The sequence below is a fragment of the Squalius cephalus genome (assembly GCF_949319135.1).
Source record: "Squalius cephalus genome assembly, chromosome: 15".
In the NCBI taxonomy this organism is placed as follows: domain Eukaryota; kingdom Metazoa; phylum Chordata; class Actinopteri; order Cypriniformes; family Leuciscidae; genus Squalius; species Squalius cephalus.
Window position 1 is genome coordinate 27,767,531 of NC_137136.1, and position 72,089 is coordinate 27,839,619.

General features: G+C 35.7%; 2 long non-coding RNA genes and 1 pseudogene across 3 annotated transcripts; all 3 read right to left on the reverse strand.

Annotated features, from left to right (window-relative positions):
- Window positions 1-3,792: 3,792 nt before the first annotated feature.
- LOC307172738 lies at window positions 3,793-35,558 on the reverse strand. Its single transcript, XR_013823754.1, has 4 exons — window positions 35,411-35,558; window positions 34,811-34,875; window positions 4,826-4,869; window positions 3,793-3,869 (listed from the first exon to the last, which is right to left on the reverse strand). It is a non-coding gene; the product is annotated as an uncharacterized lncRNA (long non-coding RNA).
- On the reverse strand, window positions 13,770-30,144 carry LOC307172632 (baculoviral IAP repeat-containing protein 2-like; annotated as a pseudogene). Its single transcript has 4 exons — window positions 30,115-30,144; window positions 27,530-28,016; window positions 21,460-22,187; window positions 13,770-13,905 (listed from the first exon to the last, which is right to left on the reverse strand). The product of its transcript is annotated as a baculoviral IAP repeat-containing protein 2-like (transcript).
- On the reverse strand, window positions 24,332-26,016 carry LOC307172739. Its single transcript, XR_013823755.1, has 3 exons — window positions 25,992-26,016; window positions 24,722-24,814; window positions 24,332-24,603 (listed from the first exon to the last, which is right to left on the reverse strand). It is a non-coding gene; the product is annotated as an uncharacterized lncRNA (long non-coding RNA).
- Window positions 35,559-72,089: the final 36,531 nt, after the last annotated feature.

Consider the following 72,089-nt stretch of genomic DNA (forward strand, 5'->3'; position numbering starts at 1 on the left):
AAGCACTTTGAAATGCATATGTAAAGCATTTTGAATAACTTAATTTTTCTTGCTCTCATTTTGTGATTTTGTGCCACTGTAATAAACCCATTTGATGGAATTGTCTGTTGTGTGAACTTAATATGCTGCAGCAGGAAATGTTCAGTTTGCATTAGCAGTGACTTGATACAGACTTTTTTCACAGCTACACTGCATGATAAAGCTGTTGTTCTCTTGTATTTATATGGCACTTCTACTCCACTACATCTCAAACGGAAATATTGTACTTTTTACTTCACTACATTTATCTGACAGCTTTAGTTACTTTACAAAGGTGGAGTTTTGCACACAAACAATATGAAGAGTATAAATTAGGTACTCAACAGTTTATACAAGAACAGTTAGCACATTAGTTGATCGACAGAACTTTAACCAGCTATTTAGATAATTTTTTAAGTCATGTCATGTAAAAACATTTCATGGTTCCAGCTTCACAAATGTGAAGATTTTCATCTAGATTATTTTAATAGATATTTTTAAACATTTTTAGGTTTAGACTGACAAAACAAGCAGTGTGAAGGTGTTACTTTTGGGCTATGGGCTCTCGATTAATAAAAATTAAAAAAATCAGCAAATTCATCCATAATGAAATAATCATCTCATGCAGTCAGAGACAAAACTGTTCACCCACAACCAACTACAACAGTAAAATCCTGCTTTTACATTAACACATGATGAATAATAATATCATGATAATAATATTACAATGTTTTTCTTTCTGCTTTGAATACTTTTACTTTCAATACTTTACATTTTCCTGATTATACTTTCATAATTTTACTTAAGTAACATTATCAGTGGTTATTTTGACTTTGACTTTTACGTGTAACAGAGTATTTGTCCAGCAAATTATTAGTACTTTTACTTAAGTAAATGATCTGAAAACGTCATCCACCACTGACATCATTTGAAAGTACTATTTGGACACCTAATAGGCCCTATGCACAGCTGCACTACTTCCTGAACTTCAGCCAGCTCCTTTGTTTCCTGTCTGCCATTATTGGACAAACTGATTAATCCAGGTGTGTCTGATTATTGTTGTTGGTCAGACACACCTGGATTAATCAGTTTGTCCAATAATGGCAGACAGGAAACAAAGGAGCTGGCTGAAGTTCAGGAAGTAGTGCAGCTGTGCATAGGGCCTATTGCATCTTTTAGATTAATGCTGATGCTCATAAGTTTATAACTCTAGCCAAAACACTCAAATAGTCTGTTTTTTGCTTGGCTGCGGTACATACATATGTGCAGTATTGTTATAATACTAAATTTCTAAAAAAAATATATAAAAGTTGAGGTCGGGGCCTCAAAGTCCTCACTGAAACTATGCCTGAGCCAAGGCTGTGTCCATGAAAAGTTAAAATTTAAACTTTGTTGTAGGACCAAATATATGGTTGGAAAGGGCTCGACCTGGAGAGTAACATATGTCAGTCTGAAGGTTGTAAATGGCTCCTGCTTTGAAATATTGACCTCTGAACCTTGACCTTGGTGCATGTTTGAAAGCTTGTCATTCAGGAACAGAAAGGGCTACAGACATGAAACCAACTGTTATAAATAGCTGTTGACTTCAGCTATATGACTATACCCATATGGGTAGAGTCACCAAGAGGTTTTGCTGTCAAAAATGGTCAAACTTGATTTTCACCTATTTAACAGTAAGGTATTTAAAATTGTATTACACTAATGTGATTCCCATCCCCTTTAACCCATCAGTGTATTCTTGCATCATTATTTACAAATCCCAATTTCAATATATTGAGACATATATTTTTAAACTACAATTCCCTCTAGCTGCGCCATGCCACTTCATACTAATTAGTATCATATTTGTAGTTTTTTCTGTTTGCAAACGTTAGGCTGTGAATAGGGTTGTAAAAAGATGTATGCACTGAATATATTAAATATCTAGTACAGCCGAACTAGTACTTACACTGTATTTAGGTGTTGTGTGATATGCAAAAGTAAAGATTTTGGTTTATTTTGGATATTTTCCGAGCTGGAAAACAAAACAAATCAGCGTCACAGTAGTTCTTCCGGTTTGCAAAATAGGGTTTTCATAGAAACACATATCATGATAATATCTTAATGTTTAACTGCAGCCGAAGCATATATTACACTGAATTTATGTGGTTTACTTTAAAAAAGCAAACCGGTGATTAAGGCGATTTTAGCAAGTAGGCCCATATACACGCGTTTCGGGATTATGTTCACACTCGGCTGGAGTTACATAACGTACCTCCCTAATAATTACACATCGGAAGTGTAATTTAGGAGCTTTAGGCATTTGTATATTGTTTAATTAGAATTTCAAAATGTTTGTTCGGCCGCTATGACTTTAATAAAATTGTTCCTGTGTGCTTAGTAATGTTATCAGTACGTTACACAATACTGCATTTTGTTAGTAAGGATTAAGGTGCTATGTAAATTACGTGGTCAATGATATGAACAGTGTGTGGTCAATGATATATGGACAGACCTGAAAAACACCCATAATAAATTAAAACATTTACAGTGCATACTCACGTTGTTTGTAATAGGCTTAACTTACTAATATATAAGGCTACAAATTACTCCTAAATGTGTAAATATGTATATAATTTCCTTTCTCTTTTCCTTGTTGTTATACAGGTATACATTACCTTTATCAAAGTCTCAATAGGCTATTAACTTTGCTAATGTCCATACGTTAACTCTCCTTATGTGATTTATGTCCATATTAAATTCTGATTGTGGATTTACTGATTATCAAATAAAGTTGAACTGGAAGTTTTCAACCATCCCCTTGATAAAAACAGTCCATAACAAACTAGCTATGTCACAGATTGCCAAACTTCATAATAAAAGACAAATCTGAAAATGTCACATAGTACACTTCATTTATTTTGTTAGGTATAGTTCATGACAGTGAAGTGAATAACAGAAATGGCAAATGAACAACAAATGTAGTTCCAAAAACAGCACTTTATTTAAGATGATCTCAATTCCCTTATTTGAAGTGTGTGTGTGTGTGTGTGTGTGTGTGTGTAGTCCCATTTGTGAAATGCACATTTTCTTTCCCATCAAAAAATTAAATAGTTATTTTACATTGCCAACACACAATCAGCTTCAAGATGAGTAACTGCTATAGGGTTAGTCCAAACAGTATGTTATGCAAATAAGGACATGGAATGATTTCATAGTTAATTACGGTACTGTAATTTAGCAAGAGGTTGAAAGATTGATAATAAAAATTAAGGCATTTCGAAGCCTGTGAATAAAATGGGAAGTTGCTCATGTAGTTTAATTTTATATTTGTGGCGGAGGTTATTTAATATGAAATCTTAAATGAAACCGTGTCCTTTTCAATATTGAGCTATGTCCCCCAATAAAGCACTCCAACTGTGTGTGCCATCAGTGGACTGAACATTTTGGTAGTTGTGAAAGGATCAGTTGTTGCCCATAGTTTAGCTTGTCTGAGTCAAAATACAATCAACTGTAACTTTTCCATGGTCTGTTGGCAACAAAACAATCCATATAGGGGTCCTTCAAGTTTAAGACATGTTAAGTCTGTTGACTGTTGCACTTTATTGAATCCATACAGATAAAAGAGGCTGCAACAAGCTTGAATAAAAACCATGAAGAATATTAAAGTTCAAATTACATTACAAACTGTTTAGCTGATGTAACATGACAATGTTATGGAACAATACAAGTGGACAACAAAAAAAATATGTAAAGAAAATACACTTAACAAGAACAAGGAAAAAATGCATGTTTGCAATGTATGTTGCATATTTGCAGGATAGCTGCATGGGAATCAGGCTGGCTGCCAGGATGGAGGCCAGGTCTTTCCACTGAGAAAAACATAAATGAATAGAGGGAAGTTGAAGGAGAATTAGTTAGTATAATACACATTGAATTGATTGTCATGAATGTAACATTTACTGTTTTACAATACTTTGCAGAGTAATGCAGAGCATCAAGAATCTGTTGTTCCAGAGTGGGGACGAGGTGAGCAGCTTAAAAGGTCAAAATGTTGTGGAAAAATAAAATAAATCCTCTGACTCACAAATAAATGTATCCATTCGCAGTGTACTAATCGTCAAACCCTGAAACCCTGATGTTTCCTCTGACTATACCATCAACATCTCCAATCACTGCATTCCTCTTCTAGAGACTTGCAGCAGAAACTCAAAAGTGAATAATAAATACTCAAGCATGCACATCATAATCTAAGTTAAGTCATTAAAAGTACTTTATAAATCCCCTTGGGAAAATTCAGATGGGTAATTTTGTGTAGCCTGACCTAAGCCAAAAGACAACAGCCCATGTACGTTGACCTGAAAAATGCTTGGAATAAAGACTAGCTGGTAGCTATATGCTGAATTATTGGAAAAATGCATCCCTACTTTGTGTTCCATAGTTACATTTAAATAGTGAATTTCACTTTTGGTTTCATATGGCTGTGGATACACTCACAATTGTAAACAGCATACAAAAACTGTTTGCATGATCATTTTTCTTTAATAATCTCTACCCAAGACAATAGCTTGTCAACAATCCCAACAAATGAAAACAGTACATTACACTACATTTATTCATTTAGCTGACGCTTTTATCCAAAGCGACTTACAATTGCTGTTTATGTCAAATGTCGCACGCCTCTGGAGCAACTAGGGGTTAAGTGTCTTGCTCAGGGATGTACAGAGTACACTCTCTGCCAGTACAGAGAGATCCAGGCACAGAGACATCCAAGAGCCCAATAATAAAATGCATGTAATCGTACATAACCAAAAGCTATTTAACATACCACATTGTGCAGGGCTGCCAGTCATAAAGATGTTCTGTCCTCCCCTGTGGCAGGAAGACAAAGACATTGTATTACTGTATGTTATTTAAATATTGTACTTTAACAAGGAGTGAAAATATATTAATTGTTGACATGGTTTATATACTGCATATTTAGAATAATAGTCATCAAATAAGATCCATGACTGACACTTCAAGCTAAAAGTATTTACAGGATGCCTACATATACAGCTCAATGTTGTGACTTAGACAACAGCATTTTGTCAAGGTAACATTAAGTAACTGCAAAACAAGTTATCCAACAGTTTTAGAATGTCATCCAGTGTTTTCTTTTGTATTTTGGTTTTTAGGGTGGAGGGGGGTGGGTCATGTTATCACTGTGAAGCTGCTTTCATACAATCTGTATTGTAAAAAGCGCTATATAAAAAGGTGACTTGTCTTGACGTGAGAGAGAGGTTATAGGGCAACATATGTCACTTTGAGTGATTTATTGCCCTTAAGCCCCGCCCCCTTTTTGACCGTGGGAAATTTCCCACGCTAGCCCCGCCCCTTTCTACCCCCTCCCTCCCACCTCCGGACAGGTCACGTGACCGTGAGAATTTTCCCACGCTTGCTCCTCCCATATGGGCGTGAACAGAACCAGGGAGATATTATAAATTAAATGATATATTAAATTATATATTTAATAATATAAAACGTTGTATAAAGTTAAAATACACATGTGTTCTCACACATTTGTAAAACACATTAGTTGCACATTAAAAACTTTAAAATGTCAATGAAAAACATCTAAAACAACATTTTATGTTAAAACATAAACCGTGGGAAATTTTCCCACGATCCACATTAAAACATTTAAAACAACATGTATTAAAATTATGCCGAGCAAATAGTTCTATTTTCTAATACATTTGAAGAAAAGTTGTACATTCACAATTACAAGAAAAAGTTGTACTTTCACAATTACATTGTGCTTAAAGACATTACATTTTACATAAAGTATCTTTAAAAGTGTATATTTTCTTAAAGATATATAAAAAATGTGTTAGCATTAAAACATCTAAAACAGCATTTTATGTTAAAACATAAATGTTAAAACATTGAAAAATCAATGTTCAGCTCCGGACCGTGGGAATTTTCCCATGATCCCCTTCCCTACAAACACCCCTACCCCTCCCCACATTTTTTAAAAATGTTAACTTTCACACATTATTTATAAAATGTTACATTTTACATAAAGTATCTTTAAAAGTTTAAATTGCATTTTCTTAAAGATAGCAAAATGTGTTAGAATTAAAACATCTAAAACAACATTAAACAAATATTAAAACATATCAAATGCGTAAACACATACGTACATTTAAAAACTGACTTACGTTTTTACAATTTCACTTGTTGAAAGAAGTAGAAAAGTCTCATTATCTCCAAAGATATATTCAGTTACAATAATGTTTAAACATCATATTGTTTAACAAATAACATTATGACAATATATATTAAAACTTTTTTAAGAAATGTACAATAAAGACATGATCAGGGATGAGATCAGTGTTTTTTATTTATTAAAGAAGGCAGATGTAATTTCATTACATGAAGTGTCCATCACTTTTAAAACATTAATGAAATAAGTTAAAATTGCATTTTTCTCTAAAAGAGTTGTGAAAAATGAGTTAGCATTAAAACATCTAAAACAACATTTTATGTTAAAACATAAATGTTAAAACATTGAAAAATCAGTGTTCAGCTCCGGACCGTGGGAATTTTCCCATGATCCCCTTCCCTACAAACACCCTCACCCCTCCCCACATTTTTTTAAAATGTTGATTTGTTAGCATTTAACTCCCACACATTATGTGTAAAATGCTACATTTAACATAAAATATCTTTAAAAAGTGTCTCAAACACATAATATTAAAACCACACCATGTTAAAAATCACAGTATCTAAAAAATAGCCTTACGTTATTGTAAATCCGTTTGTTGAATGAGAGGCAAAATATATATCCAATGGTGTATTCCACATCAAAGGTATATCCAATGTGTATCCAAAAGGTATATCCAAAACACGAAAGAATAATCCAACACCAAAGTAATATCCCGGGAGCTCAATGAAACATGTCCGAACAGTTACACCCCAAAAGTTAGACTGACCTGTGTGACATCTGCCCAGTAGCCACAGGTAGACCACTCCCACCCTAGACACCTCCCACCCCTAGACACCTCCCACACCAAGACCCCCTCCCAAGCCACCTATGTATCTAGTAACAGATCAGTGAGTTGTTTTAATTAAAGAAGAGTTTTGTTTCACCTAATCATTTAAAAACTTTTTTAAAACAATGTATGTATAAAGTTAAAATACAACGGTTTAGTATTCGTACGTTTACAACGCTATCTGAAAAAGCTAGAATTAATAGCTAGATTTTAGTTCAAATTAATAGTTAAAATTATTAGTTAAGTTAGAGTTAATTCATGCTTTAGTTGAGTTATATTCACTAATTTACTGATTTATTCTCTACAGCCCAATGGAGAAATCTGATTATTGTTTGAGAATGTGTATTTGGAATAAAAATAACGATTCTGTTCAAACTATGTCCTTTTAACTTTAAACCGTGAAACGTAAGCGCTAGGCAAACATTTTCCACACACATGTGACACTTTCACATACAATTTTAATAATAAAATAACTTTAACTTTAATAAAATGATACAGACCTTTAAAATACAAAGGTGTATAGGGTAGTATTTAAAACGTTAGGCCTATCAGAAAAATGTAAACAATGTCTTCTTACATATACAGATTTTAAAACACTGTTAAAAACAAAAAGTCAACGTTAAATCATTTAAAACAAGTTATAGAATGTCTTTCACTAAGCAGAAAAATTGTAAATTATGTTTTAAACGTGAACATTATATCAGACATATCAAACAACAACAGTTAAAAAATAATACATGAAGTGAATAGTTTTTAAGCAAAACTTTTAAACATTACAATTCACTATAAACTTTTGTTTAGTTTTTAGCTAAAATATATATCTTTCACTGTCTCACAAAAGAATCCATGCGCTCGGAAAGCAAAACATGAATGAGAAATCCGGTCTGTGAAGCCAAGAAGAAAAAATACTTAATCAAAACATTGTTTTAAATTTTGTACGTTTTATTTAATTTAGTTTTTAATTCAGTATTAGATCTTTTTACTTATGTCTCATTGGAGGCCTCCGGATGACACAGATGTGACGTGACATCACAGTGTTTTCATTAAAGAAGACATATGTGCATTAATTACACTCATTACATATTAAACGTTAAAACAACAGTGAAATAAGAAAAAAAAAAAAAAAAAAAAAAAAAAAAAGATCTAACTTCCATACAGTAGGCTATTTGTAAAACTTTTACATAAAACTAGTTTAAAAAGCTTTACGTTTTTACATAACCAATTGTTAAAGACTCAGAGTTTAAAAGATATAAAAGTGTTTCCTCAGAAGTCACCGTGGGAATTTCCCACGCCCCCCTTCGAGCTCCCAAATACAAAAAGCGACCGCGCAGCTCCTTGGTCGGACTTGAATGGCCATAGAAAACCGGTGTTGCGGCTCAAAGAGACCACACCCCCTAACACACCCCTCTCAAAGCTGAGAGGTTATTTTAGATTTAAGAACATCCCTAAAATGACATCACTCACGGGAATCCCCCTCCCACAGCGTCACAGTCACATGACATGAGGTGTTTAAAAAGGAGCGCAAACATGACCCGAGATAGGCTACTTGTGGTTTTATTCAAGTAGAACACTATGGCTACGTCAGACGATGAGACAACCTATGGAGGATTCGACCTTATAGCGCCGCGAAAAAAAAAGATGCACATGGACCTTGTTTAACGCGATTTCTCCTCGAGCCGGCGGAGCGCAAGTGAAATACTTTTCACTTGTCTGGAGGACGTGCGTGTAGGCTACGTATGTTTATGACTAAATCAATAGAGAAGCCAATTTGGGTTTTTTTACGGAAAGGAATTGGATTTTATTTTATACAGGAGTATGGAGAGATGACGGAATGGATATGCATCTCTTTATTGGCGAGTGGGCTGGATTAACCACGGCCACACGAAACCGACTTCTCGTGGATTACGTTTACATACTTTTTTGGAATGGATGTACCCGAATGTTCGTGGTCTATTTCTGAGGATGAGTCAAGTCAAGTCAAGTCAAGTCATCTTCATTTATATAGCGCTTTTAACAATGTAAATTGTCTCAAAGCAGCTTTACAGAGATAAGCGTATAATTTAAGGTAACAGAGATTGTTTCGGCTTTACAGCAGAGTTAAGTTATTTCCATCTAAAGTTAGTTTTAATTGATTTGCTTCCGTCGCAATGATCATTTGTTATTAAATTAGGGGTCGCTAAGACGACACCATTCCCTCTACACAGACTTTAAACGCGAACCTGTGAGAAACGCTGATGGCGTTCACATGCGCATTTAGAATGGGTTCTATAGTTATGTGCGTTTGAATATACGCAGGTTTGGAATTCCCTACAAGCCAAGCCTAAACAAAATACTTGTCTTTCCTTATAAATTTTGATAAGGAATTTTATTTTATTTGTTGCTTTGGGGTAGGACCGCGAGACGAATTTTCCCGACAACGCCTTATCTGTAGAGTGGGAAAGGGATCCTCCATAGGGAGAGACTAGTTGGCACTTCAGCACTGCGTTGTCATCGGTCCAGGCGAAGGTCCTTCGTCAGATCTGGATACGGCCTGGATCCGGCAGGCTGCAGGAAAACCTCGGGATAAACACAGACACTAAAATTAGCGTAGATGCCATTCTTCTCATGATGTAACGAGTACATCTGGATTTTTGGGAAGTGTTCCCGGTTCCGGCTGACCTACTATATGCAGCCTAACATTAAATTATAGAAGTCTATAATGTATTATGTGAAAGCTAGGTCAAAGAGATGTGTCTTTAATCTGGCTTTGAACTGACAGAGTGTGTCTGCTTCCCGGACAATGGTAGGAAGACTGTTCCAGAGTTTTGGTGCTAAATAGGAAAAGGATCTACCACCAGCAGTCGATTTTGATATTCTAGGTATTATCAACTGGCCGGAATTTTGAGATCGTAATAGACGTGACGGACTATAATGCGTTAAGAGCTCGCTCAAGTACTGCGGAGCTAAACCATTCAGTGCTTTGTAAGTAATCAGCAATATTTTAAAATTGATGCGATGTTTAATAGGGAGCCAATGCAGTTTTGACAGAACTGGGCTAATATGGTCATACTTCCTGGTTCTGGTAAGAACTCGAGCTGCTGCGTTTTGAACCAGCTGTAGTTTGTTTATTAAGCGTGCAGGGCAACCACCCAGTAGAGCATTACAATAATCTAGCCTTGAGGTCATGAACGCATGAACCAATTGTTCCGCATTTGTCAATGAGAGCATATGGCGTAATTTAGATATATTTTTAAGATGGAAAAATGCAGTTTTACAGATACTAGACACGTGACTTTCAAATGAAAGATTGGTATCAAAGAGCACACCCAGGTTCCTAACCGACGACGAAGACTTAACAGAGCAGCCATCAAGTGTTAGACAGTATTCTAGATTATTACGTGAGGAAGTTTTTTGTCCAATAATTAGAAACTCTGTTTTTTCAGAATTTAGAAGTAGGAAATTACAAGTCATCCAATTTTTTATATCCGCTATGCATTCCGTTAATTTTGTGAATTGATAAGTTTCGTTAGGTTTTGAAGAAATATAGAGCTGAGTATCATCGGCATAACAGTGAAAGCTAATGCCATGTTTCCTAAAATAGCACTTAAAATAGCCTACTACGATTTAAAATTCATGTTTCAATGGAAGGTTTACCTGTGTTGGAACAGATTTTTCTAAAATCACGTAGGTTTTTTAAATGGAGCGACACATTTGGATCTGTTGATGGATATACGCACCAATAGGATTAACGGCTGCAGCGAATGGATACCCAAAGAAAAGCATCGATTGGCTGAATACATTTTTGTGATTATTTAATCCTTTCTACTTTGAATTGCCAGTGTATAAATTGTGTTATATAAATAAATTTGCTATGCTTTGCTTCGTCTATGTCACAGGAGAAATTATATTTAATTTACAACTCTGTACACTCAAACACCCACCCCACACCCACCTCACTTTTGGACTGAGCCCTCCAATGTGGGAAAATTCCCATGGTCCACATTTAAAGTTGTACTTTTCACAATCACATACAAAAAAGACATTAAAACAATGTTTATCACTAAAATACAAAGGGTGGTAAACACACATTTGTAAAATGTTAAAAAAGTTTGAATTGCAAACATGTTCTAGAATTAAAACATCTAAAACAACATGTATTAAAATTATATCAAGCAAATAGTTCTATTTTCTAACATACATTTGAAGAAAAGTTGTACTTTCACGATTACATAGTGTTTAAAGGCATTAAAACGTTGTATAAGTTGAAAATACATTTGTAAAATGTTAAAACGTTAAAAACGATGTGCTTTAAACTTTTTAAAAAGTGAAGCAATGTATTGGGTAACAGATCAGCGACTTGTTTTTAATTAAAGAAAAGTTTTGTTTTCCATATATATGTAAAACTTTTTTAAAAACACTGTTTAAAGTTAAAATGCAATTGTTTAGTATTTGTACATTTTACAGCGTTATCTGAAAAAAGTTACAATGTGGTCCTTCACATACAGATTTAAAACCTGTTAAAAACTAAAAAAGTCAACGTTAAATCATTTAAAACAAGTTATAGAATGTCTTTCACGAACGACTTTTAAAGATAGCCTACCAGAAAAAATGGAAAATTATGTTTTTAAGCAATGTTTCAAATGTGAGCATTTAACATATCAGACAACAACAGTTAAAAAATACGTAAAACGAATAGTTTTTAAGCAAAACCTTTTAACATTACAAATCACACTAAACTTTTGACATTAAACATGCAAAAGTAGTTAAAATATGTCTCAAACTATTTTTAAAAACATTAATACAACTCTTGCTTTACAAAAACTGGTATTACACTAAAACAAGGCACAATATTTAATATTTCATTTACCCCTAAAGTGGGCATAGTTATTTATTTATTTTTACAGACCTAAAATCATGATGCTTCAAAGTATGGATTGGAAGTAAATTACCAAAGACACAAACGACTTAAACATTTGTGTGTTGCAAAAGCAGAAGCCTATCTTCTTTAAATAAAGATTCACCTTTATTTATACTTTAATTTCTTTAAAACAATCTGGTGACCTGCATTATTTCTGTGATTACTTGATTAGTAATATTGCGAGAGGTTTCCTAACACGTATAAAAACTCAGATGTGTTTGTGACAAACACGTCATCTTCACTTAGAAGACTTTTTTTTTAAATGTATGACTGAACCCATTTTTCTTCTGAACAACTTACATTTCATATGAATTACCTGAGCCATTTAACAACCACAGGAAATGCATGTTGATTTCTAAGTTTCAGACATAATGCAAACATCCAATGTTCGAGAAAGCTAATATTGGTGTAATCTTTGTGAGATCTCACTCACAAACGCAAAACTTTGTGTCGGGTGATCCACACATAGCTTTACTAAAAGAAAATATTATGGAAGTCATTTTCAAACTGTGAGTGGGCTATGCTTCAACATGTAATTATACCATATTTTATATATTAATATCATGGTTCCATGTTGTTTTAATGTTTGTTTGTTTGTTTGTTATTAACTAATACCTTTTTTAACTAACACTTCAACATCCTGCACAAATTAAAGAAACGTATGAGCTAAGGATGTTCTCTGACCCCAAATAAACGGGTAATGGAGTGTTCACAATCTACAATATACAGTTAGATATTCTCCTACTTCGTATGCGTGTAAATAGTTGTGCTTATGGACTAACTTTAAAACATAATCTTTATACAGAATCACACGTGTCCAAAACATCCATGTAAGATTCAAAAGACCCAAACCTCTAAGAAAAGAGGCTTCAAAAACATAGTTTATTATAAATTCACAAAAGCATGCAAATGATGACCCTGTTTTACATTTTGTATGTTGGACCGTATGTTTTAGGTGAAGACTTTTCATTGAGAGCTGTCTATAGAAATAAATGACAATTAAGAATTTAAGTGATAGTCTTTCTGTTTGACTAAATTGATACTTCATTTAGTGCAACTTTTCCCTCTATGAATTACACAAAGTGCATGCTGTTTTACACTTAAACTATTACAACAGAATCACATCTGACTATTGCACTGAGAGAGGCATATTCATCCAAGCTCGAGGCTGTTAAACAAAGTTCCACACTTTGGTAAAACCTAAATTCTAGAGGTCAACTGGGTTAAAAGTAAATGCATCATGAGTCATTTAAAACAAATACAGAAAAGCCACTATAGTGATCAGTTTTAGCGTTTGAATTGACATTTTACATATTACACTGTTTACATCTTGTTTTTGTACTGTTTTTGCAAAAAGTGTATAGTCACAGAGCGTGGTCAAACATGTTCATATAGGAATGTATGAAAAACATGAACAAATATTGCATAAAGAGAATTAAATGACGGTCCTTCTAGTATGAGAGTGTTTAAGACTAAACAAATCATATTTATTTTAGAACATCTTTCTGCTATATACAAAACATTGACGTGAAAGTTGAGTATTACACTTTAAACTTGTCTAACTATTACACTTATTTTGTTATTATTACACAGTTATTTTGTGTGTGTCACTAAACAACATGGTTAAGCTAATGAATTACAGATGATACGTGGTATTTTTACGTGAAAGGAGGGAAAGGAATATTTAACATATAAAAATAAAAATATTTTAACCTATCGTCAATTTCAATTGTTAGATAAATCATCTAACAATCAACAGTTATATGTGAAACAATTAGAGTTGGTGTAAATTTGAACATCCAAAAACTGTTGTTACTTGGATGATAAATATCTTCACTTTATGATAGGAAAGTACGGACAGCGCCTTTGACCAATCCTCTACATATGGGGCACTTGCGCAGAGAAGGTGCACATTCTTTGCACACAACTAGGTGACCACAGGGGATGAAGACAATGTTCACTTCCTTATCCACACTGTAAACCCCGATAAGTTAAGATAACTCAAAAAATTTGAGGAAACTTATTACCTCAAAACTTTTAAGTTGATAAAATTAATTGTTTTAAGTCAGTTACACTTAAATTCATAGAACAGATTAACTCAAAATTATTTATTTGAATACACTTTTTGTATGTATTTTATAACTCAAAACTTTTAAGTTGATAAAATGTATTGTTTAAGTCAGTTACACTTAAATCCACAAAACAGATTAACTCAAAATTATTGATTTGAATAAACTTTTCTTCTATGTATTTTAAAACTCAATTTTTATTGATCACAAATTAAAAATACTAAATTTTTGTTATACATTTAAAAATAAATAAATAAAATACTTAATTTGCCATTTTCAAAGAAATTTGACCTCAAAATTAACATTAGCAAAATATTATTCCTTAAACATTAGAAAGGAAGACAATTTCAAACTCCATATGAACGTTTTATTTTGCAAAAGGCATTTTTTGCAGCATTATAACAGACCTCTGTATACATTAGAATGTAACTGTATGAGACACAACAAATGTAAAGGACAGAGGTGTAGAAAACTAGTGCATCTAGTGCATTAGGAAAAACTCTCTAACAAGTAAATTATTTTTATAAACTGCAATCTGGGTGCTAGTGGCATTCAGTAACGCAATCCCAGTATTTACTAAGTGAACACAAAATCTGTGTTCTGCAAAATTTCTAAATTTGAGATAAGTATTACAACAGACTGTAACAATATTAAAGTCACAACAAGTGAAATAAAAGAAAATTAACAGTCTCTTGTGCATCCAGAAAATTTAAACGGCAATCTGGGTGCTAGTGGCATTCAGTAACGCAATCCCAGTAAATACTAAGTGAACACAAAATCTGTGTTCTGCAAAATTTCTAAATTTGAGATAAGTATTACAACAGACTGTAACAATATAAGTCACAACAAGTGAAATAAAAGACAATAAACAGTCTCTTGAGCATCCAGAAAATTTAGACAGCAATCTGGGTGCTAGTGGCATTCAGTAACGCAATCCCAGTAAATACTTAAATGAAAATGCAATTCTCCACTTCACTGGGAAATTTAAAATCTTGAGCTCAGTGTTTAATAGGGCAAATACAGTAGTCACAACAACTGAAAAGAACAGAAAATAAATTGTATCGCGCTCGTACATCCATTACTCTTACTCCTTAATCAGTAGCTCATTTTTTAGACTCAGCAATCTGGGTGTTAGTGGCTTTGAGTCATCCAAACCCAGTAAGACTTTTTGGATGAAGTTAAAGGTGTGGGTCAGCTCTTTGGGGTAGTTGAGATGTAATGCATATATCAAACCAAACATCAAAAGAAAAGCATCAGCCAACCTGGAAATGTCCCTTAGAACAATGTCACCTTCCAGCACAATAGCAATCCCAGCAGGGTCAAACTGAACAGTGGAACTCGAGTCTCCATTCACCATGCTGACAAGAGCTACAGCTGAATCTGCAATGTCTGGCTCATCAACCTCTTCAGTCTGAAAAGTATTAGAGAACTTCATAAGCATAATCAGATAAATAACATTAAAATTCAAATGAGAGGTATAAAAACCTACATTCCACATCTTGAAAAACACAGAGTCATCTTCGCGCAAGTAGACAGGGAGGGCTCGAAGTGCAGCTGTACGTCTGTTGTTAATATCGCAGTGATCCTGAAAAAAGACAGAACTGTCTTAGTGATGCAAGAGAAAAGAATAAAATAGAGATAAAAGTACAGATGAAAGAAGGGAAGAAATTTAAAGCAAAAAAAGTTCAAAGCCAGGTTTAAACAATTACCAGATAGCAGTAAAATACTTGTGCACATTAACCAATTAACTTGTACTATAAATGTAATTAACAAAATTCACCGTAAGATCATAGGCACTACAGATGCTTCTCAGTGCTTCTGCTGCCTTGCCTGTACGGGCAGCCTTCTGCCTGTAAACAGCAATCAGTCGAGGAGTATGGTTGTCCAGCTCTGCATAGAACTTGTTTTTCAAGCTGATATTAGTAATTCTGTGGAATTCTGCAGCAATCTGAAAGCAAGCATTCAAACAAATAACATAAAAAAATGTTAAATAAGAAAACAAAAGTAACAGACACACATAAACACACAAAAATGGAATCTAACAGATAGCAACTGAGAAAATTACCTGAGATTCCAAACGAAGTGCAGGCCACTTTTCCAAAAAGTCCTTCACTGGTTGTGATGGGTTATCTACAACGATCTGTTTGCGACGCAGAGCAAATGTACTTTGCATGAGTCTCTCTATCAGCCCAAGACTTCTTTCTGTCTTAGAAACTTCCTCAACTATTTGCAATCTTTGTTGTTCCAAGCTTTCAGCACTCTCTCCTTTTGGAAAATTTGGTAGGTAGTTTACCTCAGCTCGACGAGCTCTTTTGATGTTGGAGTGGGGAGACTCACTCTCTGGATTATTTTGGCTTCTCTTCCCCGAGTTAACAGCCACCTCTTCACAGCCAGATCTGCTGAGTTTTGTGCGGAAGTTGCCCATTTTAAACTTTAAACTTGTCTTCCAGCCATACCATCCACATTGACTTCCTGGTTCTGTGAGGCAGGGGTGCTTCGAAATAAGAGCCTCAGCTGCTTTAGCAACTTCTTTGTCACTGGGGTAAGGCTTAAAGCTGTGCATTGCCTTGGCCATATTTTCTAGAATGTCGTGTTTTTGGCCTTTAGTTAATTTTAAGAACTTTCCACTGTTTTGATAGGCCATATTTCCACCATTTAGGCTGTGCTCGACATCATAAGAAAATTGAGGAACTGGGAAGACATCAGGCCAACTCTGCAAGCGTCCTGGGGCATAAGGGAGTATTTCTGTGTGTGAAGTTGCAGTTGACCCGGCATCAGTCTCAGATCTGTGTACTTTCAATACAGCCTTCTCTGGCAGTTCTGAAATGTCTGTTAGAAAGCAGAGTTGCCCCCCAAAGTCTGGGTCTTCATATTGGAGGTTGAAATCAAAATCAAGACGAGGTCTGAATTTCTCTTTAATCACTGTAGTCAACTCTTCTACTGTACTTGGGCGTGTAGAAAGGGTCATCTTGTGGGCGATGTCAGGAGCAATGTAAACTCTCAGTAAAAGTTTCTGGGATTCTGCCATCTAGGAGACAAAAACAACAAGGTAAAAGACAAGTTAAAAATATAGTTTCGAACAAGATGGACTGGACATGGATTTCCAAATAATGTAGAAATCTTACCTTATTGTAAAGGTAGAAATCGCTTTGGCGTCAACAGCAACTTGCCCTCTATGCTGTAGGCAGAAAGGGGGGATGTGTCACTCAAATCTGTTATTGTTTTAACAGATATATCACCTAAACACAGATTAAAGGCTCTTAGGTGTTCAATATAATGGGACTTGTGCTCCCTGCATAGGAAGGCCACATGATCGTTCACAAGGAGGATTGACTCAGTTTTACAAAACTGAGGTAACCCTGCTTCAAAACCAGCAGGAAAATATTCCCCAGTAGAAATATTTGTCCCATCAATGGTGATTTGAGATGCACAGTATATAGTGTTACTATCAGTCTTCTGTTTAATATACTGTATTGCCACTTCAGGTAGTGTTGAAACTAAAACAGATGTCACAGTTGATGCCTGCAAATGTGGTTTGAAGAACGCTGGCGAACTTAGATGGTAAGCCATCATATGCTGGTGTCTGCTTGCCAGTGTCTTCAGCACATTTTTAAAGTTCTGTGTATCATGCACAACCCGTTTGAAGAAGCGGTGTTTGCCTTCAAAACGCATGGTCCATAAATGTACAAGAGGTCCAAAACATCTGATCAGCTCTGGATAATGTTCGACGTAGTGATGCTTTGGCCTAAGCTTAAAATCTGGAAATACTTCAAGAAGAATTTGCCTGTGGTCCCTAATTTTACTCTGTAAATACTGAATCATCTCTTCAGTAAATGTTGGAGACAGCACTAACTCCACAATGTCTTTCAATTCCATTAACACTGCCCATGCACTATCTCCCTCTGGTACAACATTGCCAACCATGAATGGAAGTAGCCGAAGTAATGCAGCATTTTCATGACCATTACCACCTATTGTCATTTTTGTGGTATAAGTTTTGGAAATTGGCTTGGGTCTATCAACCTTATCTGTATGCTGATATGGGAATGATTCAATTTTACTGTTCAAATAATCAAGTGTGAAGTGTTTCAGACGAATCATTTTTTGAATGCATAAAGCCAACTCTACTGGCACAATACCTTCAAGGAGGTCATGGAGAATATCAGGGGGGAAACCAGTGATTGGATGAAAATACTGCAGCTTTTGTTTTAAGACACAGTCCCCTTTCACACCACAGTTACTTTCCCCATTTCTACTGGAGACATTCTGGACATGCAGATCATGAGTTACCTTAGTTCTCAGACTGAATTCACCCTCAGCCACATCATGCGATTGAAACTGGTCTTGAGTTGCCAGACAGAATCTGCACACATACTCTGAACGGAATGACTGTACAAAGCCTGCCAATCCGTGAGCTGCAAGATTATCTGCTGCAACAAAAAGAACAGTGCCTTTAACAGATTGACCAAGAGACTCAATGAACACACCATCTTGTTCTAATGTACATATGTCTTGCATTAAAGGGCCAAGCACACTCTCATAGCCACATTTCTGGACATCAGGAACTTTACACAGCAAGGCTAGCTGTATCACATGCAGAGCTGATCGGTATTTGCTAGGTAGATCAGCAAGTACCCAGTACACCGAACAGAGTTTGTGTATTTTCCTCGAAGTACCTAATGGATTTGCAACTTCTATCTCATCGATGTAAATCAGCAGTGGCAATTTAAACTCCTCTGATGCTGATAACAGCTCATTTTCTTGAAAATACAAACCATCTCGATGATTTGTGTATTGACCGGATTGTGAAGAATGTGATTCTTTAATTCTGTCAAGTACATCAGTATGTTTAAACAACAACTGAATCATAGGCAGTATAGGGACATAAACAGCTGTGCGCCCAGGTGCTACAACATACTGAAACGGCATAACCATTGGGTAATTTCTCTCAATAAAGGTTTTTCGTCGCTTATTTGAGGACAATTCTGCTCCTTTAGCAGTTGCACTGACAAAAACATTACTGTCTATAACAACACTAACAATTTCATCAAGAGCAGCTTCACTCACAGTATAGCAATGTCTCTGTAATACGTCATTAACTGCTTCTCTCAGCAGCGGCCTTGACAAAGAAAACAGCTGACACAAATGTTCTACTATTTCCTGTGCAGCTATATCTGACACATGAAGTATAGCCTGCATCTTCAAAAACAGAGAGGCTAAATTGCGTTGTAGTTGCGCTTTTAATTGGCTTGTGTCACACTGTATATCAACAATATCCAAAATGTCTGCATTCTCAGACTGAGTAGGATCCTCAAATGGAGGCTCCGCAGCTGCAGAACAGCCATCATCTTCAGCAACTACATCTTCAAAAAGGTCCAAGCAAGCTGAACTAACATCTACTCCATGGGCCCTGGTTTTGTGAGAATTAAATGAGGAGTAAACATTTGTGGTATACCTACAGTTTTTATATGGACATGTTACCATTTCATGACTTCTCAAATGCCCCCTTAAATGACCAAAAAGATTTTTTTCTGAAAAAGGTTGCTTGAACCCACATAAAGGACATGTGTACACCACCTGGATTTCTTGACATGCGTGCCTCTTATCCTTCTCATTGTGAAATCGTGATACATGAATTTTTAGTGCATTGAATGAAACAAATGTGCAAATGCACGAGTCATAGAGACACGGTAAAGGGCTAACCTTTGAAAAATGGCTATGTTGCAAACCATAATGCCCAAGTAACTGTGCTCGGGTAAGTGAGGAGGAATCACATAACCTGCATTTCCAATCCATCATGAAAAATCATGACAATGACAAGACATGAGCCAACCCTGAGCTATGCCAACCTCTAAAATCAGTTGTTATCAGTTTTAAAATGCTGCATACTTTTAGTCTTTACATATGTATTTTCACCCCCAAATTCCAAATTGTAATTTTACTCACATATGCTCTGGTCTCACAAGTTTTAACCTGTAGAGAAAATAAAAACACAAATTAATAGTGAGGCAGAGACATGTCAAAGTCATACAACAATTTCAGAATTTAGAACATTTGGCTTCCATTGCAGCTAATTTACTTTTAAGCATTGGATAAAAAACAAGTAAGACTGAATGAAAGTGGTTTTAATCTTTTTTTTTTTTTTTTTTTTTTTTTTTTTAATTTAGGTTCTGTAACCGAAAAGCTTCAATACAAGCAACTGCGATAACCAGCAGTACCACAAATTAATATCCGTGCAATGCGATTGCGAGCATACATCAACTATATCCCTAAATGGTTAAAATTTAGATCAATCACTCCACAAATAACATCAGGCCTAAAGTGTGCCTGATCATTTTAGGTCGTCTATTAGCTAAACGCAACAATAGTTTCAGTTTGATGACTATATTGTCACATTCTGATGCAGATTACTAGAATAACTTTTTAAAAAGTTTTAAGAAGTACTTACCAGATTATAGCCGCTAAACAAACCGCAGCAAACACAGAAACGATGACGATGATGAACGATACTAATTCCACAGACCCACGTTGAGGCAACGACTCCTGCATGACATGGCGGGCTTCCAAGTTCAAATCCGAGCGCTCAATTTCAAATGGGAATTATTTTTACTCCGTTGTTATTTTTTACAGTCATTTGAGTAAAACATGAAATAAACGGACATGGAATGATATGTTGACTCTTTGTTGCGTTTTGTATAGTTTTACCTGGTATGTTATGTTTTTAAAAACATGCAAATAAAGTGCACCGAGTAGACTCTTCTTTTTCGTTGGCAGATTGGAACGCGATAAAGCTCATTACTGCCACCAAGAGGCAAAAATGAGGCTTTGGTAATTCGTTTTACTTCGTTGTTATTTTTACAGTCATGAAATAAACGGACATATCATGTATGATATGTCCGTATGTAAACATGAAATAAACGGACATATCATGATGGTCATGTTGACTAGTCTGTTTTGGAGAGTTTTAGCAACTATGTTTTAAAAATAGCAAATAAAGTGCACTGAGTACACTACAATTTAGATTTATGCATTTCAATTAATAGTAAAATTCCATAAAATTGAATTAAATAACCCATATTTTAATTGAATAACTGAACAATCCCTAATCAATTAATCAATTAAAATATGTAAAGGATCATTACATTCAATTTGATAGAATTTTACTATTGAAATTTGTATATCTATTAAAAAGGCTTTAAAATGTTTTTGAGTGTAGAGACTCTTCTTTGTTGAATTGGCAGATTGGAACGCAATAAAGCTCATTACCGCCACCAAGAGGCAAAAATAAGGCTATGGTAATAAGATGATGTCATGTTTTACTTATTTTATTTAAGTTCCTGGAAGTTAAAACGCCCAAATCGTTGAACAAACTTAAAAGTTTTAAGTTGAATGAACTGTTTCACAGTTTTAAGTATAGTTCACTTATTTTTTATAAGTAGGTTATACTGTTCGGGAATACAGCATGCAAACTTTGCATGTGCGCTCCTCTTGAAGTCTTCTTAACTGTTCCTCCATAGGCAAGTCTGTAAGATCTTGACTCGGGGATGCAGCTTCACTTGTCTGGGCCATCAGTTCTCTCAGCAGGCAGACATCATTCTTCTTGATCCAGTTGCGGAAGACCTCTGCTGCTGTATTTCCTTTCGACAGGACTAACTCAATGAGCTGCCCTGTCTGCTGCTTGACTGTAGTGCAGTTACGAATAATGTCATACTCTTTCTGTGAGATGATGTTCTCCTCTAGAAGATGGTCCATTAAGCTCTGCACGCTTTTTAGCTGCTGTGACATGGCAAGATGATGTTTCTTAAGAAAAGTAAGAAACTCACTTTCTCGCTCCTCCTCTCTCTTCTCATCTTCAGCACTTAGTAAATCAGACATCAACTCTTGAGCGGTTTTGTAATTTTCTCCACTTGCGAGAATTTTGCTTTGAACGGTTTGCTTCACCAGGCCGCGCTCAAATCCCATCTCTAAACCAGACTTCACCACAGGATTGTTCATCATCACTGCATCCTCTGAACGGTCTTCTCCAGGACCCAGGTGTACAACAGGTGGATCAACAAATTCTCTTGAGTTGCTGTCTCCATTAGTCAATAGCTGTTCAAATAGTCTTGGAAATCTTGCTTGAATCTGATGAACAAACTCTTGGCCCTTTTCTTCCAACAGGTATTCACATCTTGGAAACCACTTGCACTGTAAAAAGTGAACAGTTGGATCAACTTAAAAAAATTACTTCAATTGGTAACACCTAAATAAATTAAGTTTTATCAACTTAAATTATCACATTTTATCAACTTAAATTATCACGTTTTATCAACTTAATTTCACTAGGTTAATCACACTTATATTATTTGAGTTCATTCAATCCTATTATTTACATTAGTCCAACTTAATTTCACTGCATTCCAACTTAAATGTATTAATTTTTACTACAGTTGGATCAACTTAAAAAAAACACTTCAATTGGTAACACCTAAAATAATTATGTTTCCTCAACTTAAATAATTATCTTTTCTCAACTTAATTTCACTAGGTCAATCACACAAGACTCAAATTGCTTTAGAGATATTTATTACCATTAATTCATAACAGTGTTTTACGGACACACTTACATGTACACACTTATGGATGTGCACATCCATAACTGACACACTTTACATCCATAACAATGTTTTTGCAAAGTTGTCTTTGCACTGCATATATTTATAAAGAGAAATATAAAAAGTGGTTATGCCCTTAAAGGATTAGTTCACCCCAAAATGAAAATTTCCTAATAATTTACTCACCCCAATGCCATCCAAGATATCCATGTCTTTCTTTCCTTAGTGGGAATGAAATTATGTTTGAGGAAAACATTTCTGGATTTTTCTTCTAACAACGGACTTTATTGGTTATCATCGTATTTAAGTCCAAATCAATGCAGTTTCAAAAGTCTTTGAAGTGTTTAAACGGGCTGTACGCGATCACAGCTGACGAAGAGGTTGTTATCTAGCGAAACGATACGTCATTTAATTTAAAAAAAAATAATTTAGAGACTTTTTACCTTCAATAGTTCGGATTGAGCTGATCAACAAACGGACAGGGAACTACGTCATCACGTTGAAAGGTCACGCCGGCGCCGGCAATACTATTATAACTACTATTCATATTCATCAGAATGTTATTCATATACTATTCATATTCACTGAATACTATTACTTTATATATATAATAACAAACAATACTATTTGAACTATCCTCCTACGTACAGTCGCATTGTAAACAGTGGGGCGGTACTTCTGCCGGCGCCGGCGTGACCTTTCAACGTGATGACGTAGTTCCCTGTCAGTTTGTTGATCAGCTCAATCCGAACTATTGAAGGTAAAAAGTCTCTAAATGATAAAAAAAAATTTTAAATGACGTATCGTTTCGCTAGATAACAACCTCTTCTTCAGCTGTGATCGCGTACAGCCCGTTTAAACACTTCAAAGACTTTTGAAACTGCATTGATTTGGACTTAAATACGATGATAACCAATAAAGTCCGTTGTTAGAAGAAAAATCCAGAAATGTTTTCCTCAAAAAAACAATTTCTCTCCCACTGAGGACAGAAAGACATGGATATCTTGGATGGCATTGGGTGAGTAAATTAGTAGGAAATTTTCATTTTGGGGTGAACTAATCCTTTAAATGAGCCACCTAAAAACAATTAAAGGGATAGTTCACTCAAAAATGGCTCAAGTTGTTCCAAACCTGTATGAGTTTCTTTCTTCTGCTGAACACACAAGATGATGTGTTGAAAAATGTTGGTAACCAGACAGTTGACCGTACCCATTGACTTCCAGCAGGAAAAAAAAAAGACTGGAAGTCAATGGGTACGGTCAACTGTTTGGTTACCAACATTTTTCAACACATCATCTTGTGTGCTCAGCAGAAGAAAGAAACTCATACAGGTTTGGAACAACTTGAACCATTTTTGGGTGAACTATCCCTTTAATATATTCTTAAAATAGAACAATATAAGTGTATTTAGAAGTGCTTTAGAAAAGCTTACAGGTAATGCCCTAAACTGAGCCATGTTTTTATATATATATATATATAAAAAATAAAAAAACCTTCAAACAGATCATGGAAAATGTTTTTAACAGAGTTATAGGTAATTACCCTTTGTAAAGGGAACCAATCAACTACAGATTCGAACAACTACAGATTCATACTAGACATATGACTGAACAAATGGATAGTCTCACAAACATAACACATGAAACATCCAACTAAAACAGAGACATTCTTTCAAACAGATGCACATACAAACATTACTGAAAGTTCACTGTAGTCTCCTGAAAAGACTTTGGGTGACATCTTGTGCTGATCGAGCTGCAAGAGAACTTTAATACCTCAAATGTGAATCGAAGTGGTTTTGGATAAGCCAGATTGATGATGTACATCATCCCGAGAAGCAAGGCACAAGCTGATGTGAATGAAGGCAACTCATTTAGAACTTTAACACCCTCGATGACGACACCTATGTCAGCCGGTGGTTCGTGATGTTCTCCCCCCTCCTTCCGAATAACGTACACTGCCATGGTGAGCTTCTCCAGCTCACGCTCGCAATCATCTTGCTGGTTCTCCTAAAGTAGTGTACATAATTTTTTTTTTTTTTTACATTTTTCGTTCAGAACTATAAAGCACAAATTTGTACTTTCTGAAAAATAAAATCAAAATAGAATATGCAGACTTTCAACTCACAAGGTACTCCTTGATGAGATCTTGAGGATTTTCCCCCAGGAAAACGATGAGGGCCTTCAGGACACACTCTCTTTTCATGTGAATGTTTTCAGTCTGTGATAAAGCAATCGATAAAAAAATTATTTTTCTTATTTTAAAAATTCAGAGTAATCTGTAATAGAGAATCAGATTTCGCCATGGTAGCAAAGGGCAAGAAAATATAAACAGTTACAAAACTATAAAAGTTTGTATTAAATGACTGGCCAAAGTGTGTGTGTGTGTGTGTGTGTGTGTGTGTGTGTGTGTGTGTGTGTGATATATATATATATACACATACACACCGTACAGGTCAAAAGTTTGGACACATTACTATTTTTTATGTTTTTTGAAAGTACCTTCTTCTGCTCATCAAGCCTGCATTTATTTGATCACAAATACAGAAAAAAAATGTAATATTGTGATATATTATTACAATTTAAAATAATTGGTTTTCAATTTATTATACTTTAAATTATTTATTTCGGTGATGCAAAGCTGAATTTTCAGGATCATTACTCCAGTCTTCAGTGTCACATGTGACATCCAGTCAATCACATGATCCTTTAGAAATCATTCTAATGTTCTGATTTATTAGTGTTGGAAACAGTTCTGCTGCCTAATATATTTGATGAATAAAAGGTTAAAAAGAACTGCATTTATTCAAATTTTTTAATATAAATCTTCTTTATCACTTTTTATCAATTTAACACATCCTTGCTGAATAAAATTATTGATTTATTTGAAAAAAAAAAAATGAAAAAAAATTACTGACCCCAAATTACTGACCAGTAGTGTATATTGTTGTTATAAAAGATTTCTATCTTGAAAACATTTGCTTCTTTTTTTTTCTTTTTTTTATTCATCAAAGTATCCTAAAAACGTATCACAGGTTATGAAAAAATATTAAGCAGCAGAACTGTTTCCAACTTTGATAATGAATCCTCACATTAGAATGATTTCTAAAGGATCATGTGATTGACTGGATGTCACATGTGACACTGAAGACTGGAGTAATGATCCTGAAAATTCAGCTTTGCATCACTGAAATAAATGATATTTTTCTGAAAATCAAAAAAGGCACATTTGGAATGTCATATGGGTGAGTTAATGCAAATTTTAGTTGGAAAATTCTTAATGAGAATAAAATGCAAGTCAATAACATTAGATGGAATTTACTCAAAACATATCCAACATTAGTAATTCATATTATCGATTATAGAATAAATTACTTAAATTAATAGAAATTACTTACCATGTAACGTTATAGCAAAGTGTCCTCCTTGTCAAATATTAAAAAAGCTTTCGGTTCTAAGGGGAGAAAAAATTTGTAAGTTAGTATTTAAGTGGTAGAAAATGGTTTGCTACAGGTCAAGTAACGTTAATTAATTCGTTGTGAAAATACTATTTCTACAAAAAGAAATCATAATTATATACTAAAGAAAACCCTGATATTTTTTTCCTGGATGAAGCTAGCACAATGGGTGCGCCTCAGGCCCCGTTTACACGAGAACGCTCACGGGTGAAAACGTAAAAATATTTTATCAGATGTGCCTTTCGTTTAGATGGCGACGGCGTTTTTGGGGCTTAAAAACGCAAAAAGTGAAACCACCCTCCAGAGTGGGAATCTTAAAAACGCTCCACCGTCGCGTTCCCGTCGGGTAAAAACGCAAAAGTCTGCTAGACAGTGAAGGCACCGATCTGCTCACGGTGGCTCTCGTCGCGTACGCGTTTACTTCACACACTTTTTCGTCACCATATGCACGCAGATTGCCCCCATCCCCCATAACGCTCGTCTGAACACAGAATAAAAAGTGATAACGCAACACCATTTTGCGTTTTCTCTTCAGATCGTTTCCGTGTAAACATAGCCTCAATCAGCTCCCTAGTTCAGCAGCCAGGGCACTTATCAGGGAATCAGTCAATGGGCTGACTCCCTGATCAGTGCCCTGATTGCTAACTAGGGAGCTGATTGAGACGCACCCAATGACTTTCATCATCATCATATTTCTGGGCGAAAAAATGTATCGATGAATAAATCAAAGCCAACGTTTTCAAAGACAAATAAAAGAACAGACAAACATTACTTTAAAAGCATACTCAATATTTTACTGCTGGAAATCAAATTCGAGCATTTTATCCCACTCCCCGAGCACTTCCCGCCCAAAGCATTTCCAATATCTCGCGCAGCAAAGACGGTTAAGGAGGCATAAATTTAAAAAAATAATTTTATACACACACTCCCAAGATCCAAACTGAACACGTTTTTATAAAACAAACGAGTAAATGCAACATATTGTATACATAGAGCATGTTCAGTAACGCTGACCTCGAGAATATCGCAAACGTACGTTCAAAAATTCGGGTAATTACGGTTTCGTTAGTATTCATGTTCACAAACAACATTAATTAACTCATAAACTCATAAACAACTAAAACACGTCTAAAAGTTGCATTTTCGAGTATATTAATTACAATAAACTTCCAACCTACCTTTTTCATCCGAGTCCGGAGAGAAAAAGAAAATGGCGGTTGTCAGTTGAGCAACAGAAGTTGAAATCAGGCTCGTGCGTCATGACGTCAGAAAAAAACGTCTGACGCGGAGATCCTTTTAAAGGGAAATTATACTTTGGGTGAAAGTGAGATATTTGAGTGTCTGTGAATTTCTATGCTCTCAAGTTGAATGAGTGTACAATAATCAATTACGATTAGGAAAGCAGAAATACTAAGTAAATAGACTCAAATAGTTCTAGTAATCCAACTTAGACCCATGTTCACTTTTTACAGTGTGGCATGTTCTACCCATGGATCATCACCAGGCTCCCAACATCTGAGTCCACCATCACAACAAAAGCACTTCACGTCATCACGACGACCAACATAGTAAAAACCAGCCTTAGCCAATTGGTCTGGTCGAACAGTTATTCTTGAGGGCCAGTAGACAAATGTGTGCAACCTTTCTTCACACTGTTGCATTGCCGCGTTAGATACATTGGAAAGTTCGGATGGAGTTACTGTAGCAAGAGTCCAATTCTGAAAGGTGTCAAGGAGTTCCTGTTCCCAACGCATGTCAGGACTGTGACAAGCCGGAGGTTGCTGGTGAGACATATCCTGGTGAGACATATCCAGGTTTAAGTAACCCACCCGCTCCTCCATTTGGCCTGAAACGGATGCCGTTGTGGTCGATGTTACGGGTGTCGCAGGGCTGTAGGATGGCTACGTTGCGAAGCAGGGAAAAGGCAGAGTGAGAGGACGACAGGTTTGTGGTGCGGGGTAAACTCTGGATTAAGACATAAAAATGTGAGCACAGGGCGTGTCCACTCAAGCCCCGCTCTCTGCTGGACATCCAATGACTAGTGTCTAGTCATCCATGACAGAACACATAATCTTTAATGAACTCCTGAACAGATAGAAGGTTGACGTAGGGTGGTATGTGCTTCCTCCCTTTATGATGCAGGAACCAATGCTAAGAACAAAATCGAATTTTGTTCAACACTACAAAATGTCCTTTCTTCTGTTCTGTTCTGTACACAGCGGGCCAATTAGTTGTATCATTTGAAAAATCACCACACATTTTTCAGAGACGCGATAAGCCTCGGTGGATCGTGGCACAGCACATTCAGGCGTGGTATGGAAATGGTTAGCACCTCGGGAATACAGTAATTAAAATACAGAAAACATTCCGCAACTCTTTACAAGGATCTCTGAAATATTTAATCTTTTAAATCATGTAGTATTTTTAATTATTCTAAATATTATTATTATGTATACTATTATAATACTATTTTTGTGAGCTCAGAAATTAACAAAACAGAAATGTTTGTAATTTTTTATTTATTTATTTATATTTCAACATTATACTTTCGAGTATACATTGAAGTAGTGAAAAAATGATAGACCGGCAAACCGGGGGTGTGTGTGCGAAGTCCTGAAATATTTATCAGGACAACAGCTCACCCAGTCCCGCTGGAGGGGTTGTCATCATGATGCCGTAAACAGCTGTATAGGATTACATATAATGCCACATTGAATCAGAAGTTTCGTCATGGAGAAGTTATGCATATGCCACCGGAGAGATGTCTATTTTACACCAAAATATTTATATATACACATATATTTTAAACATATGCATGGGTGAATTGTACGTCATAAGATCTGTAACAAGCATGTAGAAAGTAGTTAGGATGTATGTTTTTAAAAAAGTTTTACATATATATGGAAAACAAAACTTTTCTTTAATTAAAAACAAGTCGCTGATCTGTTACCCAATACATTGCTTCACTTTTTAAAAAGTTTAAAGCACATCGTTTTTAACGTTTTAACATTTTACAAATGTATTTTCAACTTATACAACGTTTTAATGCCTTTAAACACTATGTAATCGTGAAAGTACAACTTTTCTTCAAATGTATGTTAGAAAATAGAACTATTTGCTTGATATAATTTTAATACATGTTGTTTTAGATGTTTTAATTCTAGAACATGTTTGCAATTCAAACTTTTTTAACATTTTACAAATGTGTGTTTACCACCCTTTGTATTTTAGTGATAAACATTGTTTTAATGTCTTTTTTGTATGTGATTGTGAAAAGTACAACTTTAAATGTGGACCATGGGAATTTTCCCACATTGGAGGGCTCAGTCCAAAAGTGAGGTGGGTGTGGGGTGGGTGTTTGAGTGTACAGAGTTGTAAATTAAATATAATTTCTCCTGTGACATAGACGAAGCAAAGCATAGCAAATTTATTTATATAACACAATTTATACACTGGCAATTCAAAGTAGAAAGGATTAAATAATCACAAAAATGTATTCAGCCAATCGATGCTTTTCTTTGGGTATCCATTCGCTGCAGCCGTTAATCCTATTGGTGCGTATATCCATCAACAGATCCAAATGTGTCGCTCCATTTAAAAAACCTACGTGATTTTAGAAAAATCTGTTCCAACACAGGTAAACCTTCCATTGAAACATGAATTTTAAATCGTAGTAGGCTATTTTAAGTGCTCATCCTCAGAAATAGACCACGAACATTCGGGTACATCCATTCCAAAAAAGTATGTAAACGTAATCCACGAGAAGTCGGTTTCGTGTGGCCGTGGTTAATCCAGCCCACTCGCCAATAAAGAGATGCATATCCATTCCGTCATCTCTCCATACTCCTGTATAAAATAAAATCCAATTCCTTTCCGTAAAAAAACCCAAATTGGCTTCTCTATTGATTTAGTCATAAACATACGTAGCCTACACGCACGTCCTCCAGACAAGTGAAAAGTATTTCACTTGCGCTCCGCCGGCTCGAGGAGAAATCGCGTTAAACAAGGTCCATGTGCATCTTTTTTTTTCGCGGCGCTATTGAGAGTGAGGAGTTGTCGTCACGGTATAGAGCCCCTCCCCTCGATCCGCCATGTTGGCAGGATTCCAGCGGCAAAACATCATTGTTTACGTGTGTTGTTAACTCGGTAGTAGAGGAGGTTTTCGCAATTCCGCACTGTTTTACCATGTCTGGAAGTAAAAACTGCTCCAGTGTTTGTCACAAGAAGCCAAGCGCCGACATTAGGCATTTCTCAATAGCAAGTACGCAAAGTTCGGACTTAAATGCCAAGTCCAGCTCAGGAGAATGACTCCCGAGGACGCGCGTCACTCAGCTCGCTCTGCTACTCCGGTTATCTCACTCTGTATGTACATTTTAGGCAACAATAAAACGAAATATGTTATAAAACACTACACTGCCTCTTTTCGTTTTCATTTAAAAAAATCTTAAACATTACACAAATGTGGTTCAGGCAACGCATATTTATTATATTCACTACATGTAACGTTAGCATATTTATAACAAAACTTTTTTTTTAAATTGTTATATTTAAATTGTTCTTTTCGTTTAAATTTTAAAAATATTAAACTTATTAATATGGTTCAGGCAATATATTATGTGCATTTGTACTCTGATCATCACTGTAATAAAATTTAAAAAAAATACAAAACTAAACCCTGTCTCTTTTTGTTGAATTTCAGTTTTATCAATAATAGCCATTATAAAAGTAAGTAGCCTATAAGTAAAAAGTACAAGAAGCTATACAATAAGAAATAAAGCAAACGATTCAGTCAAACATACAAAGTCAGCGCTCTAGTCTGTCTAACATTACAACAACGGTAAAGTTAAATAGCCTAAATATAAAGTTATGAAATTTCACTTAGCCCTCAGTTTGGCCAGGGAACAAGATTCACAAGACCAAAGATCGCCCGTTAGGTCTACACAAGACGAATTATATCTCATGTTATCTTCTCTAAATACCGCTGTTTTGCGCTTGGTGTGAGCTTGTTCCTGTAAGGTCCCTTTTCTTTCGCTTTATCTTTTTGCATTGCTTTACTTTCTTCCTTTTCTTTTTCGTATTCGTAGATCAGTCTGTGTCCCGCTGAAATAATAAATAGCCTAATAATAATAGCCTAATAAATGCGCAAAAATGAAAGAGCTCTGGAATGTTTAGTCGCGCTTCTGTGTAGTTCTGAAGGCGTTGCCCCTGGCAACCGATAGCGTCTCCTTCCATCATGGCCGACAGGCTCAGACCCCGCCCAAATCAACCCAAGTCGGCACGTGACTCCTCACTCTCAATAAGGTCGAATCCTCCATAGGTTGTCTCATCGTCTGACGTAGCCATAGTGTTCTACTTGAATAAAACCACAAGTAGCCTATCTCGGGTCATGTTTGCGCTCCTTTTTAAACACCTCATGTCATGTGACTGTGACGCTGTGGGAGGGGGATTCCCGTGAGTGATGTCATTTTAGGGATGTTCTTAAATCTAAAATAACCTCTCAGCTTTGAGAGGGGTGTGTTAGGGGGTGTGGTCTCTTTGAGCCGCAACACCGGTTTTCTATGGCCATTCAAGTCCGACCAAGGAGCTGCGCGGTCGCTTTTTGTATTTGGGAGCTCGAAGGGGGGCGTGGGAAATTCCCACGGTGACTTCTGAGGAAACACTTTTATATCTTTTAAACTCTGAGTCTTTAACAATTGGTTATGTAAAAACGTAAAGCTTTTTAAACTAGTTTTATGTAAAAGTTTTACAAATAGCCTACTGTATGGAAGTTAGATCTTTTTTTTTTTTTTTTTTTTTTTTTTTTTCTTATTTCACTGTTGTTTTAACGTTTAATATGTAATGAGTGTAATTAATGCACATATGTCTTCTTTAATGAAAACACTGTGATGTCACGTCACATCTGTGTCATCCGGAGGCCTCCAATGAGACATAAGTAAAAAGATCTAATACTGAATTAATAACTAAATTAAATAAAACGTACAAAATTTAAAACAATGTTTTGATTAAGTATTTTTTCTTCTTGGCTTCACAGACCGGATTTCTCATTCATGTTTTGCTTTCCGAGCGCATGGATGCTTTTGTGAGACAGTGAAAGATATATATATTATAGCTAAAAACTAAACAAAAGTTTATAGTGAATTTTAATGTTTAAAAGTTTTGCTTAAAAACTATTCACTTCATGTATTATTTTTTAACTGTTGTTGTTTGATATGTCTGATATAATGTTCACGTTTAAAACATAATTTACCATTTTTCTGCTTAGTGAAAGACATTCTATAACTTGTTTTAAATGATTTAACGTTGACTTTTTGTTTTTAACAGTGTTTTAAAATCTGTATATGTAAGAAGACATTGTTTACATTTTTCTGATAGGCCTAACGTTTTAAATACTAGCCTACACCTATGTATTTTTAACTAAAATCTAGCTATTAATTCTAGCTTTTTCAGATAACGTTGTAAACGTACGAATACTAAACCGTTGTATTTTAACTTTATACATACATTGTTTTTAAAAAGTTTTTAAATGATTGCGGAAAACAAAACTCTTTTTTAATTAAAGCAAAACATAGTTGGCTTGGGAGGGATCTTGATGTAGGAGGGGGTCTAGGTGTGGGAGGGGTGGGAGGTCTCTAGGGGTGGGTGGTCTCTAGGGGTGGGAGGGGTCTAGGGTGGGAGTGGTCTACCTGTGGCTACAGGGCAGATGTCACAGAGGTCAGTCTAACTTTTGGGATGTAACCGTGTGGACGCTTTTTGCTGAACTCCTCACGAGACTTTGTAACTTTTGTAAATAAAATCTCTAAACCTATGGTTCCGGATATACCCTTAATGTTGGATAAACCTCTGGTCTTGGATATACCTTTTGGATATATATTTGGATATACCTCTGGTCATGGATATATCCTTGTTGTTGGATAAACCTTTGGTCTTGGATATACCTTCTGGATATACATTTGATGTGGTAAATACCATCGGATATACCTTTTGGCTCTCTTTCAACAAACGGATTTACAAAAACGTAAGGATTAGTATTTTTAGATACTGTGATTTTTAACATGGTGTGGTTTTAATATTATGTGTTTGAGACACTTTTTAAACTAGTTTGTGTTTTATGTAACAGTTTTACAAATACTGTATGGATGGATGCACTTACTTTTCTGTAAATTATTGATTTTTAACATCTTAACTCATTTTTAATAACTCTTTTAGAGAAAAATGCAATTTTAACTTATTTCATTAATGTTTTAAAAGTGATGGACACTTCATGTAATGAAATTACATCTGCCTTCTTTAATAAATAAAAAACACTGATCTCATCCCTGATCATGTCTTTATTGTACATTTCTTAAAAAAGTTTTAATATATATTGCCATAATGTTATTTGTTAAACAATATGATGTTTAAACATTATTGTAACTGAATATATCTTTGGAGATAATGAGACTTTTCTACTTCTTTCAACAAGTGAAATTGTAAAAACGTAAGTCAGTTTTTAAATGTACGTATGTGTTTACGCATTTGATATGTTTTAATATTTGTTTAATGTTGTTTTAGATGTTTTAATTCTAACACATTTTGCTATCTTTAAGAAAATGCAATTTAAACTTTTAAAGATACTTTATGTAAAATGTAACATTTTATAAATAATGTGTGAAAGTTAAATGCTTATGGATCAACATTTTTAAAAAATGTGGGGAGGGGTAGGGGTGTTTGTAGGGAAAGGGATCATGGGAAAATTCCCACGGTCCGGAGCTGAACATTGATTTTTCAATGTTTTAACATTTATGTTTTAACATAAAATGCTGTTTTAGATGTTTTAATGCTAACACATTTTTTTTTTTATATCTTTAAGAAAATATACACTTTTAAAGATACTTTATGTAAAATGTAACATTTTATAAATAATGCATGAAAGTTAAATGCTTATGGATCAACATTTTTAAAAAAAATATCTTTTTGTAATGAAAAACTCTCTTAACTTGTTATACTCTCCTGTAAATGACTGAACCATGATTTATTTTCAATGTCTTTAAGCGCAATGTAATTGTGAAAGTACAACTTTTTCTTGTAATTGTGAATGTACAACTTTTCTTCAAATGTATTAGAAAATAGAACTATTTGCTCGGCATAATTTTAATACATGTTGTTTTAAATGTTTTAATGTGGATCGTGGGAAAATTTCCCACGGTTTATGTTTTAACATAAAATGTTGTTTTAGATGTTTTTCATTGACATTTTAAAGTTTTTAATGTGCAACTAATGTGTTTTACAAATGTGTGAGAACACATGTGTATTTTAACTTTTATACAACGTTTTATATTATTAAATATATTATTTAATATATCATTTAATTTATAATATCTCCCTGGTTCTGTTCACGCCCATATGGGAGGAGCAAGCGTGGGAAAATTCTCACGGTCACGTGACCTGTCCGGAGGTGGGAGGGAGGGGGTAGAAAGGGGCGGGGCTAGCGTGGGAATTTCCCACGGTCAAAAAGGGGGCGGGGCTTAAGGGCAATAAATCACTCAAAGTGACATATGTTGCCCTATAACCTCTCTCTGACGTGGGTGTCTTTAGGGGTAATAATTGTTTTTTTTGGGATAAATAATAAAAGCGATAAAACCATTGTTTTTATAATCACATATTTGTTGCTGCATTTTAAGTGAAATTGAACTTGGTTAAGGTTTTGAAATGACAATAGCCAATAGCATTATTTAACTAACTGAGAGGAAACACTGTTATCCAGTTAGTCATTGTCCTACCTTTCTGTTCCTTGTCTTTATTATTTCACGGACTGGGAACATTTCAAGCCGATTGTGAGGGCAATCTGTAATTGTAAGGAATATATTATTTGCACCAATGTCCACAATATGTGTAGTATTTTTTGTGCAGGAATCAATTCACAATGCACACATTTATGCATTTTTTCCACTGTTTGTCATTAGCACATTTAGCTCCTCCTAGTGAGATTTGAGAACCACAGGAGTATCAAAGGCTGCATGGTTCTATTCAAAATCTTTGCCATCCCTTCTTTATGTTGTGTCTCCTAATGGACTGTTTACATTTTACATCGCTTGCCACAGAGCAGATATATTTTACACTGGTATTCGTTACACTGGGACTTTAACTTTGCAGCTCTCTAATTACAGGGATGTGTAGACAACCATCAATTAAATTACTATTTATAGAAAAAACAATAAAATAATATAGCATCTAGGCATACAGTATAATTGCAATCCTGAATCAGATACATAAAAAATCTATAATTTTTAGAGGGTTTACAAAAATCACATTAACTTCATGACGATTATGCGGGGGTAAAATGTCTGTACAATACATGCCGTGCATAGACTAAAACACACCTTTAATTTTTTGTGGTCTTTTACGTGGACCCTGCAGTGGTGGCTACACAGCTGGGACCTGGTGTGCTGGTTCCTGGAAGGGTGGAGCCAGGTGTGCTGGTTCCTGGAAGGGTGGAGCCAGGTGTGGTTGTGTGTGGCTGGAAAGAGCCAGGTGTGTTGGTTCCTGGATGGATGGAGCCAGGTGTGCTGGTTCCTGGATGGATGGAGCCAGGTGTGCTGGTTCCTGGATGGATGGAGACAGGTGTGCTGGTTCCTGGATGGATGAAGCCAGGTGTGCTGGTTCCTGGATGGATGGAGACAGGTGTGGTGGTGTGTGGTTGGAAAGAGCCAGGTGTGCTGGTTCCTGGATGGATGGAGCCAGGTGTGCTGGTTCCTGGATGGATGGAGCCAGGTGTGCTGGTTCTCGGATGGATGGAGCCAGGTGTGGTGGTGTGTGGCTGGAAAGACCCAGGTGTGCTGGTTCCTGGATGGATGGAGCCAGGTGTGCTGGTTTGTAGATGGATGGACCCTGGTGTGCTGGTTTGTAGATGGATGGACCCTGGTGTGCTGGTTTGTAGATGGATGGAGCAGGGTGCGGTGATGTGTGGTAGGAAGGAGACGGCTGTGGTGACGTGCAGACGGATGTAGTCTGGGTTGCTGGTGTGCCAATGGATGGAGCCTGGTTTTGTGATGCTGTGGCTGGTGTTTCCTGTTGTGGTTACTGGATATGGGTGGTAGGGGTTAAGTCACACGTCACCAAATGTAGGACAAAGTTCTCCTCTTCTTGAGGTAGTTGGTCTGGGTTGAGTCTTGTCCAACCTATAAATGGACATGGAGAACACACAAATATAATATATAATATGCAAACGCCGGTGCTGACCGGTAGGATGCTACTGCCAGTGATGCATGCACTCGTCGGGAGAGTGGCATTAAGCAAAGTTGAATCTTCTGTAAAAACACTGAATACTGCTCTTATTAATACATGTGCAGAAAAAAACATTAGTTCAAAAATCGGGGTTGACTTGCTTTATTTTTTATTTCAGCCAGTAATGTTGGGAAACATAAAAAAAACATACTCCACCCTGCTCTTATCAATATGCTATTAGTTAAATAGCATTAGATAGCTATTACCGATGTTGGGAGAAACTGTTTATTATTTTTTAAATATGCACATTGCTTCTCTGAATAGCATCACCTGGTCGGAGAGGCAGCAATGTGTAAAGTTTGGCTGATTGTTGACTCCTAATGTTAATTATTGTTGTTCCAGTAAAGTGGATTCATTTCTAAAATAAGCGGACTAAACAGGTTATCTGTCACTTTTTAGAAAGGGGCAGGGCGCGGGATAGTAAAAGTAATATAGTAACATGACAAGTAATGTAACAAGTAACTTTTAATTCCCTATAATAAGTAAAGTAATATTATAACTTTTACAGGAGGAGTAACAATTCCCTGAGTAACTTGCCCAACACCGGTTGTGGTCTCAGTGACTTTCATGCCGTTAGGTACTTTTTTGCACATCCAATCTCTATTTGCAGTGGCACAAGTAGTAGATTTACTTTGACTATGTTTTTAAAAAATACATTAACATTAACACAAGTTAGTCTTAAAGGGCAAAATTAGTAGGATTGTCTCTTGCTGTTTGTAAACACATGATTCAAAGTTGTCCCATGCAGAGAGAGCGGCGATTGAGCGAGCTCCAAAAGAGAGTGAGCAGTGTTAGCAAGAACAAAGCAGTGAATCAGAGAAATAAAAGGTCTTCTGATTGTTTCATTTCGGTTACATTCTAAAGCACAAATAAACATGACCCCACCTCCACAGAACCCTGTTGGAAAGAGCGACTTTGGCGGATTTTGTGTGAATACAGCCGAAACCACCGTCAGCCTTTAATATATGTCTGCTATAAGTGTGTGTGTAGCTCAGACACACAGACCTGTATGATGGAGAGAGAACACAGAGGAAAGAGATGGAGACAGCAATGTAACCTGATTGCTACGTTACTATAGAGTCAGAGTCCTGGGCCCGTATTCTTAAAGATTCTAAGAATCCTCTCAGAAAACTCCTAATTTAGCTTAAAAACTTTTACATAGGAGTCTTAGCTTAAGAGTGATTCTGAGAGCAACTCTTGAGCAAGGAAAAAAAACTTTTATCTTAGTGAGGAGGCGGGGCTGACCCCGTTGCTATGTGTGACAAAATCTTTTGAAGACTGTGATTGGTTGGTTGTCCACGAAGGAAAACAATTTTTATATAGGGTCTATTCTAAGCCTTCACATTGAAATTACATGCGTAATCTGCTGCTATAGCATTTATGTGCTGTAACGGAGATGTTAGCGTGTCTTTAATAAGATCGGTCACTAAACATGATCTCTGCATTATCTAATCTATAGCGTCTTATAGGCTAACTCACTGTCCATTGTCTGCAACACATTTCTTCTCCCTCTTCATCTTTCTGCCACTTTCGGCTGTAAACGCCCACATTTCTAAGAATTTTCCTAAAATTTTGTCACTAGGAGCTACTCTTTGCATTAAGATTTTTTATGACAGCCCTGGCTTTTATTTTATGAGAAACCACAGGAAGTCCTGTTTCCCATTTGCGCTAGCTTCCCAGCTGAGTGTTTACAGCTACAGCTAGGCTACAGCCAGATCAGAATTTCTAGTCTTTGCTGTTTGGAAATGTACAGGACAACACCAACAATTGTACAACGGATAGTGAATACATGCATGCGTATGCATTTCAAGGTTAAATAAATGCAATCTCACCTTCAACCATCAATTTATAGATGGCATCCACATTATCAAGGCATTTCTTAGTGGATGTGCCAAGGTGGGCATGCATTGGCAGCATTAGTTTTGTTTTAGTATGGCACGTCCCTGTCACCACCTTAGCAGGATGGGCAATTAGCAGCAGGGGCTTCATGCCAAGGGCATACAACTTCTCAAGCTGGAACAGAGAGGTAGAGAGATCAATTAGATACACAAAACTGTAGTTTACAGCTGAATTTTACAGTTTACACTGGGGCGGCAGTGGCTCAGCGGTTCATGTAGGTACCCAGTTTCACTGTCAATACCCAGTTTCACTGAATCAAGTGTCGAGGTGTCCATGAGCAAGACACCTAACCCCAGCTGCTTCAGACGAGCTGGATGGCGCCTTGCATGGCTGACACCGCTGTCGGTGCATGAATGTGTGAAGTTACATCAAAGCTAGAAAACATCTACAAACAATGATTTTTACATAATTTTTGGATAGATAAATGTGAGGATTTGTATGAGTTTCAACTCCCTAGATATAATAGTAGGAAAAAACAGTAAACATGAATTATATTCTTATTAATAGTGTGGATGTGAGGCAATTTATTAAACTAGTCAATTTATTTGCTTATGTCAAAATAATAAAACACTTTTGGTGAATGAGATGATCGGAAAACTACATACCAGAATGGCAGCATCATCAAGAACGTGGGACTTATTTTTATTTATTTTTCATAGATGCCAACCACTGCTTCTGCTGACTTTTAAATTTTTCCAGCTTTTTTTGGAGTCTTACGTTTTGGGGTTGTGGATGGTTGCAAAATGAACAAATTTTAAGTCCACAATATATTTTTTCCCCACAGTTTGGGCAGGTCTTTTTTTGTGACCCTCCAGCCATTTCTGAACAGAAATAGATGGAAGTGAGAGAGAGAGATAGATTGAAAGAGTGATTAAAAGAGAGACAATAACAGAAAGAGAGAGATCGAAAGAGACAAGTGAGAAAGAGAGAGAGTGGCTCTTAAAAGTGCCGTTGTTTTGATTTGTGTGCGTGTGTGTATATGTGTGTGTTGGTGGAGTCAAAGTGTTGCAATATAGCTGTAAAACAAGAAAAAAGCAAAAGATTATTAGAATAGCATTTGTAGTAAATGAGCATTTCTTAATTGTTAGGACAGAGTAATTGTACTTATTAATTGAATATGTATCAATCACAACCACTACGTACAATACAAATCAATCCTGTACAAATATCAGATTTGTACCACTTTCACTTGACACAAGCAAGTACCAACACAAATCTATTTTTATTTAGGCCTACAAATAATGGAAAAGGTGGTCTTCTTCTGTCCTGTTGCATAAAACGCTTCTCATAATATCTACTGCTCTCTCTTCTCAATGTCACAAATAACTAAAGTAACAATTATGATGATTTCAGTGTCTTCTAAAATGGCAAAGTCTTACAAAAGTATGGCACCAAAGTGTTACAGGATAATTATGTTAATTACAAGTTAATTATGCATTAATTATAGCAGGTATGAACGGTCATTGACATTGAGTCGCACTGAGCAGTCAAATCCTCTGGAAAGACTCCCGGTCCACTTTCTTATTCTAGTCCATCCCCGATTGCGGAAATTCTCCTTAGTTACACACTTCTGACATTTACTTTGCACTTTGAATAAAACTTTAACCACTGCAACAACACGTTGTTAATTGTTGTCCTCACAACACATTGACAAATACATGAGTTTAAACTGATTTTTGTTGTGGAAGTGCCACATTCCTACTGTGCCGTGGTCGGGACTACTTCAGCGGGTAGCCGTGTAAATGATAATGCAACACTAACAAATTCAACCTAAACTCCAGGGATGATTAAATTCAGCTACAACTAAAGAAATAACAGCAAAGGTTTTGCGTGCTTTTTAACAAACAAACATCCCTTGGGTTGAGATACTTACTGTAGCCATGTGGCGGGAGAAATGAGTGGTAAAAGCGCAGCGATTATGGGTAAGAAGCGTGCGTAACGTGACGTATCGGTGCCGTGGTAACGACTGAAAGTCTTCTGATTCATAATAATAATTATTAATAATATTCGCTGCTATGACAGACAATACATTTGAAAAGAATAAAATATCGTAAATGGTTTAATAATGTAAAGGGAACAATCTATTTAACACAGCCTCGGGCCATTCTTTAAAACTACTCCATCTATAAATGGATAGTTATATCACAAACAATTTACTGTTATTTAGACAACAAAAATCCCCCCCATAAGCATCAAGGGACCCCCCCATAAGGCCCAAAAAAATTGGGGGGTCCCCTGGTTTTTCATTAAAACTAAAATAATAGAAACATAATTTATTAGATAGGCCTAATATATAGTTTTTTTAATCAAAGTATTGCGCTGCCGCTCCCATTAGAAAGTAATTCAAATTAGATTTGCGTCTGAAAAGACGCTCAAATTTATAAACAGATACATTTTATTGATTGTGCCATTTATACGCCAAAAATACCTTCTTCTTTTTTTTTTTGCGTGTAAATGATACGCACTGCAAAGAACCCCCCAAGAGCTTTGACACAATTCGAACACTGCTTGCACCCCATAATGATACTGCAGCATGATGCATCGTCTCTTTTTAAACGTGCTGTCAATTTCCACCAAGAAGAGTTCCAAAATGCTTTGAAAATCTTAATTGATCCTGTTCATGTTCATGCTTAATAGTTTGCCTTACTGTCCTCTGAATTAACACAAAGTAGTTATTAGTAAAAATGGGGGAAACTGGATCCTGTGGAATTAAATGTTCTAGATGGCATGCATTGTTTCTCGTTTTTATTGTTTGATTATACAGCCAGGACTGAACTTCCATTTGGGTTCCACCAGTAAGTGATCCTGCCTTTACACACACACATATATATATATATATATATATATATATATATATATATATATATATATATATATATATATATATATATATATATATATATATTGTTGTTGTTGTTTTTTTTGTTTTTTTTCATGGTATAATTATGTAATCTGCTTATTGTGAGCCTAAATGAGTAAATTGGTACTCAATCACTATCAGGCTGACTTGCCACCAACTACTGGTGTTTTTTTATATATTAAAAGAAGTGTTTCATGTTGTCACTGCACATTTAATAGCCTCTTAGAATGAAATTGCTATGCAAATTCACAGTGCCTCCTTTGAGCTGCATTGTATGGCTGTAATGTACATCTAAATGCAGGGTCAGATGCTGCTTCTGTGCCATACTGCAAAGCTGGGTGTTTGTTCATACAGAGTTCATCAGACAGCCTAAAGCCTCTTACGTTGTTGATTTATATTTCAAACAACAATTCGACATTTGCTCGCAATGTTATTCTTACAAAAAACTTCATCATTTTGCAGGACAATTGTCTATTACAGTATACAACACAGATAGAAGGGTGCCAATAAATGTGGTGATATACAACCCTTTAAGAAAAGTTTATTTCCATCACACTGTAAAGTGTTTTTAGATATTACATATAGATTACATATACCAAAGATTTTAAATATAAACTGGGTCAGCATACTGTTAATTACAGTTAGTAGGCTACCATGGGAACTAGGGGTGCTGAGCATGACCCCTGGCGTGGAGCCCATGAAGAAATATGGTTGGGGATAAAACTTCACACAAACAAAACCAAAAAACTGTGGTGTTTTGCCTATAGGCATACATATTACGTGTGTTTGTTTTTATTTATGCTGTATTATAAAATACCCATATTATAACAAATAAATAAAATATATTTGGAAATTGCCCTTTAAAACGAAGGTTCAGTTTGTGGTTCACAATTATTTGATTAAAAACAACAAAAACAATAAAACAAAGACAAAGTCACTTATATTAAACACTTTTTTATTTATGTTTTTGTTAACAGAAGTTATCTTGCGCCTTTAATTGCCTCAGCTATCGTCCTGTCAATCATCTGTCTCATTCTCGCGGGTCGCGGCTATGATTACAGTTTCAGTAAAAATGTATTTCACCATCATTGGTACCCACCCTCAGCCGATTGGCATTACAGTATTTTCAATCACCATCCCGTGGCAAAACGGAGCGTCTAAAAGAAAAGTTCTGACTGCTGACTGAACACTGGTCAGTGAGCCTCTCCCGCTCGGCGCTGTCAAGCGCAGCTTCACCACACACAGCTAAATAAAACAGGCTGGTGGCAGACTAATAATTAATATTTCTGATGTAAAGATTTCTGTGAAACGTGTAAAGTTGCACAGAAGAAAGACCAATAGGACCTGCCCTGTACAGTTTAAGAATCTGTAGTCATAGTAGAGGACTATTATTTTGTTGAACAGACCTGACCTGAGCGACACCTGATGACGTCACATGCTCAGATTTGCTTGACCAATCGGCGGAAGGGGGCGTGTCAGGCCGCCCACATGTGGAAAACACTTATTATCCTGTCTCACCCTCTAGTGGACAGCATTAAGCATTACGGCCTTCATTGCTCAGATAACAAGTCAATGGATTACGGACCACAGACCTTCCGTCCATTCCAAATCCGTTTTCAATTTAAAAAACAGAAAATGAAAAAACTAATCGTTTTTTAATTTATAATTTTATTGCCTTTGTTTAATATTTACTTAAAGTTATATTTTTCTATTCTGCCAGAAACAAGAAAACGGCCCCTTTATTCGTTTTTTCAAAAAAACGACAAAACGAGATTTCGGCTTGATTTTTCGCTTTTTAGTTCACAGGCAAAAAACGAATAAATGACTTCAAAATTCGTTTTCCACATGTGGGCGGCCTGACACGCCCCCTTCCGCCGAGTGGTCAAGCAAATCTGAGCATGTGACGTCATAAGTTGTCGCTCAGGTCTGTTCAACAAAATAATAGTCCTCTACTATGGCTACAGATTCTTAAACTGTACAGGGCAGGTCCTATTGGGCTTTCTTCTGTGCAACTTTACACGTTTCACAGAAATCTTTACATCAGAAATATTAATTATTAGTCTGCCACCAGCCTGTTTTATTTAGCTGTGCGGAGTTAAATCTGTGTGGTGAAGCTGCGCTTGACAGCGCCGAGCGGGAGAGGCTCACTGACCAGTGTTCAGGCAGCAGTCAGAACTTTTCTTTTAGACGCTCCGTTTTGACACGGAATGGTGATTGCAAATACTGTAATGCCAATCGGCTGAGGGTGGGTACCAATGATGGTGAAATACATTTTTTATACATTGAAACTGTAATCATATCCGCGACCTGTGAGAATGAGACAGATGATTGACAGGACGATAGCTGAGGCAATTAAAGGCGCAAGATAACTTCTGTTAACAAAAAAAAAAAAAAAAACATAAATAAAAAAGTGTTTAATATAAGTGACTTTGTCTTTGTTTTATTGTTTTTGTTGTTTTTAATCAAATAAGTGTGAACCACAAACTGAGCCTTCGTTTTAAAGGGCAATTCCAAATATATATATATATTTTTTTTATTTTTTTTTTTTTATAATATGGGCATTTTATAATACAGCATAAATAAAAACAAACACACGTAATATGTATGCCTAGGCAAAACACCACAGTTTTTTGGTTTTGTTTGTGTGAAGTTTTATCCCCAACCATATTTCTTCATGGGCTCCACGCCAGGGGTCCTGCTCAGCACCCCTGTTTCCCATGGTACTTACTGTAATTAACAGTATGCTGACCCAGTTTATATTTAAAATCTTTGGTATATGTAATCTGTATGTAATATCTTAAAACACTTTACAGTGTGATGGAAATAAACTTTATTTATTAAAATAAAATACTTTATTTATATGGAAATTTAACTTTAGTTTACTTAAAAAGAAAGTTTATATTAATGAATGTGTAGCCTACTCAGTTCACATGAAAATAAAGAGACAGAAAAGAGAGAAGCTAGAATCAGTGAACGTACATTAATACTGACAAAATTACCAGGTTTGGGATTAATTAAAATCATGTCGGTTGAAGAGCACGGCATACCTTTAAAATGTTATTAGTTTTATTATAAAACTAATACAATTGTACTACATACTGAATTGGTCGATGTTTCTCTGAGTTTTCTTTATTATGTTGGCTTGAGAAAGCCAGCATATATTTAAACATTATTATTATTTATTATTATTATGAGAAATCGACTCCGCCTAGAACTTTAATGCTTCACCAAACTCAGCTCAGACCTTCAGATTGGTCTGACTCGCTTATATCTTTTCTAACTGGTCAGACTTACTTTCCCAAAAAAGCCATTGATTTGCGTTCTCTGAGCAATGAAGGCCGTAATACTTAATGCTGTCCACTAGAGGGGGCGACAGGATAATTAGTGTTTTCTACTCTCCCTGTTTGCATCAGTTTAAATGCATGAATGAATAAATGCATGAATTTCATTCATAAATAGGCCATATCTGTGTATGAGAACAAGATTTACACTTCAAGCTTTACAACTAATGACTTTAACCCTACTTCAAAGTTTGCCACTCTGTCGTTTGTTTTAAGATATTGTTATTCCACTGGTTTTTGCATTTAATGTTTGTCCATCTGGAACTTTTATTTGGCATGAGCTCTATATTTAAGATGTACTAGAAAAAAATATGATTCAACAACACAAACTCCGTTTTTACTCGGCAAATTTGTTTTCCTTTCAAGTAGGCTATAGACTACAAGTTATCTTGCTTTCTGCAGGCTTGCCACACTGCCCAGAATAAATTTTCTCGACACGAGATGTTTAAAAACCCTGCATGTAGTTTTTTGTGAAGACGAGTCGAATCTTACAAAGCTTCCAGTTTTGTTTAGGCTATTGTAGTATGTAATGCTTGTTATGTTCCTTAATTTAGATCTGTCTGTCTGTCTGTCTGTCTGTCTGTCTGTCTGTCTGTCTGTCTGACTATAACACACCACCTTTTTTAACCTTGTTATTTAAAAATCTGCTATATTTCACAAAGGAAGCCCATTTGTGAGGTCGTTGGTGTTATACGAGAATGACATTCTGAATATGAGCCTACTGTCAGCTGGCTTAAAAATGCGGATTGATCATTGCAGAGTTATTCCTTATTGCAATGCAATACAAGAAGTGCATAGCCTATGTTATTCTTCAGTGCACAACGTTAGATCGTTTGTGCAATGCAATGCAACAACTCATATGTCATCTCTTTAATGAACATGGGAATGACTTAGTTCTGGTTTGCAATGCAATGCAATGTGAAATGTGACTGTTGATTATTCTTCACTGCACAACGTTAGATCGTTTGTGCAAATGCAATGCAATGCAATGCAATGCAACAACACATTTGTCATCTCTTTAATGAACTTTGGATTTAGTTAGTTTTGGTGTGCAATGCAATGCAATGCAAGAAGTGCATACCCTTTGTTATTCTTCAATGGTGCACAACGTTAGATCGTTTGTGCACTGCAATGCAACAACAGATATGTTATCTCTTTATTGAACATAGGAATGAGTTAGTTCTGGTGTGCAATGCAATGCAATGCAATGCAAGTGCATAGCCTATATGTTATTCTCCACTGCACAACGTTAGATCGTTTGTGCAATGCAATGCTTTGTGCAGAATTAGTTCTGGTGTGATAGCATTTTGCATTGCATTGCACAAACGATCTAACGTTGTGCATTGAAGAGTAACATAGGCAATGCCCTTTTTGCATTGCATTGCATTGCACACCAGATCTAACTACTTCCAATGTTCATTAAAGAGATAACATATGTTATGCAACATTGCATTGCTTTGCACAAACGATCTAACGCTGTGCATTGAAGAATAATATAGGCTATGCAATTGCAACACCAGAACTAACTCCTTCCCATGTTCATTAAAGGGATAAGAAGTTGCATTGCATTGCACAAACGATCTAACGTTGTGCACTGAAGAATAACATTTATGCACTTTTTGTATTGCATTGCATTGCACACCAGATCTAGCTCCTTCAAATGTTTATTAAAGAAAGAACATTTTGCATTGCATTGCACAAACGATCTAACGTTGTGCATTGAAGAGTAACATAGGCTACGCACCTTTTGCATTGCATTGCATTGCACACTATATCTAACTCCTTCCCATGTTCATTAAAGAGATAATATGTTGCATTGCATTGCATTGCATTGCAGAAACGATCTAACGTTGTGCATTTATAACATATATAACATTGTGCAAGAATAACAGTCAGGGTATGCACTTTTTGCATTGCATTGCACACCAGATCTAACTACTTCCAATGTTCATTAAAGAGATAACATATGTTATGCAACATTGCATTGCTTTGCACAAACGATCTAACGCTGTGCATTGAAGAATAATATAGGCTATGCAATTGCAACACCAGAACTAACTCCTTCCCATGTTCATTAAAGGGATAAGAAGTTGCATTGCATTGCACAAACGATCTAACGTTGTGCACTGAAGAATAACATTTATGCACTTTTTGCATTGCATTGCACACCAGATTTAGCTCCTTCAAATGTTTATTAAAGAGAGAACATTTTGCATTGCATTGCACAAACGATCTAACGTTGTGCATTGAAGAGTAACATAGGCTATGCACCTTTTGCATTGCATTGCATTGCACATTAGATCTAACTCCTTCCCATGTTCATTAAAGAGATAACATGTTGCATTGCATTGCATTGCACAAACGATCTAACGTTGTGCATTGAAGAGTAACATAGGCCATGCACTTTCTGCATTGCATTGCATACCAGAACTAACTCCTTCAAATGTTTATTAAAGAGATAACATTTTGCATTGCATTGCACAAACAATTCTAACGTTGTGCAATGAAGAGAAACATAGGCTATGCACGTTTGCATTGAATTGCATTGCACACTGAAACTAACTCCTTCCCATGTTCAGTAAAGAGATAACATGTTGCATTGCATTGAATTGCATTGCAGAAACGATCTAACGTTGTGCACTGAAGAATAAATTTAGGCTATGCACTTTTTGCATTGCATTGCACAGCAGAACTAACTCCTTCAAATGTTCATTAAAGAGATAACATTTTGCATTGCATTGCACAAACGATCTAACATTGTGCATTGAAGAGTAACATAGGCTATGCACGTTTTGCATTGCATTGCACACCAGAACTAACTCCTTCAAATGTTCATTAAAGAGATAACATTTTGCATTGCATTGCACAAACGATCTAACGTTGTGCATTGAAGAGTAACATAGGCTATGCACGTTTTGCATATTGCATTGCATTGCACACTGAAACTAACTCCTTCCCATGTTCAGTAAAGAGATAACATGTTGCATTGCATTGAATTGCATTGCATTGTAGAAAACGATCTAACGTTGTGCATTGAAGAATAACATATAGGCTATGCACTTTTTGCTTTGCATTGCATTGCACAACAGAACTAGTTCCTTCCCATGTTCATTAAAGAGATAACATGTTGCATTGCATTGCACAAACGATTTAACGTTGTACATTGAAGAATAACATATAGTCTATGCATTTTTAGCATTGCACACCAGAACTAACTCCAAATGTTTATTAAAGAGAAACATGTTCATGTTGGCTAACATCGGCTGTACATGCAACACAATCCTTGCATTTAGATATGTCAACTATGTCATTCTTCAATACACAACGTTAGATCGTTTGTGCAATGCAATGCAACATGTTATCTCTTTAATAAACATTTGAAGGAGTTAGTTCTGGAATGCAATGCAATGCAATGCAAAGCAATGCAAAAAATGCATGGCCTATGTTACTCTTCAATGCACAACGTTAGATCGTTTGTGCAATGCAATGCAAAATGTTATCTCTTTAATAAACATGGGAAGTAGTTAGTTCTGGAGTGCAATGCAATGCAATGCAATGCAAAAAGTGCATAGCCTATATGTTATTCTTCAGTGCACAGCGTTAGATCGTTTGTGCAATGCAATGCAATGCAACATTGCATTGAATTGCATTGCAGAAACGATCTAACGTTGTGCACTGAAGAATAACATTTAGGGTATGCACTTTTGGCATTGCATTGCATTGCACACCAGATCTTACTCCTTCAAATGTTTATTAAAGAGACAACATAGGCCATGCACTATTTGAATTGCATTGCACATTAGAACTAACTCCTTCAAATGTTCATTGAAGAGAAACACTTTTTGCATTGCATTGAATTGCACACCAGAACTAACTCTTTCCCATGTTCACTAAAGAGATAACATGTTGCATTGCATTGCTTTGCAGAAACGATCTAATGTTGTGCACTGAATAATAACATTTATGTACTTTTTGCATTGCATTGCATTGCACACCAGAACTAACTCCTTCAAATGTTAGAAAAGTTAGTTATGGTGTGCAGTGCAATGCAATACAAAAAGTGAATAGCCAATGTTACTCTTCAATGCAAAACGTTAGATCGTTTGTGCATAAGTTATCTCTTTAATGAACATTGGGAAGGAGTTAGTTCGGGTGTGCAATGCAATACAATGCATGCATATAGCCTTATATGTTATTCTTCAATGCACAACGTTATGCAAAGCACAATGCAATGCAAAATGTTATCTCTTTAATAAGCATTTGAAGGTGTTAGTTCTGGTGTGCAATGCAATGCAATGCAAAAAGTGCATAAATGTTATTCAGTGCACAGCGTTAAATCATTTGTGCAAAGCAATGCAATGTTGCATAACATATGTTATCTTTTTAATGAACATGGGAAGGAGTTAGTTCGGCTGTACATGCAACACAATCCATGCATTTAGATATGTCAACTATGTCATTCTTCAATGCACAGCGTTAGATCGTTTGTAAAATGCAATACAATGCAACATGTTATCCCTTTAATGAACATGGGAAGGAGCTAGTTCTGGTGTGCAATGCAATGCATAGCAAAAAGTGAATAGCCTATGTTACTCTTCAATGCACAACGTTAGATCATTTGTGCAAAACAATGAAATGTTGCATAACATATGTTATCTCTTTGTTAATGTATGTTAACATATGTTAACATGGGACGGAGTTAGTTCGGGTGTGCAATGTAAAACAATGCATGCATATTTAGCCTATATGTTATTCTTCAATGCACAACGTTAGATCGTGCAAAATTTTATCTCTTTAATAAACATTTGAAGGAGTTAGTTCTGGTGTGCAATGCAATGCAAAAATGCATAAAGTTATTCCTTAGTGCACAGTGTTAGATCGTTTGTGCAAAGCAATATAATGTTGCATAACATATGTTATCGTTTGTGCAATGCAATACAACATCATTGCACCTTATTTCTTTAAAGAAAATGGGAATGATTTAGTTCTGGTGTTTAATGCAATGCAAGAATTGCATAGCCTATATTATTCTTCAATGCACAACGTTAGATCGTTTGTGCAATGCAAAATGTTATCTCTTTAATAAACATTTGAAGGAGTTAGTTCTGGTGTGCAATGCAATACAATGCAAAATGTACATAAATATTCTTCAGTGCACAACGTTAGATCGTTTCTGCAAAACAATGAAATGTTGCATAACATATGTTATCTCTTTTATGAACATGAGAAGGAGTTAGTTCGGGTGTGCAATGCAATACAATGCATGCATTTAGTCTATATGTTATTCTTCAATGCACAAAGTTAGATCGTTTGTGCAATGCAATGCAAAATGTTATCTCTTTAATAAACATTTGAAGGAGTTAGTTCTGGTGTGCAATGCAATGTAAAGCAAAAAGTGCATAAATGTTATTTTTTAGTGCACAGCGTTAGGTCGTTTGTTCAAAACTAAACAATGTTGCATAACATATGTTATCTCTTTACTGAACACGGGAAGGAGTTAGATCTGGTGTGCAATGCAATGCAAAAAGTGCATGGCTATGTTTACTATTCAATGCACAACGTTAGATCGTTTGTGCAATGCAATGCAAGAATTGCATAGCCTATATTATTCTTCAATGCACAACGTTAGATCGTTTGTTGGAATGCAATGCAAAATGTTATCTCTTTAATAAACATTTGAAGGAGTTAGTTCAAGCAATGCAAAAAAGTGCATAGCCTATATGTTATTCTTCAGTGCACAGCGTTAGATCGTTTGTGCAATGCAATGCAACATGTTATCCCTTTAATGAACATGGGAAGGAGTTAGTTCTGGTGTGCAATGCATAAAGTGCATAGCCTGTATGTTATTCTTCAATGCACAACGTAAGATCGTTTGTGCAATGCAATGCAACAACACTTGTTATCTCTTTAATGAACATGGGAATGAATTAGATCTACTGTGCAATGCAATGCAATCCAAGAAGTGCATAGCCTATATGTTATTGTTCAGTGGACAACGTTAGATCCTTTGTGCAATGCATAAATGTTATATCTTTAATGAACATGGGAAGGAGTTAGTTCTGGTGTGCAATGCAATGCGAAAAGTCCTTTTCTAACGTTGCCCAACGACAGAATGCACTTAAGAATAAACATAGATAAAGCACTTTTCGCATTGCATTGCACACCAGAACTAACTCCTATAATTGTGTCCATTATAAAGCAACAGCTAGTGCAATGATTATCATTCACTGCACATTAACCTACTTATACATTCAGTCAACTGATGTTAACTTTCTATACATACTCTTCGACTCCTGATGTACGTAAGTACATGTTTGACCAAAGTAACATATTTCTGGCCAAACAGTACTCGATTTCTATACATACTCATTGACTCCTGATGCTTCATAAGCCAATATAGATATTCATACAGATATGGCTTATGGCTTACCTTTTGAAATTATTTCTGCTCAAAGTGTCCTTAAAATTTTTCAAACTATGTAAAGTTATAGTCTCCTTCTGATGATAAATTAGCTATAAAGAGGTCTCCTTTTGACCTCCTGAACATATTTCTGGCCAAAGAGTCCTCGATCTTGGGCTTTATATACATACTCAAAGACTCCTTCTGATGCTTCATAAGCCATATAGATGTCCGTATCTGACCTTTTGAACTTATTTGTGGTCAAAGTGTCCTCAAAATTTTTCAAACTATATAAAGTTATAGAATTATTTTGATGATAAATCAGCTATTCAGAGGTCCCCTTTTGACCTTCTGAACATATTTCTGGCCAAAGAGTCCTCAATCTTGGGCTTTCTTAATATAATCATAGACTCCCTCTGATGCTTCAAAAGCCATATAGATGTCCATATGACCTTTTGAACTTATTTCTGGTCAAAGGGTCCAAAACAAATTTTAAACTATATAAAGTTATAGACTCTTTCTGATGATAAATCAGCTATTCAGAGGTCCCCTTTTGACCTACTGAACATATTTCTGGCCAAAGAGTCCTAAAAGATTAATACAATACATTCAGACTGATATCTTCGGATGTTATATCCTCCTGACAAAAGACCATATTTGACATACTGAATTTTTTTCTGGCCAAGGAGTATTCGAAACTTGGGCTTTCTATACATACTTTATACATATACATAAGTTATAGAATTCTTTTGATGATAAATCAGCTATTCAGAGGTCCCCTTTTGACCTCCTGAACATATTTCTGGCCAAAGTGTCCTCGATCTTGGGCTTTCTTAATATAATCATAGACTCCTTCTGATGTTTCATAAGCCATATAGATGTCCATATCTGACCTTTTGAACTTATTTGTGGTCAAAGTGTCCTCAAAATTTTTCAAACTATATAAAGTTATAGAATTATTTTGATGATAAATCAGCTATTCAGAGGTCCCCTTTTGACCTTCTGAACATATTTCTGGCCAAAGAGTCCTCGATCTTGGGCTTTCTTAATATAATCATAGACTCCCTCTGATGCTTCAAAAGCCATATAGATGTCCATATGACCTTTTGAACTTATTTCTGGTCAAAGGGTCCAAAACAAATTTTAAACTATATAAAGTTATAGACTCTTTCTGATGATAAATCAGCTATTCAGAGGTCCCCTTTTGACCTACTGAACATATTTCTGGCCAAAGAGTCCTAAAAGATTAATACAATACATTCAGACTGATATCTTCGGATGTTATATCCTCCTGACAAAAGACCATATTTGACATACTGAATTTTTTTCTGGCCAAGGAGTATTCGAAACTTGGGCTTTCTATACATACTTTATACATATACATAAGTTATAGAATTCTTTTGATGATAAATCAGCTATTCAGAGGTCCCCTTTTGACCTCCTGAACATATTTCTGGCCAAAGTGTCCTCGATCTTGGGCTTTCTTAATATAATCATAGACTCCTTCTGATGTTTCATAAGCCATATAGATGTCCATATCTGACCTTTTGAACTTATTTGTGGTCAAAGTGTCCTCAAAAATTTTCAAACTATATAAAGTTATAGACTCCTTTTGATGATAAATCAGTATTTCATGGGGCCCCTTTTGACCTCCTGAACATATTTCTGGCCAAAGAGTCCTCGATATTGGGCTTTCTATACATACTCATAGACTCCTTCTGATGCTTCATAAGCCATATAGATGTCCATATCTGACCTTTTGAACTTATTTGTGGTCAAAGTGTCCTCAAAATTTTTCAAACTGTATAAAGTTATAGAATTCTTTTGATGATAAATCAGCTATTCAGAGATCCCCTTTTGACCTCCTGAACATATTTCTCACCAAAGAGTCCTCGATTTTGGAGATGGTCCTCAATGCAGAGCATAAAATCCGGGGGGAGGAGTTGGATAAAATCCAACTCCTCCCACCTTACATACCTAAACCTACCAATCTCCACCCCCTGATCCCTAAACCCACCCCTAAACCTACCCATCTCCACCCCTAAACCTACCAATCTCCACCCCTTATATAAGATCCGACTCCTCCCCTCGGATCTTGTGTACTGCATTGAGGTGCTACTGCGATTTTGGGCTTTCTATACATACTCATAGACTCCGTCTGATGCTTCGTAAGCCATATAGATGTCCATATCTGACCTTTTGAACTTATTTGTGGTCAAAGTGTCCTCAAAAATTTTCAAATTATATAAAGTTATAGACTCCTTTTGATGATAAATCAGTATTTCATGGGGCCCCTTTTGACCTCCTGAACATATTTCTGGCCAAAGAGTCCTCGATCTTGGGCTTTCTATATATACTCATAGACTCCCTCTCAATGCTTCAAAATCCAAATAGATGTCCATATCTGACCTTTTGAACTTATTTCTGGTCAAAGGGTCCTCAAAATTTTTCAAACTATATAAAGTTATAGAATTCTTTTGATGATAAATCAGCTATTCAGAGGTCCCCTTTTGACCTCCTGAACATATTTCTCGCCAAAGAGTCCTCGATCTTGAGCTTTTTATATATACTCATAGACTCCTTCTGATGCTTCATAAGCCATATATATGTCCATATCTGACCTTTTGAACTTATTTGTTATCAAAGGGTCCTCAAAATGTTTTAAACTAAATAAAGTTGTCGAATCCTTTTGATGATAATTCAGCTATTCAGAGGTTTGGACCTCCTGAACATATTTCTGGCCAAAGAGTCATCGATCTTGGGCTTTCTATACATACTCATAGACTCCTTCTGATGCTTCATAAGCCATATAGATGTCCATATCTGACCTTTTGAACTTATTTGTTATAGAAGGGTCCTCAAAATGTTTTAAACTAAATAAAGTTGTCGAATCCTTTTGATGATAAATCAGCTATTCAGAGGTTTTGACCTTCTGAACATATTTCTGGCCAAAGAGTCATTGATCTTGGGCTTTCTATACATACTCATAGACTCCTTCTGATGCTTCATAAGCCATATAGAAATCCCAATATCGAGGACTCTTTGGCCAGAAATATGTTCAGGAAGTCAAAAGGGGACCTCTGAATAGCTGATTTATCATCAAAAGAATTCTATAACTTTATATAGTTTGAAAAATTTGGAGGACACTTTGACCACAAATAAGTTCAAAAGGTCATAAGGACATATATATATGGCTTATGAAGCATCAGAAGGAGTCTATGAGTATGTATAGAAAGCCCAAGATTGAGTACTCTTTTGCCAGAAATATGTTCAGGAGGTCAAAAGGGGACCTCTGAATAGCTGATTTATCATCAAAAGAATTCTATAACTTTATATAGTTTGAAACATTTTGAGGACCCTTTGACCAGAAATAAGTTCAAAAGGTCAGATATGGACATCTATATGGCTTATGATGCATCAGAAGGAGTCTTTGAGTATGTATAGAAAGCCCAAGATCGAGGACTCTTTGGCCAGAAATATGTTCAGGAGGTCAAAACCTCTGAATAGCTGATTTATCATCAAAAGGATTCTATAACTTTATATAGTTTGAAAAATTTTGAGGACCCTTTGACCACAAATAAGTTCAAAAGGTCAGATATGGACATATATGTGGCTTATGAAGCATCAGAAGGATAGAAAGTCCAAGTTTCGAATACTCCTTGGCCAGAAAAAAATTCAGTATGTCAAATATGGTCTTTTGTCAGGAGGATATAACATCCGAAGATATCAGTCTGAATGTATTGTATTAATCTTTTAGGACTCTTTGGCCAGAAATATGTTCAGTAGGTCAAAAGGGGAACTCTGAATAGCTGATTTATCATCAGAAAGAGTCTATAACTTTATATAGTTTAAAAACTTTTTAGGACCCTTTGACCAGAAATAAGTACAAAAGGTCAGATATGGACATCTATGTGGCTTTTGAAGCATCAGAGGGAGTCTATGAGTATATATAGAAAGCCCAAGATCGAGGACACTTTGGCCAGAAATATGTTCAGGAGGTCAAAAGGGGACCTCTGAATAGCTGATTTATCATCAAAAGAATTCTATAACTTTATATAGTTTGAAAAATTTTGAGGACACTTTGACCACAAATAGGTTCAAAAGGTCAGATATGGACATCTATATGGCTTATGAAGCATCAGAAGGAGTCTATGAGTATGTATAGAAAGCCCAAGATCGAGGACTCTTTGGCCAGAAATATGTTCAGGAGGTCAAAAGGGGACCTCTGAATAGCTGATTTATCATCAAAAGAATTCTATAACTTTATATAGTTTGAAAAATTTTGAGGACACTTTGACCACAAATAGGTTCAAAAGGTCAGATATGGACATCTATATGGTTTATGAAGCATCAGAGGGAGTCTATGAGTATATATAGAAAGCCCAAGATCGAGGACTTTTTGGCGAGAAATATTTTCAGGAGGTCAAAAGGGGACCTCTGAATAGCTGATTTATCATCAAAAGAATTCTATAACTTTATATAGTTTGAAAAAGTTTGCGGACACTTTGACCACAAATAGGTTCAAAAGGTCAGATATGGACATCTATATGGCTTATCAAGCATCAGAAAGAGTCTATGAGTATGTATAGAAAGCCCAATATCGAGGACTCTTTGGCCAGAAATATGTTCAGGAAGTCAAAAGGGGACCTCTGAATAGCTGATTTATCATCAAAACAATTCTATAACTTTATATAGTTTGAAAAATTTGGAGGACACTTTGACCACAAATAAGTTCAAAAGGTCATATGGACATATATATATGGCTTATGAAGCATCAGAAGGAGTCTATGAGTATGTATAGAAAGCCCAAGATCGAGTACTCTTTTGCCAGAAATATGTTCAGGAGGTCAAAAGGGGACCTCTGAAAAGCTGATTTATCATCAAAAGAATTCTATAACTTTATATAGTTTTAAAAATTTTGAGGACCCTTTGACCACAAATAAGTTCAAAAGGTCAGATATGGACATCTATATGGCTTATGATGCATCAGAAGGAGTCTATGAGTATGTATAGAAAGCCCAAGATCGAGGACTCTTTGGCCAGAAATATGTTCAGGAGGTCAAAACCTCTGAATAGCTGATTTATCATCAAAAGGATTCTATAACTTTATATAGTTTGAAAAATTTTGAGGACACTTTGACCACAAATAAGTTCAAAAGGTCATATGGACATATATATATGGCTTATGAAGCATCAGAAGGAGTATATATAGAAAGCCCAAGTTTCGAATACTCCTTGGCCAGAAAAAAATTCAGTATATCAAATATGGTCTTTTGTCAGGAGGATATAACATCCGAAGATATCAGTCTGAATGTATTGTATTAATCTTTTAGGACTCTTTGGCCAGAAATATGTTCAGTAGGTCAAAAGGGGAACTCTGAATAGCTGATTTATCATCAAAAAGAGTCTATAACTTTATATAGTTTAAAAGCTTTTTAGGACCCTTTGACCAGAAATAAGTTCAAAAGGTCAGATATGGACATCTATGTGGCTTTTGAAGCATCAAAGGGAGTCTATGAGTATATATAGAAAGCCCAAGATCGAGGACTCTTTGGCCAGAAATATTTTCAGGAGGTCAAAAGGGGACGTCTGAATAGCTGATTTATCATCAAAAGAATTCTATAACTTTATATAGTTTGAAAAATTTTGAGGACACTTTGACCACAAATAGGTTCAAAAGGTCAGATATGGACTTATGAAGAGTCAATGGCTTATGAAGCATCAGAAAGAGTCTATGAGTATGTATTGAAAGCCCAATATCGAGGACTCTTTGGCCAGAAATATGTTCAGGAGGTCAAAAGGGGACCTCTGAATAGCTGATTTATCATCAAAAGAATTCTATAACTTTATATAGTTTTAAAAATTTTGAGGACCCTTTGACCACAAATAAGTTCAAAAGGTCAGATATGGACATCTATATGGCTTATGAAGCATCAGAAGGAGTCTATGAGTATGTATAGAAAGCCCAAGATCGAGGACTCTTTGGCCAGAAATATGTTCAGGAGGTCAAAACCTCTGAATAGCTGATTTATCATCAAAAGGATTCTAGAACTTTATGTAGTTTAAAACATTTTGAGGACTCTTTGACCACAAATAAGTTCAAAAGGTCAGATATGGACATCTATATGGATTTTGAAGCATCAAAGTGAGTCTATTAGTATATATAGAAAGCCCAAGATCGAGGACTCTTTGGCCAGAAATATGTTCAGGAGGTCAAAAGGGGACCTCTGAATAGCTGATTTATCATCAAAAGAATTCTATAACTTTATATAGTTTGAAAAATTTTGAGGACACTTTGACCACAAATAAGTTCAAAAGGTCAGATATGGACATCTATATGGCTTATGAAAGCATCAGAGGGAGTCTATGAGTATATATAGAAAGCCCAAGATCGAGGACTCTTTGGCCAGAAATATGTTCAGGAGGTCAAAAGGAGACCTCTGTATAGCTGATTTATCAATCAGAAGAAGACTATAATTTTACATAGTTTGAAAATTTTTGAGGACACTTTGAGCAGAAATAATTTCAAAAGGTAAGCCATAAGCCATATCTGTATGGATATCTATATTGGCTTATGAAGCATCAGGAGTCAATGAGTATGTATAGAAATCGAGGACTGTTTGGCCAGAAATATGTTACTTTGGACAAATATATACTTACGTACATCAGGAGTCGAAGAGTATGTATAGAAAGTTAACATCAGTTGACTGAATGTATAAGTAGGTTAATGTGCAGTGAAGGAAAATCATTGCACTAGCTGTTGCTTTCCAATGGACACAATTATGGGAGTTAGTTCTGGTGTGCAATGCAATGCGAAATGTGTTTTATCTATGTTTATTCTTAAGTGCATTCTGTCGTTGGGCAACTTTGGAATGCACTGAAGAATAAACATATAGATAAAGCACTTTTCGCATTGCATTGCACACCAGAACTAACTCCTTCCCATGTTCATTAAAGATATAACATTTATGCATTGCACAAAGGATCTAACATTGTCCACTGAACAATAACATATAGGCTATGCACTTCTTGGATTGCATTGCATTGCGCAGTAGATCTAATTCATTCCCATGTTCATTAAAGAGATAACAAGTGTTGTTGCATTGCATTGCACAAACGATCTTACGTTGTGCATTGAAGAATAACATACAGGCTATGCACTTTATGCATTGCACACCAGAACTAACTCCTTCCCATGTTCATTAAAGGGATAACATGTTGCAATGCATTGTACTGCACAAACGATCTAACGCTGTGCATTGAAGAATAATATATAGGCCATGCACTTTTTTGCATTGCATTGCATTGCACACCAGAACTAACTCCTTCAAATATTTATTAAAGAGATAACATTTTGCATTGCATTGCACAAACGATCTAACTTTGTGCATTGAAAAATAACATATAGACTAAATGCCATGCATTGTATTGCATTGCACACCCGAACTAACTCCTTCCCATGTTCATAAAAGAGATAACATATGTTATGCAACATTTAATTGTTTTGCAGAAACGATCTAACGTTGTGCACTGAAGAATATTTATGCACTTTTTGCATTGTATTGCATTGCACACCAGAACATATGTTATGCAACATTGTATTGCTTTGCACAAACGACCTAACACTGTGCACTAAAGAATAACATTTATGCATTTTTGCATTGCATTGCACAGCAGAACTAACTCCTTCAAATGTTTATTAAAGAGATAACATTTTGCACGATCTAACGTTGTGCATTGAAGAATAACATATAGGCTAAATGCATGCATTGTATTGCACTGCACACCCGAACTAACTCCGTCCCATGTTCATTAAAGAGATAACATATGTTATGCAACATTTCATTGTTTGTGCATTGAAGAGTAACATAGGCTATTCACTTTTTGCTTTGCATTGCAATGCACACCAGAACTAGCTCCTTCCCATGTTCATTAAAGGGATAACATGTTGCACTGCATTGCACAAACGATCTAACGCTGTGCACTGAAGAAAAACATATAGGCTATGCACTTTTTGCATTGCATTGCATTGCACTCCAGAACTAACTACTTCCCATGTTTATTAAAGAGATAACATTTTGCATTGCATTGCACAAACGATCTAACGTTGTGCATTGAAGAGTAACATAGGCCATGCATTTTTTGCATTGCTTTGCATTGCATTGCACACAAGAACTAACTCCTTCAAATGTTTATTAAAGAGATAACATGTTGCATTGCATTGCACAAACGATCTAACGTTGTGCATTGAAGAATGACATAGCTGACATAGCTAAATGCATGGATTGTGTTGCATGTACAGCCGAACTAACTCCTTCCCATGTTCATTAAAAAGATAACATATATTATGCAACATTGCATTGCTTTGCACAAACGATTTAACGCTGTGCACTGAATAACATTTATGCACTTTTTGTATTGCATCGCATTGCACACCAGAACTAACACCTTCAAATGCTTATTAAAGAGATAACATTTTGAATTGCATTGTGCATTGCATAACGTTGTGCATTGAAGAACAACATATAGGCTATATGCATGCATTGTATTGCATTGCACACCCGAACTAACTCCTTCCCATGTTCATAAAAGAGATAATATATGTTATGCAACATTTCATTGTTTTGCAGAAACGATCTAACGTTGTGCACTGAAGAATATTTATGCACTTTTTGCATTGTATTGCATTGCACACCAGAACTAACTCCTTCAAATGTTTATTAAAGAGATAACATTTTGCATTGCACAAACGATCTAACGTTGTGCATTGAAGAATAATATAGGTTATGCAATTCTTGCATTGGCTTGCACACCAGAACTAAATCAATCCCATTTTCTTTAAAGAAATAAGGTGCAATGATGTTGTATTGCATTGCACAAACGATAACATATGTTATGCAACATTATATTGCTTTGCACAAACGACCTAACACTGTGCACTAAAGAATAACATTTATGCATTTTTGCATTGCATTGCACACCAGAACTAACTCCTTCAAATGTTTATTAAATAGATAACATTTTGCACGATCTAACGTTGTGCATTGAAGAATAACATATAGGCTAAATGCATGCATTGTATTGCATTGCACACCCGAACTAACTCCGTCCCATGTTCATTAAAGAGATAACATATGTTATGCAACATTTCATTGTTTGTGCAATGAAGAGTAACATAGGCTATTCACTTTTTGCTTTGCATTGCATTGCACACCAGAACTAGCTCCTTCCCATGTTCATTAAAGGGATAACATGTTGCATTGCATTGCACAAACGATCTAACGCTGTGCACTGAAGAATAACATATAGGCTATGCACTTTTTGCATTGCATTGCATTGCACTCCAGAACTAACTACTTCCCATGTTTATTAAAGAGATAACATTTTGCATTGCATTGCACAAACGATCTAATGTTGTGCATTGAAGAGTAACATAGGCCATGCATTTTTTTGCATTGCATTGCACACAAGAACTAACTCCTTCAAATGTTTATTAAAGAGATAACATGTTGCATTGCATTGCACAAACGATCTAACGTTGTGCATTGAAGAATGACATAGTTGACATAGCTAAATGCATGGATTGTGTTGCATGTACAGCCGAACTAACTCCTTCCCATGTTCATTAAAAAGATAACATATGTTATGCAACATTGCATTGCTTTGCACAAACGATTTAACGCTGTGCACTGAATAACATTTATGCACTTTTTGCATTGCATCGCATTGCACACCAGAACTAACACCTTCAAATGCTTATTAAAGAGATAACATTTTGAATTGCATTGTGCATTGCATAACGTTGTGCATTGAAGAATAACATATAGGCTATATGCATGCATTGTATTGCATTGCACACCCGAACTCCTGCCCATGTTCATTAAAGAGATAACATATGTTATGCACAAACGATCTAACGTTTTGCATTGAAGAGTAACATTGGCTATTCACTTTTTGCATTGCATTGCATTGCACACCATAACTAACTTTTCTAACATTTGAAGGAGTTAGTTCTGGTGTGCAATGCAATGCAATGCAAAAAGTGCATAAATGTTATTATTCAGTGCACAACATTAGATCGTTTCTGCAATGCAATGCAACGCAATGCAACATGTTATCTCTTTAGTGAACATGGGAAAGAGTTAGTTCTGGTGTGCAATTCAATGCAATGTAAAAAGTGCATGGTCTATGTTTCTGTTCAATGCACAACGTTAGATCGTTTGAGCAATGCAATGCAAAATGTTATCTCTTCAATGAACATTTGAAGGAGTAAGATCTGGTGTGCAATGCAATGCCAAAAGTGCATACCCTAAATGTTATTCTTCAGTGCACAACGTTAGATCGTTTCTGCAATGCAATGCAATTCAATGCAATGCAACATGTTATCTCTTTACTGAACATGGGAAGGAGTTAGTTTCAGTGTGCAATGCAATGCAAAAAGTACATAATTGTTATTCTTCAATGCACAACGTTAGATCGTTTCTGCAATGCAATGCAATGCAACATGTGTTATCTCTTTAATGAACATGTGAAGGAGTTAGTTCGGGTGTGCAATGCAATACAATGCATGCATTTAGCCTGTATGTTATTCTTCAATGCACAACGTTAGATCGTTTGTGCAATGCAATGCAACATATTATCTCTTTATTGAACATGGGAAGGAGTTTGATCTGGTGTGCAATGCAATGCAATGCAAAAAGTGCATGGCCTATGTTACTCTTCATTGCACAACGTTAGATCGTTTGTGCAATGCAATGCAACAACAGATGTTATCTCTTTAATGAACATGGGAAGGAGTTAGTTTTGGTGTGCAATGCAGGGATAGAAGTGCATATGTTTTTCTTCAATGATGCACAACGATAGATCGTGTGTGCAATGCAACAACATATGTTATCTCTTTAATGAACATGGGAAGGAGTTTGATCTGGTGTGCAATGCAATGCAATGCAAAAAGTGCATTATCTATATGTTCCGGTATTCTACCGTGCATTCTATCGTTGTCCAACGGAATGAGTTAATTGTGTCCATTGTAAAGCAAAACCCAGTGCAATGATTTTCCTTTACTGCACATTAATTAATCTACTTATACATTCAGTCAACTGATGTTAACTTTCTATACATACTCTTCGACTCCTGATCAGCCAATACAGAAGTCCATATTTGACCAAAGTAACATATTTCTGGCCAAAGAGTCCTCGATTTCTATACATACATCATTGACTCCTGATGCTTCATAAGCCATGGATATCTATATGGATATCTATATGGCTTATGGCTTACCTTTTAAACTTATTTCTGGTCAAAGTGTCCTCAAAATTTTTCAAACTATATAAAGTTATAGTCTCCTTCTGATAATAAATCATTGACAAAAGAGTTCTCAAAATGATGTTGTCTACCATAAACGAGTATAGACTCCTTCTTATGTTAAATCAGCCATACAGAAGTCCATATTTGACCTTCTGAACATGTTTCTGGCCAGAGACCTTGAACATTTACCTTACTATACATATTTCTCAAACTATACAGACTTCTCATGATGTTATATCAGCCAGACTGTAACCATATAAGACCAATTGAACATATTTTTGGCCAAAGAATCCTCAAAATGTTTTTTACTATTATAAACGTATCGACTCCTTCTGATGTTAAATCAGTCTTACAGAAGTCCATAATTGACCTGCTGAAAATATTTCTGGCCAAAGAGTCGATCTTGGGCTTTCTATAAATACTCATAGAATACTTTTGAAACTTCATAAACCATATATATGTCCATATCTGACCTTTTGAACTTATTTGTGGTCAAAGTGTCCTCAAAATTTTTCAAACTATATAAAGTTCTAGAATCCTTTTGATGATAAATCAACTATTCAGAGGTTTTGACGTCCTGAACATATTTCTGGCCAAAGAGTCCTCGATCTTGGGCTTTCTATACATACTCATAGACTCCATCTGATGCTTCATAAGCCATATAGATGTCCATATCTGACCTTTTGAACTCATTTGTGGTCAAAGTGTCCTCAAAATTTTTCAAACTATATAAAGTTATAGAATCCTTTTGATGATGATCAGCTATTCAGAGGTCCCCTGTTGACCTACGGAACATATTTCTGGGAAAAGAGTCCTCGATCTTGGGCTTTCTATACATACTCATAGACTCCTTCTGATGCTTCATAAACCATATAGATGTCCATATCTGACCTTTTGAACTTATTTGTGGTCAAAATGTCCTCAAAAAGTTTCAAACTATATAAAGTTATAGACTCCTTTTGATGATAAATCAGTATTTCATGGGGCCCCTTTTGACCTCCCGAACATATTTCTGGCCAAAGAGTCCTCGATATTGGGCTTTCTATACATACTCATAGACTCCTTCTGATGCTTCATAAGCCATTATAGATGTCCATATCTGACCTTTTGAACTTATTTGTGGTCAAAGTGTCCTAAAAATTTTTCAAACTTTATAAAGTTATAAAATTCTTTTGATGATAAATCAGCTATTCAGAGATCCCCTTTTGACCTCCTGAACATATTTCTCACCAAAGAGTCCTCGATCTTGGGCTTTCTATATATACTCATAGACTCCCTCTGATGCTTCAAAATCTATATAGATGTCCATATCTGACCTTTTGAACTTATTTCTGGTCAAAGGGTCCTCAAAATTTTTCAAACTAGGTTATAGAATTCTTTTTATGATAAATCAGCTATTCAGAGGTCCCCTTTTGACCGCCTGAACATATTTCTGGCCAAAGAGTCCTCGATCTTGGGCTTTCTATACATACTCATAGACTCCTTCTGATGCTTCATAAGCCATATAGATGTCCATATCTGACCTTTTGAACTTATTTGTGGTCAAAGGGTCCTCAAAATTTTTCAAACTATATAAAGTTGTCGAATCCTTTTGATGATAAATCAGCTATTCGGAGGTTTTGACCTCCTGAACATATTTCTGGCCAAAGAGTCCTCGATCTTTTGCTTTCTATACATACTCATAGACTCCTTCTGATGCTTCATAAACCATATAGATGTCCATATCTGACCTTTTGAACTTATTTGTGGTCAAAGTGTCCTCAAAAATTTTCAAACTATATAAAGTTATAGACTCCTTTTGATGATAAATCAGTATTTCATGGGGCCCCTTTTGACCTCCTGAACATATTTCTGGCCAAAGAGTCCTCGATATTGGGCTTTCTATACATACTCATAGACTCCATCTGATGCTTCATAAGCCATATAGATGTCCATATCTGACCTTTTGAACTCATTTGTGGTCAAAGTGTTTTCAAAATTTTTCAAACTATATAAAGTTCTAGAATCCTTTTGATGATAAATCAACTATTCAGAGGTTTTGACCTCCTGAACATATTTCTGGCCAAAGAGTCCTCGATCTTGGGCTTTCTATACATACTCATAGACTCCTTCTGATGCTTCATAAGCCATATAGATGTCCATATCTGACCTTTTGAACTTATTTGTGGTCAAAGTGTCCTCAAAAAATTTCAAACTATATAAAGTTATAGACTCCTTTTGATGATAAATCAGTATTTCATGGGGCCCCTTTTGACCTCCTGAACATATTTCTGGCCAAAGAGTCCTCGATATTGGGCTTTCTATACATACTCATAGACTCCTTCTGATGCTTCATAAGCCATTATAGATGTCCATATCTGACCTTTTGAACTTATTTGTGGTCAAAGTGTCCTCAAAATTTTTCAAACTATATAAAGTTATAGAATTCTTTTGATGATAAATCAGCTATTCAGAGATCCCCTTTTGACCTCCTGAACATATTTCTCACCAAAGAGTCCTCGATCTTGGGCTTTATATATATACTCATAGACCCCCTGATGCTTCAAAATCTATATAGATGTCCATATCTGACCTTTTGAACTTATTTCTGGTCAAAGGGTCCTCAAAATTTTTCCAACTATATAAAGTTATATATTTCTTTTTATGATAAATCAGCTATTCAGAGGTTTTGACCTCCTGAACATATTTCTGGCCAAAGAGTCCTCGATCTTTTGCTTTCTATACATACTCATAGACTCCTTCTGATGCTTCATAAACCATATAGATGTCCATATCTGACCTTTTGAACTTATTTGTGGTCAAAGTGTCCTCAAAATTTTTCAAACTATATAAAGTTGTCGAATCCTTTTGATGATAAATCAGCTATTCGGAGATTTTGACCTCCTGAACATATTTCTGGCCAAAGAGTCCTCGATCTTTTGCTTTCTATACATACTCATAGACTCCTTCTGATGCTTCATAAACCATATAGATGTCCATATCTGACCTTTTGAACTTATTTGTGGTCAAAATGTCCTCAAAAAGTTTCAAACTATATAAAGTTATAGACTCCTTTTGATGATAAATCAGTATTTCATGGGGCCCCTTTTGACCTCCCGAACATATTTCTGGCCAAAGAGTCTTCGATATTGGGCTTTCTATACATACTCATAGACTCCTTCTGATGCTTCATAAGCCATTATAGATGTCCATATCTGACCTTTTGAACTTATTTGTGGTCAAAGTGTCCTAAAAATTTTTCAAACTTTATAAAGTTATAAAATTCTTTTGATGATAAATCAGCTATTCAGAGATCCCCTTTTGACCTCCTGAACATATTTCTCACCAAAGAGTCCTCGATCTTGGGCTTTCTATATATACTCATAGACTCCCTCTGATGCTTCAAAATCTATATAGATGTCCATATCTGACCTTTTGAACTTATTTCTGGTCAAAGGGTCCTCAAAATTTTTCAAACTATATAAAGTTATAGAATTCTTTTTATGATAAATCAGCTATTCAGAGGTCCCCTTTTGACCGCCTGAACATATTTCTGGCCAAAGAGTCCTCGATCTTGGGCTTTCTATACATACTCATAGACTCCTTCTGATGCTTCATAAGCCATATAGATGTCCATATCTGACCTTTTGAACTTATTTGTGGTCAAAGGGTCCTCAAAATTTTTCAAACTATATAAAGTTGTCGAATCCTTTTGATGATAAATCAGCTATTCGGAGGTTTTGACCTCCTGAACATATTTCTGGCCAAAGAGTCCTCGATCTTTTGCTTTCTATACATACTCATAGACTCCTTCTGATGCTTCATAAACCATATAGATGTCCATATCTGACCTTTTGAACTTATTTGTGGTCAAAGTGTCCTCAAAATTTTTCAAACTATATAAAGTTGTCGAATCCTTTTGATGATAAATCAGCTATTCGGAGATTTTGACCTCCTGAACATATTTCTGGCCAAAGAGTCCTCGATCTTTTGCTTTCTATACATACTCATAGACTCCTTCTGATGCTTCATAAACCATATAGATGTCCATATCTGACCTTTTGAACTTATTTGTGGTCAAAGTGTCCTCAAAAATTTTCAAACTATATAAAGTTATAGACTCCTTTTGATGATAAATCAGTATTTCATGGGGCCCCTTTTGACCTCCTGAACATATTTCTGGCCAAAGAGTCCTCGATATTGGGCTTTCTATACATACTCATAGACTCCATCTGATGCTTCATAAGCCATATAGATGTCCATATCTGACCTTTTGAACTCATTTGTGGTCAAAGTGTTTTCAAAATTTTTCAAACTATATAAAGTTCTAGAATCCTTTTGATGATAAATCAACTATTCAGAGGTTTTGACCTCCTGAACATATTTCTGGCCAAAGAGTCCTCGATCTTGGGCTTTCTATACATACTCATAGACTCCTTCTGATGCTTCATAAGCCATATAGATGTCCATATCTGACCTTTTGAACTTATTTGTGGTCAAAGGGTCCTCAAAATTTTTCAAACTATATAAAGTTGTCGAATCCTTTTGATGATAAATCAGCTATTCGGAGGTTTTGACCTCCTGAACATATTTCTGGCCAAAGAGTCCTCGATCTTTTGCTTTCTATACATACTCATAGACTCCTTCTGATGCTTCATAAACCATATAGATGTCCATATCTGACCTTTTGAACTTATTTGTGGTCAAAATGTCCTCAAAAAGTTTCAAACTATATAAAGTTATAGACTCCTTTTGATGATAAATCAGTATTTCATGGGGCCCCTTTTGACCTCCCGAATATATTTCTGGCCAAAGAGTCCTCGATATTGGGCTTTCTATACATACTCATAGACTCCTTCTGATGCTTCATAAGCCATTATAGATGTCCATATCTGACCTTTTGAACTTATTTGTGGTCAAAGTGTCCTAAAAATTTTTCAAATTTTATAAAGTTATAAAATTCTTTTGATGATAAATCAGCTATTCAGAGATCCCCTTTTGACCTCCTGAACATATTTCTCACCAAAGAGTCCTCGATCTTGGGCTTTCTATATATACTCATAGACTCCCTCTGATGCTTCAAAATCTATATAGATGTCCATATCTGACCTTTTGAACTTATTTCTGGTCAAAGGGTCCTCAAAATTTTTCAAACTATATAAAGTTATAGAATTCTTTTTATGATAAATCAGCTATTCAGAGGTCCCCTTTTGACCGCCTGAACATATTTCTGGCCAAAGAGTCCTCGATCTTGGGCTTTCTATACATACTCATAGACTCCTTCTGATGCTTCATAAGCCATATAGATGTCCATATCTGACCTTTTGAACTTATTTGTGGTCAAAGGGTCCTCAAAATTTTTCAAACTATATAAAGTTGTCAAATCCTTTTGATGATAAATCAGCTATTCGGAGGTTTTGACCTCCTGAACATATTTCTGGCCAAAGAGTCCTCGATCTTTTGCTTTCTATACATACTCATAGACTCCTTCTGATGCTTCATAAACCATATAGATGTCCATATCTGACCTTTTGAACTTATTTGTGGTCAAAGTGTCCTCAAAATTTTTCAAACTATATAAAGTTGTCGAATCCTTTTGATGATAAATCAGCTATTCGGAGATTTTGACCTCCTGAACATATTTCTGGCCAAAGAGTCCTCGATCTTTTGCTTTCTATACATACTCATAGACTCCTTCTGATGCTTCATAAACCATATAGATGTCCATATCTGACCTTTTGAACTTATTTGTGGTCAAAGTGTCCTCAAAAATTTTCAAACTATATAAAGTTATAGACTCCTTTTGATGATAAATCAGTTTTTCATGGGGCCCCTTTTGACCTCCTGAACATATTTCTGGCCAAAGAGTCCTCGATATTGGGCTTTCTATACATACTCATAGACTCCATCTGATGCTTCATAAGCCATATAGATGTCCATATCTGACCTTTTGAACTCATTTGTGGTCAAAGTGTTTTCAAAATTTTTCAAACTATATAAAGTTATAGAATTCTTTTGATGATAAATCAGCTATTCAGAGGTTTTGACCTCCTGAACATATTTCTGGCCAAAGAGTCCTCAATCTTGGGCTTTCTATACATACTCATAGACTCCTTCTGATGCATCATAAGCAATATAGATGTCCATATCTGACCTTTTGAACTTATTTGTGGTCAAAGTGTCCTCAAAAGTTCTCAAACTATATAAAGTTATAGAATTCTTTTGATGATAAATCATCTATTCAGACGGCCCCTTTTGACCTCCTGAACATATTTCTGGCCAAAGAGTCCTCGATCTTGGGATTTCTACACATACTCATAGACTCTTTCTGATGCTTCATAAGCCATATAGATGTCCATATCTGACCTTTTGAACTCATTTGTGGTCAAAGTGTCCTCAAAATTTCTCAAACTATATAAAGTTCTAGAATCCTTTTAATGATAAATCAGCTATTCAGAGGTTTTGACCTCCTGAACATATTTCTGGCCAAAGAGTCCTCGATCTTGGGCTTTCTATACATACTCATAGATTCCTTCTGATGCTTCATAAGCCATATAGATGTCCATATCTGACCTTTTGAACTCATTTGTGGTCAAAGTGTCCTCAAAATTTCTCAAACTATATAAAGTTCTAGAATCCTTTTAATGATAAATCAGCTATTCAGAGGTTTTGACCTCCTGAACATATTTCTGGCCAAAGAGTCCTCGATCTTGGGCTTTCTATACATACTCATAGATTATTTCTGATGCTTCATAAGCCATATAGATGTCCATATCTGACCTTTTGAACTCATTTGTGGTCAAAGTGTCCTCAAAATTTTTCAAACTATATAAAGTTGTCGAATCCTTTTGATGATAAATCAGCTATTCGGAGATTTTGACCTCCTGAACATATTTCTGGCCAAAGAGTCCTCGATCTTTTGCTTTCTATACATACTCATAGACTCCTTCTGATGCTTCATAAACCATATAGATGTCCATATCTGACCTTTTGAACTTATTTGTGGTCAAAGTGTCCTCAAAAATTTTCAAACTATATAAAGTTATAGACTCCTTTTGATGATAAATCAGTTTTTCATGGGGCCCCTTTTGACCTCCTGAACATATTTCTGGCCAAAGAGTCCTCGATATTGGGCTTTCTATACATACTCATAGACTCCATCTGATGCTTCATAAGCCATATAGATGTCCATATCTGACCTTTTGAACTCATTTGTGGTCAAAGTGTTTTCAAAATTTTTCAAACTATATAAAGTTATAGAATTCTTTTGATGATAAATCAGCTATTCAGAGGTTTTGACCTCCTGAACATATTTCTGGCCAAAGAGTCCTCAATCTTGGGCTTTCTATACATACTCATAGACTCCTTCTGATGCATCATAAGCAATATAGATGTCCATATCTGACCTTTTGAACTTATTTGTGGTCAAAGTGTCCTCAAAAGTTCTCAAACTATATAAAGTTATAAAATTCTTTTGATGATAAATCATCTATTCAGACGGCCCCTTTTGACCTCCTGAACATATTTCTGGCCAAAGAGTCCTCGATCTTGGGATTTCTACACATACTCATAGACTCTTTCTGATGCTTCATAAGCCATATAGATGTCCATATCTGATCTTTTGAACTTATTTGTGTTCAAAGTGTCCTCAAAATTTTTCAAACTATATAAAGTTCTAGAATCCTTTTAATGATAAATCAGCTATTCAGAGGTTTTGACCTCCTGAACATATTTCTGGCCAAAGAGTCCTCGATCTTGGGCTTTCTATACATACTCATAGATTCCTTCTGATGCTTCATAAGCCATATAGATGTCCATATCTGACCTTTTGAACTCATTTGTGGTCAAAGTGTCCTCAAAATTTCTCAAACTATATAAAGTTCTAGAATCCTTTTAATGATAAATCAGCTATTCAGAGGTTTTGACCTCCTGAACATATTTCTGGCCAAAGAGTCCTCGATCTTGGGCTTTCTATACATACTCATAGATTCCTTCTGATGCTTCATAAGCCATATAGATGTCCATATCTGACCTTTTGAACTCATTTGTGGTCAAAGTGTCCTCAAAATTTCTCAAACTATATAAAGTTCTAGAATCCTTTTAATGATAAATCAGCTATTCAGAGGTTTTGACCTCCTGAACATATTTCTGGCCAAAGAGTCCTCGATCTTGGGCTTTCTATACATACTCATAGATTCCTTCTGATGCTTCATAAGCCATATAGATGTCCATATCTGACCTTTTGAACTCATTTGTGGTCAAAGTGTCCTCAAAATTTCTCAAACTATATAAAGTTATAGAATCCTTTTAATGATAAATCAGCTATTCAGAGGTTTTGACCTCCTGAACATATTTCTGGCCAAAGAGTCCTCGATCTTGGGCTTTCTATACATACTCATAGATTCCTTCTGATGCTTCATAAGCCATATAGATGTCCATATCTGACCTTTTGAACTCATTTGTGGTCAAAGTGTCCTCAAAATTTCTCAAACTATATAAAGTTCTAGAATCCTTTTAATGATAAATCAGCTATTCAGAGGTTTTGACCTCCTGAACATATTTCTGGCCAAAGAGTCCTCGATCTTGGGATTTCTACACATACTCATAGACTCCATCTGATGCTTCATAAGCCATATAGATGTCCATATCTGACCTTTTGAACTTATTTGTGTTCAAAGTGTCCTCAAAATTTTTCAAACTATATAAAGTTCTAGAATCCTTTTAATGATAAATCAGCTATTCAGAGGTTTTGACCTCCTGAACATATTTCTGGCCAAAGAGTCCTCGATCTTGGGCTTTCTATACATACTCATAGATTCCTTCTGATGCTTCATAAGCCATATAGATGTCCATATCTGACCTTTTGAACTCATTTGTGGTCAAAGTGTCCTCAAAATTTCTCAAACTATATAAAGTTCTAGAATCCTTTTGATGATAAATCAGCTATTCAGAGGTTTTGACCTCCTGAACATTTTTCTGGCCAAAGAGTCCTCGATCTTGGGCTTTCTATACATACTCATAGACTCCTTCTGATGCATCATAAGCCATATAGATGTCCATATCTAACCTTTTGAACTTATTTGTGGTCAAAGTGTCCTCAAAATTTTCAAACTATATAAAGTTATAGAATTCTTTTGATGATAAATCAGCTATTCAGAGTTTTTGACCTATTGAACATATTTCTGCATGGCCAAAGAGTCCTCGATCTTGGGCTTTCTATACATACTCATAGACTCCTTCTGATGCATCATAAGCCATATAGATGTCCATCTCTGACCTTTTGAACTCATTTGTGGTCAAAGTGTCCTCAAAATTTTTCAAACTATATAAAGTTATAGAATTCTTTTGATGATAAATCAGCTATTCAGAGGTCCTCTTTTGACCTCCTGAACATATTTTTGGCCAAAGAGTCCTCGACCTTGGGCTTTCTATACATACCCATAGACTCCTTCTGATGCTTCATAAGCCATACAGATGTCCATATCTGACCTTTTGAACTTATTTGTGGTCAAAGTGTCCTCAAAATTTTTCAAACTATATAAAGTTATAGAATTCTTTTGATGATAAATCAGCTATTCAGAGGTCCCCTTTTGACCTCCTGAACATATTTCTGGCCAAAGAGTCCTCGATCTTGGGCTTTCTATACATACTCATAGACTCCCTCTGATGCTTCATAAGCCATATAGATGTCCATATCTGACCTTTTGAACTTATTTGTGGTCAAAGTGTCGTCAAAATTTTTCAAACTATATAAAGTTATAGACTCCTTTTGATGATAAATCAGCTATTCATGGGTCCCCTTTTGACCTCCTGAACATATTTCTGGCCAAAGAGTCCTCGATCTTGGGTTTTCTATATATACTCATAGACTCCCTCTGATGCTTCAAAAGCCATATAGATGTCCATATCTGACCTTTTGAACTTATTTCTGGTCAAAGGGTCCTCAAAAGTTTTCAAACTATATAAAGTTATAGATTCTTTCTGATGAT